Below are 56,370 nucleotides of genomic sequence, written 5' to 3' on the forward strand. Positions count from 1 at the left end.
CCCCCCTTGCTGGACCCGACTTTGAGAACACACCTGATTATAGTGCCTGTCTGATGAGAACAGCCCATCCATATGGAACCAGCTATTAGTCGGTTGAAGAGCTTTATTGCAAACAGTTATTCTAATCATGTGTTAACTGATGTGACCATGTGGTGGCGTGGTCTCACAAACCTCTGCAGAGAGCAGCTCCCACTACAAAGTCTCCTGCACAAACTCTTGATTTCTTAGGATAAGTTGCACTATGAACTCCTCCTTTGCTGTCCACAACAACAAATGTTAGCTAATATCACACACAAACATTTGGAGTTTAATTTGATAATAGTACCGGAAGAGTGGGCACCTGACAAGTCTGGGCATCTCAATGTTGAATTGGCTATTTTTTCCAAAAAATATTAAAACAAAATAAATATATTCTTTGGAAAATGGTCTGACATAAGGTAGACATGATTTGAACATGCTTGAACATTTGACATTTAAGCCTAATATTTCAACAATTGCTACAAAACCTGTGAAGCCACAAGCCAGTCATTATGGCATAAACAATGAGTTGAAGGGTAAATGTAGGTCTGATGATGTACCGTGCATGTTCAAATAATGTATACTTTGCATTATTCAAAGTAATGCTTTTCCAAAGCATAATTTTATTCTTTACGTTTTCACATTAGAAACAAATAGCCAATTCAGGTGACCACTCTTCCGGTTTCCATAAATGGCTACAATTTCAATGAACAAAACTGCTTGTGTTCTGTATTTCCCAGAAGCCTTTATCTACAGATACATCTGGCGGAAGCCTACCTCCTGTAGTAGCCCATATGGCCTCAACCTATGTTCCCTCAAACCTAACTCTAACCCAACCTTAACCAAAACCCTATCTCTATCAAGATGGACCATAATAGGCTCTGTTATGTAGTCATTTAATTGGCTCAGCAGCAGATTATGCAATACATCAATTAGGTAGGTGTTTAAAGGGGGGGGGGGGGGGGGGTAATTGAAAGACCAAGCATGCGTTTTCAATTAGTCCAACATGGATAACTTGAAGTTGAATCTGGGGCTGGGCTCATATAGGAGGGGGGCGTCTGATCAAATGAATATCGGCACATTGCATATCAAATCTCTAAATATCGACTCAAGCTACTTAAAAACTGTCTGGGGTGCACACAAAAGCCTGAGTAGATGTTAAAATGACCCCAGACATTCTCACATTGAGTTTTAAAGTGAAATACCCCTTTAAGCTCAAAAGGGTAATTACGGTACTGCAAATACACTTGGCTGCTGAAATTCTGAACCCACTTGCCACTGTGTGTAGCTAGTAGTCAAATTAAATCAGAATTTATGTTTGTAACAACTATTCATCGAGCTCTGAACTATACTAGCTAGCAAGCCAACAACCCCCAAAATACTTACCCTGCCATGCAGGTACAAGTCGCTGTTGGGACATAGTTCACTTGAAGACGATAAAATAATATAAATAAAATTATAAATCACATTGATTATAATATAAAACGAAAATTTTCTTAAAAACAAACGTGAAGTTAACCACAGCAAAAATAGAGAACTTAAATACAGAGAATGATAGATAAAGATATGTTTATTGACACATATCCATCAGTGCGGCCTCCAATGCAATTAAACATGCAATTCCTCCAAGACAAAAATAAGAGTAGATCATAGTTCCAGTGCTTTTTCAACTGAACAAAACATGTATAAAACCATTTTGATTCTTGTGGAGGTATTTCCATGAGCATTTTGTCTCTCTAATTATGTACACTGCGGGGGGTTTGCATTAACGGGACATTACAACATCATAACTTTTAAACTTAGAAAAGGGCAGCCACTGACAGGCATTAGCCTACAGGTACACCATCCTGAAATCTATCATGTTGATAATGGACTCTTTGTTTTCACACACTATCGCAATGCATCCATATCCATAAAGAGGCAATACATATATATTCATCGATATATATATATATACTGTATATATATATATACTCAAACCAGAGAGGAAAATTCTGATAAAACCAAAAAGGATTTCTTTAAAAAATAAGATGGAAGAGTTAAGATTTGTCTTGTTTTGGAGATAAACGCAAACAGATATGGCGGTAAAAATCATTATCCAAACGTTAAGGCACTAGGTGGGCCAAATGCTACACCTGTTTAGTCTTCTACAAATAATTTACAATTCAAACAGTGCAGTTTTACATTTGTTAACTTAATGTTTTTCCTTTTGAACCATTTATCTATGAATCAATGTAAGGCAATACATTACAAAAAAAACATTACAAGAAAACAACTTATTACAGAAACAATGTACCCAATGAACACATAAAAACAAAAAAAATCAATGAAGTTTTAGGTCTCCTATATGCCATTACAACGGAATTTTCTTATGGCTTGGAGCAATAAAAATAATTATTATAATAAAAATAATGCATAGATTTAAATGATGATCTTCTTGCATGCTCCTTACTCAATACTCAAAATATCTAATACTCATTTCCCAATACTCTGTCCCAACCCTGATAACTGACTTGCAGAGTAACAAGAATAGAGGCAGAAGGCCACTGAAGTCCGTCGGATGAAGGCATCAAAGTCATTTTTAACTGGAAACAGAAGTATGCTTGCATTAGTATCTGCTTTTACAGACGGGGAAGGAAAATACAAAATACGCTTTCATCCTCCCCCAGGATGCACCCACCCACTCACCGCAGATTAAGCCAATACCTGCACTACAGTACCTCAGTGTTGACCATGTACATACATGCAAGAGTCCCAGCAAAACCCCCTTCAACCATCCCTTTCCCATCATGACTGTTGGATTATGTGGAATAAGTAACCCATGGTGCGAGTTCCTCCTTCTTGTTCAGGTCCATAGTTTGGTTACAGAAAAGTGAGACATCTTCTGGAGGCTAGAAGAGCTGTAAGAGAGTGTGTGTGTGTGTGTGTGTGTGTGTGTGTGTGTGTGTGTGTGTGTGTGTGTGTGTGTGTGTGTGTGTGTGTGTGTGTGTGTCTCTCTCTCTCTTGGGTTTGGAGGAAGGACGGGAAAGTGGGGGTGAACAGGCCTCAATGTCCCTGATGCCTCAGGTCTGACAAGTGTCCCAATTTTCCAGCGCTGGTCTTTTTTTTTATTGACTTTTCATAATTAATAGGGGAGGGGGGAGATTACAGAGTCCAAAAAAGAATCCAATGGGTCAGGTGGTTAGCTGGAAAAAAAAGAACAGAGACAGGTGTCCAGTAAAAGCACGCCAAGACATTTCTAACTCGGTTAGTACCCAGGCTAAGTTAATGAACGACAGGCAGAGCCACTGCAACTCCATTAACACTCATCATATTTGATAGAGGAAATGCAAACATTCATGTGGGCTAAACGCTAACAGCAGGGTTGAAGAGTGGCTATGTGTTAGTCGTTGAACCCAACAATACTTAAGCGCCAATTAGACAAAGTATCCCAAGTGTCAATTGGAAAGAACAACCCAGGAGCCAAGCAACAACCCAGCCAAGAACAGTGGCTGCTGTTAGAAACACCCATGAACACGGTTAATAAATACGCAAGGTCCAAATCTTAAGGACAAAATCTAAAAACCTAGACTGTTTTTTTTTGTTTTCAATATGGTCTGGAGGTGCTGTTGTCAACAAGTGCTGGATGTTGTATCTGCTGCTTGGAGGCTGGACTGCGCTCTGCTATAACACAGGAGATAAACAGCAGGTCATATGACTGACTTGACCACATCGCAGTCCACCAGAAGGGACAAAAATAGGTCTTCTGACTGGAGCACACCCTCACTAACTTGCAAAAAACATCTCAGTGACTCAAGTGCATGCCATGCTACTGTCTTCATATGAACATTTGTTGCAACTAGAACAAACAAAAAAAATTACTGGTTAAAAAAACATGGATCTAGAGAGACAGAATGTGAGGTTACCTTGGCTTTCCTGTGATGCTTTTGGGGTTCTTGCGGAAGGACTGGTTTCCTCCAGAGCGTGTGGACATGGTACGAGGCGAGGCCCTGGAGAAGGTGGAGGGAGGCGTCTTGGGTATCTTCTTGCCCAGGTGGCCGATCCATTTCTTCTGCTCATCTTGGGTCAGGGCCAACATGAGCATTTCTCGGGCAGAGGTCACATCGTAGTTTACTGCGGAGTTAAAGACACAACTCTTAGACACATGACCTCAGTCACCATGTGTTTCAAGGTCAACACAGAAAAAAAGAATCACACCCAGTGTGAGTAAGCGGTGCCTACTCTGTTTGATGAGTGTGTGCTGGTATTCAGGTCGTACTACTCTATTTAATGCAACTATTTACAGCTGTAGCTGTTTATGCTGTGCTCATACATACCCACGGACAGACAAACACACACAGTCAAATGTACAGTGGCTGGCACTGCTAAAAAACACCACTATGCTCAATAAAGCACACAACAAAAAGGCTCTGCAGTCAAACCCCAATTCATAATTAATGGTTTAGCTTGTCAACAGAATGAATCTTACAGGTTTTTGTTTCTGCAATGAATGGGTTGTTTCTAGTACTGCAATTATTGTTGAAGTTAAAAACAGGTATTTTTGATAGTTCTGAATTGCGAAAAGTTGCAAATAATGTTCAATTAAAAACCCTTTAGATTCAATCGTAAGCTTGACATTCCTAGACCACGGCTGCCACCAAAGCCACGTCTGCTGCTCCAGTATGTTACCTTTGCAAGGGGCGATAACGTCCTCCTTTTTGTCAAGGTGGTCCTTGTGGCACTTGACATGGCAGCGGCGACACTCCAGGGCGGGTGGAGGCTTGAACACGTGCCACAGTGGCTTGGCGCAGGCGTCGCAGTTGGAAGGGAAATGATACAGTGTGGGGATGAATTCATGGCCCTTGTGGGGAAGGCAGTTGGTCTTGTCCCCCTGAGGAACTGTCTCCATGTCCACTTCCTTCCTGCACTCTCCCTCATTGGCATAAAGAATCTGAACATGACAGAGAGACAGAGAGTAAGACTTTTGTTTTTACAAAACATAAAATATTATGCAATAATATGCTTTAGTTTTTTATCAGCTATGATGTGATACTGTAAATGCACATTGTTATGGGGAAAAAAATGATTGAATGAATGAATTACTTTGTCGTATCAGCAGCCCACCTCCTATGAGGTTCAAATACAGTACCAATGTGTTACCATAATAAGATACAATAGTCACAACACAGATACACACTGTCCAATTGGCACATACAGTATACCAATGCATAACAATGCTAATTTAACAACAATCTATATGGGTCTATGTAGTGCAACATGGCGGGTGGTTTCATGACCAACTGTGACTTTGTTATTTTTGCATGAAAGATGTCTATTAAATGTGTGAGAAGTCCAGAACAGGAAGGGGCAAACTACAGTACCTGGAATATCCTTGGAATCTCCTCCGTCTCAGCCCGGTACACGTCTCCCTGTGTAACTGCTCTCACATGGAACAGTTTGCTGTAATGCACCACAAACCATAAGCAATAAGGTATCAGTAACACGACTAATGCTGACAAACTGAAAAATGCAATCCTTCTCAACAGTCTGACAAACAAGTAGTAAGTTAGCACATAATAGGGCAAACTTGATGGTTATCCTTTAGTGTTACAACAATGTCCTCTACAAGGAAATATGGTTTCGAAAGTCAAAAGAACAGAGGAGAATAATAAAAGGATACTTACTCAATATCTAGTACCATAGATGGGTTGGACTGTTCTTTATCTTGTTCATCATTGTAGAACAGAATTTTCTTGCTGCTAACCACCACATACTACAGGCATAAAAAAGACAAGAGGACAATTGGTGTTGGCCTCAAGGGGCTGGCAGCATATTTCAATAAAGCAGTTAATGTGAAGGTTAATGGAGGAAACATTAAATCCACTTCACATACCTGCTTCTTCCATCCGTATCGCTTGATATTAGTACGATTAGGAATGGACAGCCAGCCCTCCAGTCTTGATTCTATAAAATGGCCCAGACAAGTAAAGAGAAGGTAAATATAAAAGCATTCTGCATGGACACTGTGGGGGGGAAAAACGCCATGCAGTGATTTAAATTCAAACTCAACTGCGATATAACAAAAATGTAAAGTGACAAAGGTTGCAAACTTTCAAAACAACAGGTGAACTCTTCGCAGAGTTCTGCAAGGGCTTCACTTTAATATAACTGAACTGGGGTAAGTGACAAGAATTAATGTAAGATATTCCATGCTGTTACTTCACACTCCCAATGCATGAGAACATATTATACAAACATGAGTTAAGTAATTGTTCTTTAGCATGTTAGAGCGGTTGCAGGACGTTTTCTTTATTTTTTGTGTGAAAAGGATTTATTCTAAATAAATTTGCATTAATTTCTTGTCAGTTCACCACAAGCTTGGTCACTAACTTCCTTCTGAAAACAGAACTGATATCCTCAGTGACGTGTACTATTGGCTATCTGGTAATTATGTTAAAGTGATACCAACTGAAAGTGCAGAGCATGCCTTTGGCACAACAAAAGCTACAGGGGAATAGTGGACTAAGAGGGGCTTGAGTGCCAACATGACTTTGTGAAGGAGTTTCTTGTTTCCACAGAGCACTACTTCTACTTCTGAGGTGAACATGCCACTGCCAACAAAAGAATAGGTGTTTTAAGTATTTGAAGCACACAGGACTGGAAATTAAAAAAGGGTGTGTTCAGTTTCCAGACACGTTTTGAAAGGTGCTGAGAGTGAACTGGTGTGTTCTAGTCTAAGAGCCTCGTCGGCTACGTTCAAACAATTTACGAAAGATTATTTCTCTCCCCACTCAGACAAGCTTCTTTCAAACGTGTTGTTGTTGAATTTCCTCACAAGGGACAGGGCTTTTGTCACCCCTGACAAAGAGAATGGAAAATAATACAAGAAGGCACAAGACACGAGCACACAACAGCAGCAGCAGTGCAGGCCAGGCACAAAGGCAGTCCTACACTCCAAAGTTACTCACAGAGGGGAAAGAATAGAAGTTACAAAGACAAGGAGAACCAACTGGACATGAGGGAAAATAAAGAGATGAGAGAAGGATTTAACAACAGACACCAGTAATCAATGACAGACCCTGGGACAAGAGTGTTCGCAAGTATTTACATTAGTTTGTTTTAACTTGTTTGGAGTTACACAAGGACAATTCCAATAGTGCCACGCATAGTTGGCAATCACACAAAAGTAAACCAAATTGAATTCCACATACTTTCCTGTGATTGTCAAGACTTTATGGCCCTCATTGTGTTGTCCTATGTGGCCAACCCACACCTGGTACTCCAAAGCTTGTCAACGCATAAATTATTTATTTATTAAAAAAAAAAGAAAACACCATTTGATAGAGGTCTGCTGACCTGCTAACATGGTTAAAATACACTCAAGGTTCCTAGCACTAGTCAACACATGATCCACAATATAGAACCTAGTATTACTCCACACAAAATAAATGAGAAAACAGCAGAGCATGTGACTGCAGTCGATGATTTTAGAAAATGTTAATGCCAATAAAAATAAAATCCCTATGTGCTTTGTACATAGTGCTTCTATGTGCTTCTGTCGACATAATGTAACCCACAGCAAAACATTACTGCGTTTCTTTTGGATACAGATACCATTCTCCAGTTTTAAAAATAAAACCTTAAGAGATAAAGACTGCTCTGTTGCTCCTTGCTCTTTGCACAGTTTCCTGTGTGGTGTAGTTTAGGGTGGGTAGCTATCCATTTTTATTCTTATGCACACAAAGATATACTTGGAACCTAGCATGAACCATGTCCCCACTTCACCAACCACTTGAAACCAATGTAAGAGTAGAATGGAGAGCTGTGATGAAACTAAGGGTGCGTTCATAAATTCAACTAGAGGGCGCCGGAGCGCACTTGGAATGCTTTCTTGTCATTCTGAAATTCTGTTCCTTTTTGGAAATTCAGAGCGCAAACAGCACACACATGCCCTAGCTAAGGAGACAGTTTGTCAGAGCATCATGGTTGAAGACAAGGAAATTAAAGTAAAATGCGATGGTTGTGGATTGTTTAGTGAACGAACAACGAAGTGTCATCTACATCATCTTGTTAGCTGGCTAAAAAGTACATTTTGCATATATTGTCAAATTAACGTTATATGTTATTTACATACAGTATTCCTTCTCGTCACAGTCTAGAAAATCCTCTAAAATGGTAGAACGTTATTTTACATCATTAATGCTTCCGTTTGCCATCTTGGGATTGGCTAACCAATTCCTGTTAATAAATTACAAAATATTTTGCGTCCTGCCATTGCTGATTCCTCAGCAGAGCGAGAGCAAGATTTACGAACGCACCCTAAAGTTAACTCTCAGACATAACAAGTTTAACATCCTGTAAACAATATTTGGGGCATTTAAAAGATGTACAAATGATTTGAAGATTTTCTTAATACCACAATTTATAAGAGGAAAGCGAAGGGGATGCTGTGATTGAAGTGTGACTGATATACGGTACAGTTAATCACACAGTTAATTAGTACACCATCACCCTGGTGCCTACAGTCACCAGTGTGTTGTATTCTACTGAGAGAACAATATCTGCTTATTAATTCAAAATAGTTATGGAGACATTTAATCTGCCCACGCTAAATTACAAAGTATCCAGAAAAGGCATCTAAAACACACTGAAAATAGTTACACCTGATGCCGATTCTAAAACCACCTTCTAAATCCTGACCTACATTTTCTGAAAATATACAACAACTAAAATGACAGAGGCGTTCTCAGATTGAAAATATTTATAGGTGTTCCAGATCTAAATGGGTTAAGACTATATTAGCATGTTAAAACGGCTTCCCTGCAGGATGCGGGCGGCAGCCCCCAGTCAACCCCAGCAGAGGCCCTACCTGCGATGTTGCTGTCCGTCTCGTCTGGCTGCAGGCTGGTAACACTGGAGTTGTCCATGCGAAGCTGCAGGTCGTTCAGCTTCTCTCGGAGCTGCTCGATGTCACTCTCCTTGCTGTCCAGCTGCATCTGCAGCTCGTTGCGATACGTGGACTCCTCAGACAGTTGCTGTGGGCAGAGAAGCACAGAGGGAAAGGTCTGACTCAAGTGGGTGTCTAAATAATGAAACTGGGCTTCGAGGTCCACTCAGATCGTTTCTTTTTTTTGTGAACCAGTGGTGGGTACAAATATGGAATCTCCTTAACTTAAGATTGGAAAATGTTATTATGAAAGGTTTCTATTTCTTTTCTTCATCTATAACCTAAAATGTATGGTTTATTTGCGAAATTGTATACATTTCTGGTTTATTTGTGGAATGGAGGACACCTCCATGTGTTTACTAAATAAAAGTTTTGGGTGTACAAATTCAGACTATACCAAATCTCTTTGCCGGAAAGAAGACAACTGTATCAATTGCTATCAGCGGTTTACTTTGCACTCAGGTGTTTCTAATCGATTATTTGAAGATTACATCAACCTGTTCACACTGTACATTTTACAATTGATCGAGTAATCGTGACACATGCTTTTTTAATATAAACTAAATGACAAAATAAAGCACCTAATCCCTATTTTATACTTCATCGTACATCGGTGTGGTGCAAAAATACCAATGTGATGCGTTGTGAGCTTGTAGATCTGCTATTTTATTTTATTTTAAATAATTGAAGAAGAAAAACACCCAAATTGATTAATTCATTAAAATATTATTTTTTCATAATCAATTAAATCGATTAGTTTGATTAACTGTTGCACAACTATTTTTCAATTTTCAGAGCTCAAACATGGCTGTTGAATTTGCTTAAAGTAATGAACTAGAGTTTGTGTCACTCACCGCTTGCATCTCACTCAGCTCCTTCTGGTACTTGATGGCCATGTGGTTGAACTTGTCCTTCTCCAGGTTAAGGTCGGCCTGCAGCTTGCGGTTCTCCTTCTCCTTCTTGCGTAGGTCGGCGGTGCTGCCCTTCTTCTTCTGGTCCAGCTTCATGTCCTTGCGGTTCATGATCTCCGCCAGCTTGTTCACTGCCTGATAGGTTGAAGGAGATACAAGTGGGCCATCAGCCATGATTCTCAGCTGGAGTTTTAACAATGTTTTATAACACAGGACAAGGATCTATACCTGAGTCTTCAATGTGCGCTCTGTCTGGAGGACCTTCTCGTAGCTGGCCTTGATTGTGTTTGCAATCTCCTCCTTCTGAGCTACATACTCTGTAAGGGAGACAGTCTCAGCTCAGTACGACATAATAACCACTTAAACCCTACAGTATATATACTTCATTGACTAGAGTCTCCCAGAGGTCTATACTTTTTTCACCTCCATACCAAATCTCTTTGACAAAAAAAATGACCTACAAGCTCGCAACGGCCCGCGTCGTGAGGTTGTAGATCAGCATTTTTTGCTAAATGTTTACCCTAGAATAGGGAAACTAGAGTTAAACATTTGTTGATATTGGGAGAGTGAGGGATGACAGACAAACATGGCCGCACCTTCGTCCTGTGTACGAAGCTTCTCATCAATCTCGGTCTTCTCCTTGGCGAGGTTCTCCACATCTTTGGTCAGGGTTTTATTGGATTCCTCCAGCTGCGGATGAATTAAGAGTTGTTTTACACGTCCCACCACTTGCAGCACAGACAAAAATATGTCTCATCAAATAGGTGTTGAATATTATATATAAATAAACACATGTGGGAGAGGGGGGAGATTGTGAGTGTGTTCACCCGTGAAATGGTAGCATCCTTGTCCCCATTCTCCTGCTTGTGTCTCGTGATGGCCTTCTTGTTCTCCTGGCTGAGCTCAAAGTATTGCTCCTCCTGCAGGGCCCTGGCCAACTGCTCTGACTCTGCCTTGGTCACTGTAAGGTCCAGCTGGGCGGACAGGGAGTCCCTTTTGGACACACACAACAAAATTGTGACATTTGGCAGGTAAACATGCATCATCGTCTCTTACCCTGTGGAAAGGGGTGGGTTATTCTTACAAGTGGTCGATTTTACCTAATTTTGGTTAGGTCTGTATACTTTATGAGATATTTTGTTTATGTATTATGGTTTGCCTGGTGACCGGACATCATTTTGGGACCTGAAATGCTATTATAAAATTATTAATAACTTAAGAATGAGCTGGTGGATTTTGGATGCTGCTGTGAAGACACATTTAAAGAAGGATTTTTTTTCTTTCAGTAATCGCAGTAGTTAGTTCAGTAGTTTGAACTCTGTCTTACCTTTCACTGTGCAGTTCCTGCACCTTCTTCTGAGCTTCCTGTACCTGACGGTTCTTCTCTTCAATCTCCTCTTTCAGCTCCTTGACCTGAGTTTTGTAAAGCGTCTAAGGGCGAAGAGAGAGACAGTTTAGTTGGGCCTTCATACTGGACAGAGGGAGTACTAGTAAGGTAGTAGGTGCCGTTTAACTTACAGAGAAATACTGTTCGGCCTCAAGCTGGTCCTGAAGTTCCCTCATCTGTCCCTCGTTGCCCCTGTATTGCCTGGTGAAAACACAAACCACACACACATTATTGCTACAGAATCTTTCATTTATTTTTATGTCAAGGCCCGCGAAATGTATATGCATTTGGCTGCGGGCCAAATACATTAAAATACATTAAAATACATTATTAAAAGATATAAAATATTTGTGCCAGGGGACCCCCGTGCAAGATTTGTGTTGATAAAATGATAAAATGTTGTTTTTTTTTAAATTCAGGATTTCTTTTTTTGGCGTAGCATTTAAAAAAAAAGTTGGTCATGGGTGGTATGGCTGACTTTGAAGCATCAAACAGTACACGCTCACAATGTCACGCATCGTGACCCCACTTCGAGAACCACTGCTGTAACTCATTCAACAACAGCGGTAAATTCAAAACACGGTCCTAAAATGTTCCAGTAAACATGAGGCAAATAGACCTCATAGCTGACCCAGGACCTGTGCTTAACATGGAACTACAACTGCAACCACTCCCAGCAGACACAGCCAGGGGATTAGCAAAGGGGTGGAGGGAGTTGGGACTCTGGGTAAGCCCTAATCCTGTGGTGTAAACATTGCCGGCGAGCAGCTTTGCCACAGTCACCCTCTAAGCTGGAATAATAGCTCTTATTTGAGAATAACAGGCAATTGTAGGACCATTTACGCCTCGACTTCCAAAGAGCCTTAGAGACCGGGCGCAGCAGTTGACAAAACAGGCAATTCCGTCTGGAGGCTGGTAACAGCAGTACAGGGCAGGTGGCAGATTGTTTCATGTGTTCAAGAATATAAAATAAATGCTTTGAGTCTTTAAAAGGGAATCCCCCCAAGACACTGACGACAGAATGGGGAACTGTAAATCAAGGTACTATTCTGTTCATTTTTCACAAGATGACAATAGTGAATTGTGTAAATGTTACCAAACTGAAAATTATCAGTCATTAGGGCAGATTGTAAAAGATGAATACATTCCAAGTGACATGTTCCTACCCCAATAAAGACCTGTGTGCTTTCCTCTTCTCACCTGTGTAATTCAGGGTTTCCGTTCCTGAGGAGTGTAACTAACTTCCAGCTAATGTCTATATTTATAATGTGTCGTGTAACCTCAGCATGGGATGGACCAATCATGTGTCATGACATGAAAATAAACAACTGATTCATGGATAACAGGTGCACAAAACAAAAGGGCCAAGGACTATCTCTATTCTCCCCCCAGGGTAGAAACAACAGAGATGAAATGGGGGCAGAAGGCACAACTCTACGGTAGGCAAGTCTGGGCAATATATTGATATTATATCGTCTGTGCTTTTCGATCGCAATATTGTGATATTTTACTGGTTATATTCACTTATGCCTTATTTTCAGAAATTGACAAACATTTTAGAAGTAGCTAAACTTTTGAAAGAACATTTATATCATAGTAACAATATCGTATTTGGTCAAAAGAATGTGGTGATATTTGATTTAGTCAACATCGCCCAGCCCTAACGGGAGGCAGGCCTGGCGGGAGGGTGGATTCTCACTTGGTCAGCTGGGCCAGCTGGAACTCCAGCGCACGCTTGCTCTCGAGTGCCGAGTTGATCTCCTGCTTGAGCTGCTTCTCCGAACCCCTGAGGCGCTCTGTGTCCTGGGAGCGGCTCCTCAGCTCGTTCTGGGACTGGAGACGCTTGCTGGACTCCTGCTCCAGCTGCACCCGCAGAGCCTTCACCTGGAGAGAGGGAACGGTGAGGTGATGACAGGACAAGTCAAGTCACTTTAAAAAAATATATGTGTAAAGCACATTTAACCACTTAACTTTCAAAAACAGCGTATATAGCAAATCTACAAGCTCACAACCTGTTGCAAGCTTTTAGATCCGCTATTTCCGCTAGTTTTGAAAATGTTTAACCTATTAAAACCAAGTTCCAACCAAGTTCATAGCACCAAGTTCCAACCAAGTTCATAGCACCAAGTTCCAACCAAGTTCATAGCACGGCACCGAGTGCCGCTCTATGAACTTGTAGATCTGCTATTATTTTTCAAATCTCGAACATTTGTGCAAATATTTGAATATATATATATTTTTAAAAGGGAACATCTTTGCTTCTGGGGGTCCCTATTACAAATTATTTTGAGATGGGAGTCGGCAGCCAAATGCATATAATTTTGGGATTCCTTGACAAATAGTCTGAGAACCACTGATATAGCAACAAACGTTTCTTCAGAAAGCTGTTCGGATTCAGAAGACATTTTGTAAAATTTCTGCCTACGACATGTCTAAAATAGGGACGGCAGGTTGAAAAGTTGCCGTCTTCACCTCATCCTCGAGCCTCTCTTTCTGCTTCATCAGCTGCTCCATCTTCTGCACCGACTGCTTGAGGTCAAACTCCAGCATGGAGCACTGCTTCTCCACCTCCACCACGCGGCACTCCGCCCGCATCCGCGCCCCGTTCTCTTCAGACACCTTGTGTTGAACAGCTGGGTGGGAGGGACAGGGACAGTAGGTTAGCTCACTTCACAGGGCTGCAACTGTCAATTATTTAATTAGTGATGATTCTATTCATTACTTTTTCGAATAATTGAATAAAAGAGACAGGAAAAAGGAAAGCAAAAAAAAATGCATGAATTCAAGGCTTCATGGGTTGTGTAATTGATGGAAAATAAGATTTTTTTTGGGTCAACTACTCCTTTAAGCCCCATCTAATACTTTGTTGTATAACAGTGTGAAATAGCGAACAAGCTCACTACACTATCACGCTACGGTGTCGCTTGCCGAAAATAACTCAAATTTAGTTTGTCAGTCAGTTATTGTCGGCCATAAACACTGTTGTGCAATGCAGTATAAATTTGGCATAATTCTACTGCGTCAGGAGTGAGCAGCAGAGAGCTAGACAATTCACACAAGACCACCGTAGCTTCTTGCTAGTCAGAAATACTGTGTACGGCGAGTAAGCAAACAACGTCGCACAAGGGTGAGAAGCTGAAGTGAGACATTGTTGTCAGTCTAAGGCAGTGGTTCAAAATTTTTCTTTATTTCAATGACCTCCATAAACTAAGTGCACAAACATTTCTACACTCTCAGAGTTACAGTTACAGGCCTGTCAGGGTCCATTTGAACCGCCCCCACCCCCCGCCCAAGGAACCCTGAGGGTCCCTGGAACCCACTTTGAGAACCACTGGTCAAAGGGAGAAGTGTGACGGGGTGAACACAGGAAAACAAATTTCCATATACTGTATACTAAACCAAGCAACCTTTTACATATTTTTCATCAGACGCTGAAATCACACTTAATAAGATTACACACATAACTACTGGGATTCAATAATAAGAGCTTGTCTGGTTCATATACTGTATGCTCGTAGAAAATACACCAATAGTCCAGCTTTTAATAAGCGGCAAGGCACAGTCTTGACATGCCACGTGGAGTGCAGTGCACTCCCTGAATTCCTGCTACCCAAAAGGCCCCTGGGTGCGAGTCTGTTCAAGTGGTTCTACTGCCAAAGGTGCAGGTGGGAGGAAAGAGAGCGAGACAATGAGGAAGATGAAGACGATGGGTGGGGGTAAAGAGAGTGAGAGCGCCAGGGAAATGAGGAGTAGACAAATGAGGAGGGGGGGGGGGGGGGGTCGGTGCTCTGACATGGGGAGGGGGGTGCTGGCATACCATGCATGGCAGCAGACTTGGCCTCCTCGATGGACTCGTATTTGTCGGTAAGCTGGGCTCGCGTCACCATGTGCTCCGTCTGCTCCTGCTCCAGACGCTGCTGCAGGGTTTTCAGCTTGTAGTTCAGGTCTATCTCCAGGTTGTTCTTCTCCTGTGAGAGGAGGGACAGAGAGATGGGGCAAGTGTCAAAGCAGGGTGATTGGCAAGCACACGTTTAGTCAGGTGAGAAAATAAACGTGGCTGCTATATGATGTTGCTGCTAAAATTATTTGTTGGCAGAGCAAAATAAAACACAAAAATAATCGCTGTCTCCCATTACTTGATAAACAGTTAGAACTGTAGAAGAACTGTTTAACTCATTAAGCCATGGACGAATTAAAAGCACCTGTCTGATATTGCTTAATTATTTTTAACTGTGCCCCGTCCTTGGCCTTTGACCTAATCTACATCTTCTGGACACAGGAAGTAAAATGTGGACTGCAGTGGTTCCATACCTTCTCCAGGTTGTTGCTCCTTTCCTGGGCCTGTTTGCGCTCCGTCTCTACTTTGGAAATGCTGACCTTCAAGTTCTTGTTATCTTCTTGCAGTCCTGTCATCCTTGCTGAGAATGGAAGACAAAAAGGCAAACTATTTACAGTATTCAAGGGTAAAGATGCAAATATCGGGGGGAAATTACTATTTCTAGAGCCCGATATATCAGCCATTATCTGACTTTTTTGACAACATTGGTATCAATGCATTTATTAAAAAAATTATACAGCCATTTAATAACAGTGGTCTCCCCGTATCTCCAGCTCATTAATAAACAGAAAATATATTTTCAGGTGCGTTGCAAATTTCATCCAATCAGGGGAGTACCCATTTACCAGCTTAAATGTTATAGTGTTCCAGTTTCACGTTTGTCTGTTCATTTCTGACTCATCACTTGACATCCCAACTTAGAAATGCATTTTGTGTTTACTAAAGACCTAGAGAGTCAGGGAGACCCCTCTTACCGAATAAACACTCTATAGCAATTATTACTCACTCAGAATGTAGAGCCATTTAACACTCATTTATTTTAGCAAAAAAGACCACTTACTGCACCTTTAAAGCAGCATATTTTTGTATGGCAGACTTTCCTGTCATCACCTCTATTATTATTGCATGCTCCGTGTCAAAGTTGTCATACTGTACGTAGCGTACAGCTTCCATTTTACAGAGACTATTTCATTAACACTACAGATCTGTCCACATTTCAGAACACATCGCCTACCACTTCAGTACATCCTATGAGGTTTTTCAAAGACTTGTAACCTATAAAATAAGAGTGTTGGCTGACAGATTAATCAGAGGCCAATTTAACTGCTCTGGGCGTTGTCAGTGCCTGAGCATGTTTCAGATCAGTGGGTTAAAGTCATGGATGCCGACGGTTGATATTACTGGGGGTGGAAATTTCCACAGCTGTCTTGCACTGGCTCAAAAGAGGCAGATTAGTAGTTTTAATTGAAGATCTGGAACCACACTGAGGTCATTTTCTTTCTACATTTTAAATACAGCCTGTTTTCTGGATCTATTTAGTGTGCCATCCTGCATCTGTCTTTTTAACCAAACAAAAAATGCAGGCAATGCAAACTGTGATTTATCCAAGCCACAGTCAGTGAGCAAGCCCCAGTCTTGCTACAATATTTGTGTGCATGTGAGTGTTCTACTCTCCGTCATATCATTCCTTCATGCTTTGGTAATAATTAGCGCAATAAATCACATTTGAAATCAATCAATCATCCTCTGGTACCTTGCAGCTCTCTGATCTCCTCAGAATCCTGGCTGTAGTTCCTCCTCTCAGAGTCTAGTGTGCTCTGCAGCAGCAGCAGCTCTTTGTCCAGCTGGGCCTTATCCACCTCCACCGCACGGATCTTCTCCTGCATCTCCCGGTTCAGGCTCTCCAGCTGGCTCATGGCCTTGTCCTTCTCCGTGTGACTCTTCCTCAGCCGCGCCGCCGTGTCCGACTCTGCCCGTAGCAGGTCGTTGGCTTCCTCCAGCTGTCCATCAAAGACACAAAAAAGAAAAGGCAGGGGGGAATGTTAGATATCACTAGGAAGAACTGGAGTAGAGAGAGAGGCTGACTGAGCCACATTCAAACAGGTTGAGCCATCAGGATGCCCTGAACTGTTATAGTCTAATACTTTTTTGTGTTTGCTGGGTCTCGGAAGCATTAGACAATGTAGTTGTTCCCTTCTCAGTTTTTCTTTTTCTTTACATATTATGAAAAAAGAAAAACATTCCGATTGTTAAAAAATGACTGGAATGATATCCATGTTTTTCCATTTGTTGCAATTGGCAAATTTTGAGGTCTGGAAGGTTCATACAAGTCCTCCCATTTAAAAAATGTACCACTTAACACATTATGCAACATCAATACTGATTTCAAAAGTGAGACATTTTCACATAATAAATTAATATCATATCTCAAGGTGTTGCAATATGGTGAAAAGTAGAAGCATGTGCAGCTCCCAATCTTGGAACTGTATCGGGTGCATGTTGAGTATCAAAACAAACAGAATACCACCATTCACGGATCAATACTTCTATTTATTGAGGACGAATGCGTTTCAGAAAAAAGCCATTATCAGCGTGCTGAAACACATTACTGGTGATAGCTTTTAGCTGAAACGCTTTCATTCACCCATGAGGAATGGCATGTTTGTTTTAATTTGTTGCAATGTTATGAACTCATGTAGATGATTCCCAGGTAAAGAATATATCTTTATCATTTTTATCATTTTATCGATGTAGCTACAGCAACCCATGTGCATACCTGATTTTGAAGCTGGGTGATCTTGTCATTGGAGGCCTGGGAGTTTTGGCTGAGCTTCCTCGAATCTTCAAGCTGCTCCTTCAAAGTAGACACTGGAAATATTCAAAGAGGACATGGATCACACATATTAGCCTCATTTAAGCACCTCTTTGTTACTCACTCACAGCCTCCTTTAGACAAAATAAATCAGTACAATATTACCCTGGGCGCTGGCATTGAATGTTTACTGCACTGCAAGCAAACATCTCTTCGTACAAATATGTGATCCTAGATTAAAAACAACTTAATGACTTGTGAATGAACATGAACTTGTGAATCCTCTTAGTGCAGTCGTCGCCTATAAGACAATGAGGGCATTTGCATGGTTTGCTGTGTGACCAGAAGTGTAGCTGGCAGTGAGCAAGATGAAAGGGCATGCCAGGCTACCTTGTCACGCCCCAAGTAATCCATTTGGGACATTATGCGTGGGCCAGATCAAATGACAGTGAGAGGAATGGTTTAGTTGCTATGGGCACAACAAGGCTCAACACACGACAAAGACTGCACATTAAAGCACATGTCACACAACATCAAAGACATATCTTCACTATGTTCACACATGTGTTTTAACAAAGAAAAAGAGTCCGCACACCGTCTTAATGCTCCCGATAATTTAATGAACAGAGCGGTCAGATACAACGTTTCGGCCGATGTGGCCTTCGTCAGGTATCTTGATACCTGACGATGTGGCCTTCGTCAGGTATCAAGATACCTGACGAAGGCCACATCGGCCTAGATACAACGTTTCGGCCGATGTGGCCTTCGTCAGGCATCTTGATACCTGACGATGTGGCCTTCGTCAGGTATCAAGATACCTGACGAAGGCCACATCGGCCGAAACGTTGTATCTGACCGCTCTGTTCATTAAATTATCGGGAGCATTAAGACAGTGTGCGGACTCTTTTTCTTTGTTTATACTTGTTCAGTTGGATCCAGCACCCGTTGCAATATTTGGATGTGCGTGCACCACCTAACCGCCACACATGTGTTTGAATCACACATCGATAGAGCTTCTTTACCCTCATTCTCCAAATTGCGTCTCTTCTCCGCCTCCTGGTCGGCTTTTCTTTGGTACTCGGTGGATCTGTGCTGCAGCATCATCTTGTCCTTCTCCAGCAGAGACACGCTGGCCTCCACACTCTTCCTCATGTTGGCCTGTAGCAGGGATGAAACAAAAAAAACAATATATTAACTCCACAAAGCTTCTAACTACTTAAAGTCTGTTCTATACTTCATCGTTATTAAGCAAAAGGGCTGAGGATATTTTTGAGAATTATTGCCTATAATGACATGCCAAAAATAGGGACGCCATAACCAAATGATTTAGGCGCTTGATTGTAACATCAGGGTTGTGTGACTGTACTAACACCCGTACACCAGTATGTGCTGTTAGTACCAAAGTTCTGTCAGTGCAAATTTCTATTTATAATCCCGGTGACAGGTCCCAGTGACGTTAAATAGATGGTTCACCTCTTCATCCAGTTCTTTCATGATCTTGTCAAGCTTGGTGTTCGACGTCCTGGGGAAAACATGAATTTAAAAAAAGCATGTTTATCTTCTGTTCATTTCTTTTCAAGACATACTTCACATTGATCTGCCTTTGCAATTTTCCACATTATTCTTAGGACATGTACATTTGTGGGCAAGGTGACGGACCTGATGAATATTTATTTGGTTATTTATTTATGTTATGCTTCTAAAAAAGCTCTCACAAGGCGTTGGTTGCTTCCCAAGGTTCCCACTATCTATTCAGGAGTAGATAGATATAGTTAATGACATCTATGATATGGATTCAGAAGGCTGTGTTCATTAAATTCTGGACTAAGTGGGTCAAATATGTAAGGTTATTACGGACAGATTTTGTAGATGTACTGAATGATTATATAATGTCTCATTCTAGCAAACTTCATTGATTATTATCTTGTTTTCTCTTCAGTCTCCCCATGTTATACTTTTCATTGCCTTTGTATATTCACTTTATCGCTCCCAAAATGTACAGTTTTTAAATTGTAAAACTCTGTGGCCAACAGAAGAAATTAAACCACTTTTGAACTGCCAACTGTAAAACAAAGAATAGAAAAACAAAAGACAGTTTTTAGTTGGGTGTTTCCATCCGAAGATCAAGGCAATTAGCTGAATAAATGAGCCATCCCATACCTGCACTTCTGTTCGATTTCATCCTTCAGTTGCATCTCACTGTGGAGCTGCTCTTCCAACTGGAAGATCCTTTTCTGTAGATTCTCCAACTGAATGCAAGAACACAACACAGAAAAGATATATGCAAAGCCTGTCCGCACAAACATCTCTTCTTCTATGTCTGTCATTTTGACCGTGACTTATGTAGGGTTGCCAAGATCATGCCATTTTCTAATCAAATCTAATCTAAATCACAAGCAGGCCATATTTCATAATTTTATACTGACTATTGTTTTAAATGGCGTAAATAGCCGATCTGCATCCCATGGTGACGCATTGTGAGCTTGTAGATCTGCTATGTCTGCTATTTTGGAGAATATTCGAAAGTAGATGAACATTTTTCAAGAGATGCATTTTATGCAGATCAATGAGTGAAAACGATTCTGATGATAATGCGAAATAATTGAGATTATCTCAAATCATTGTGATTAGGTGATTATATAATAATTGTGACAGGCCTATGACCTTTTTGACCAAACATTTTATCATGTCTTCAGGGGAGCCTACTGAGCCTACTTTAGTAGGAAACGGCTGTTTATTCCAAAGGTAGCGGGGTATGTTCCTGGTGTTATTAGTTCCCACTTCTGACTACCGTATTTTCCGCACTATAAGGCGCATCTGAGTATAAGGCGCACCTTCAATAAATGTATTATTTTCATATATAGGGCGCACCACATTATAAGGCGCATCCGCACTATAAGGCGCACTGACGCTGCGCCTTATAGTGCGGAAAATACGGTACTTACGTGGCTCTTGTCCTCCTTGGTGGCGCTGCTGCGTTTGTCACTCGTCTTGGTGTTGGAGAGACGGGGAATCCTGAAGATAAAACATATGTTTATCAGAGGGATGGCTTGTACAGAACCACATCAGCAGATGATCATGAGCTGTGAAATTAAAAGACTGTTGGCACTGCTAAGCAGAGGCTATTCAAGTGAATACTGAGTACACTGTGTTGTTTGCAACAGCTAAATCCATTTACTGGTTTACGTACTGGTCATTGCTGTAGTAGGTGAAGCCGACAAAGGGGAGCTGGTTGCCCACGAAGGCCTTTGGTATGGGGAAGGTCTCCTCGTCTCCTCGATCCTCCTCAATGTCGTCAAAGTTACTGGTGTCAATGTCGCTGCTTAGTTCAGGCACCACCGGGGCCGCAGCTAAACAAAGAATAAAGCTTCATTGAATTTATGCTCCATCACACGACAGTATCACCAGCCGAAAAGAAGCTAACACGTTGCACTAATCATTTATTTTCAGCAAGCGAAACCGTCGTACTACGGTATATAAATTATGCTTAAGGAACGGGCACTCGTTAAGGGTGATTTGCACTTCACTGTGCGTCGCACACCCAAAATGTCTCTGATCAACAAGCCTGTAGATCTACACAAAACCTAAGTGGACAGTCGGATTAAGATGAGGGCTTCCACACAGCTATACGTCATGTAAGAACATGTGACATAGGCTATATTTTCTCCTTCTTAGCCTTGGGCTATAGATTTACACTTAAACACACAATACATCATTGTATGTGTCACTGTACTGCTGATAAGCTTTCACCGTCAATTAAACAGATCGTTATCTTCCACACCGTTATCTTCTATGAATATTTTCCTCAAGAAAATCCTGAGGAATTTATCTTCTGGATTTTGCGGTAGATTGCCTGTGTAGAAAAGTAGATAAAAGGCTTATAATCTACAAAGTTTAGCCTTTAAGCCAGAACCTCCATGACCTGCAGGGGCTCTGTGCAGCATTTACGTTCATTCATTCACATCATAAATTCAAAATCTCCTTTGGGAAAACTACTTTGTTATCGTTAAACCAGGGTCAAGCAGCCAGCTGACGTAGCTGGATAGCTAAAGGCGTGGTAGAGGGGCGCTGAGCATCAAAGTGCTAAAAAGCATCCCAGTAGAGGTTTTAACCATTAAGACCTGGATCTGTGTCATTTTTCGATTTGAGCTAAAAAGCATTATTTTACACTTTGGCTATTCAAAAATAGAAGATATACAAGCTCATAGCGCGGCACCAAGTGCCGCGCTACGAGCTTGTAGATCTGCTATTTTTGAAAATTTGTGAAAATGTGTGCAATTCTTTGAATATATATATTTTTAAAGCGAACATTTTTAACTCAAATCTTTGCTTCCGGGGGGTCCCTGGAACAAAATATTTTGATGGGGGTCCGCGGCCAAATACATATAATTTTGGGGGTCCTTGACATGAAAAAGATTGAGCACCACTGATATAGAAACAGAAAAGTTGAGATTTAGGAGACATGTAGAATCGGCTTCAGGTCTCAGGCCAGGCAATGGATTTGACTCTCCTGCTTCTAATCTCTTTCAGTTCCAGTGCCAACCCTGCAGCACTAACATGTGCGATGGTCTGCTTCACCCCTTGCTCTTGGCTTCCAGTGCACTAGGCTGGCTGTGTGTTATTAGACTTCTCCAATGGAGCGGGAAGCCCTCGTTCAGTCTTGTAGAGGATATAGAATGAATGGTCCCTTTTCAAGAATGTCCTGTTACTGTTTGGCCATTTGCAAAAGCAGTTAAAGGCATACCATCATGCTTTTGATGTGCATTTCAGTTAACTGACCATGTAGTCAATAGAAACTACAATATTTATTTCTCTTTCATTGAAAAGAGAAAGCTCTCCTTTCTGTCTATCCATGTCTGTCAATTCCCATAAAGCATTTTGTGGGGAAGTATACCGTAGGTCTGGCATGCCAATATTGTTATTGCCACCATTATATCAACTTGATTCATATTTTTTGGAAGTCAAGATCTCTATTTTGCCATAAAAATATAAAATAAAGAATGTCATGATTACTGAAGGTAGTGGCTAAACCTCAAGAAGTAAAGGTTGTCGTTTTTACATTCAGATATTTCCCCAGTGAAATCACTGGAGTAACCTTTTCAGCACAACATTATCAGTGTTTCAGAGACACACAGAGGACTGCTGAGTTGTATGGCTGCTATTAGAACATCAGCCCTACAACGTATACTGTATGTAAAGCTATAATGTTGACACTCGTGATTGTCTCCATTTAAGCAAACGCTTCCAATGAATGGAGGCATTAAAAATCAAATGTAACTTGTAACATGTAACTCACTCTCTCTGATGCTATCCCATGTCCACTGCTCATTCTTGAAGAAAGGATGCCTCTTGATTTCATCCACGCCATTTCTGCCAAGTCGCACTTCCCTGAATGAGATCAGAAGAGAGCTTGATCAACACACGTTTCAAAGTTTCATCACATTATGGCTTTAATGTTGTTTATAATGTGTTTGTGGTATCAGATGTACCATATGAATGGTCTTAAGTAGCCTTCTCAATGTATAGTGCGACAAGACTGTGAATTCTACCGTCATCCAGCCAGCCAGCCAAATTATGGTAAATGCTTTCTCTGGTCGTTAACTTTATCAGCCAGTTATAGTTACTTTTTTAGGCGGGTTACATCTATGTGGCTAGTAAAATTATGAAAGTGTCTGGTGAAGAATTGGAATGCACCAGTCACTTAAGATTTCTGTCCTGAGTGGAACATTCTCAGTGGCATTTCTATCCTGGTTCCCTACAGCAATACATTTGTGCTGGAGGATAATCAATGCCCAAACAAGGAAAGACTCTTAAGATAAGAGCCCTCTTCACGAGCCACTGCTCCTTCTGTGGCTATCTCACCTGTCAGTCAGGAAAGCACAGATGAGATTCTTGGCATCCTTGGAGATGTCGCTGTCATCGGGGAAGGTCAGCGCATTCTTATGGTTCATAATTTTGCTGTACGTCCCCACCAGCGAGTCAGCATAGAAAGGCGTGTCGCCTGTACACAACGCAAGGCAAACAAGGTCTGTGAGTTACTGCTATGTCCACAGCGATTGCCCATGATGGAACAATCATAGACAAACATGAGAAAAAGTATACAGTACAACATAAACATGGCCAGACACAAGAGCTGGAATGTTCATTCTGGAGAATAAATAGCAGAATGAAACACAGGATAGGTGCCACAGCAACAAGACTCGATGTAACCCTTCCTTTCGATTCAATAGGTGCATACAAAAGGTGACAAACTGTAATCATGCCTTTCCTGTCAGGGCTCACAGGCCTTGGAACAAACTCAGACAAGGCAAGTCATGACCATCGTCTCAAAAGCCACCTTTTTGGGAAAGTCCATTAATAATTGTCGTTTTATTTATTTGTGTTACTCCTGTTCCTTTATTTGTTCCATCAGTGTTTTTGTATTTTTTCCCCTCATTTTATTTATTTCATACAACATTATTGACATGATTTATGGTAGAATAAGCTTAAAGGTGTAGTGAAATGAAAAATATGTTTTTCACACTTTTAGAGCATATCCGTGGTCATCATATGGGCATACCTAACAATAGATGCCAAAAAAAATGAAAAAAAAACATTTTTGTGTATTTTTACATCTAAAGTCCCTAAAAAGCCAATCTTAATTACTTCCTGTAAACGAAAACGTGCTGCGTGATGACATAACTCGACCTTCGTGAATATAAATGAATCTTGATTACATGCACCTGCTTGATTCCCATAGCTGCACGTTCTTCAAACACAGCTGATTTTAATTACAGAGATACTCCGTTTTGAATCTCATTGAAGATGAGTGTATTACTCATTTTAAACTTCATCTGCACACTAAAATATGTATCTGAAAACATTATAGGTTCGAAATAAGCCAGGTAGTAGCAAACGTGCTTGACTGGCCGTCTCTCTCTCACTTGTAAACAAACACTAGCCGTGTGCCAACACGGCTGAAGTGATTGAGATCCAACGTCCCATAGCCTGAAGGGATGGGACCTTCTGATTGGTTTAGAGTCGTTGAGCCGACGTTTCGGGCTGAACCTTCAAAATAAAATGCCCGAAAATGTCACTTCAGTGCGTCTTTAAAGGTCCAGTGAAATGACATTTCCGGTCATTTTATTTTGAAGTTTCAGTCTGAAATGGCCTCGCAACCAATCAGAAGGTTCAATCCCTTCAGGCTATGTCACTGTAGAACCTCACTCACGTGGTGTGCAGTGTTGTTGTTTGTAGCCTGCAGGCGCACGCTGGCCAAGGGAGAGAGGCAGCCACTGTGCAGAATGTTTGTTACCAAGTTGCTTATTTCTAACCTACAATGTTTTCAGATACATATTTTAGTGTGCTGATTAAGTTTACAATGAGTAATACACCGCCTGGACGTCATCTTGAATGAGATTCAAAATGGACTACTTCTGTAATTAAAATCAGCTGTGTTTGGAGGAACGGCCAGCTATGGGAATCACACAGGTGAACGAAATCAAGATTTATTCATATCCACGAAAGTGTATCCATGTCATCAAGCAGCATGTTTTCGTTCACAGGAAGTAATTAAGATTGGCTTTTTAGGGACTTTTGATATAAAAATACAAAAATAATTTGGCATCTATTGTTAGGTATGCCCATATGATGACCACGGGTTCTAATTTCACCAGACCTTTAATAAATTGAACTCAAATTTCAAGGTCCCAGACAGCCATTTCACCTTCATAATCACACTCACCAACAAGCATTTCATACAGGAAGACTCCCACGGACCACCAGTCACACTCTCTGCCATAATATCCATCTCCTCCTTGGGATTTTAGTACCTCAGGCGAAATGTAGTCTGGAGTTCCCACTGCTGTGTCACATCGTACCATACCGTCCTGAAGGGAGGGGCAACAGGCAAATAAACTATTTAGACTATCTCAATCACATAACGAGAAAATAATGCATGGCAGTGGGTGTAATGTAGCACAAGACATGTTTTTACGGAAATGCATCTGTGTCATTTCAGATGTCTTTGGCTATTCAAAAATAGCAGATATAGAAGCTCATAGCGCGGCACAGAGTCCTTGTATAGATCTGTTTTTATTGTGTTGTTTTTTTTTTATCGTGAAGATTTTTGCACATCTTTGAATATGTATTTTTTAAAGCGAACATTTTAACTCAAATCTTTTCTTCTGGGGATTCTACAAATGTCTTCTAAATCCTAGCAGTAAAAAAAAAAAAAAAAAAACATATGTTGCTAATAATATCAGTGGTTCTCAAACCTTTTTCATGTCAAGGACGCCCAAAATGATATGCGTTTGGTCGCGGACCCCCAACTCAAAATATTTAGTTTCAGGGACCAAACCCGGAAGCAAATATTTTCGTTCGGCGAAAAACTACTTATGTTACATATTTCGTGTAATGTTATACATGTTTATGAAAATGTTTTGTATTAAAAAAAATAGCCAAAAACAATGCATAGCCAAATATGTTTCCAGGACCTTTGATCAATTCCAAACCTTTTCCAGTACTGGATTATTCTTTTTTTTATTTCAAAATATTTCCAGGAATTTCATGACCGTGGGGACCCTGTATATATATTCAAAGATATGGATACATCTTCATGATTCATTTTCAAAAACAGCAGATCTATCGTAGCGTGGCATTCGGTGCCTGCTATTTTTGAATAGCCAAAGAAATCTAAAATGACAGAGACGAGTTCCCGGATTGAATGGGTTAAATTGACACAGCACTCGCATTATCTCGTATAAAGATACCATGCAAGTGGTGTGATAATGCTCGTTATATGGTGGCACACTAGAGACTGAATGTGATACCTTGTTCATTTTCATACACGTGCCAAAGTCTGCCAACTTCAAGTGGCCTGCTTTGTCTAGCAACATGTTATCAGGCTTCACGTCCCTGGGGAGACAAAAGAGACAGACTGTAGCACAGCAAAGCACAACGCATCACAGATATACTGACACACAATGCCTCACAAGGGCTTCACTGCAGTGGTGGAAAAAGTACCCATGTCCCATTTCAAGGTTTCAACCGTATACAAATCTTTTGAAAATAGCAGATCTACAAGCTCACAATGCGTCGCATCGCGACGCATTGTGAGCTTGTAGATGTGCTATTTTCAAATGGCCCAAATGTATATAGGGCTGAAGTGGTTAATGTATGTTTTGTAATAATAATCAAAATCTACAAAGTAACTAGTAACTAAAGTTTTCAAATAATTGTAGTATTTGAAGTATTGAACATTGGAAATACTCAAGTAAAATATGTCAAAATTGTACTTATGTACAGTACTTGAGTACATGTATTTAGTTACTTTACATCACTGCAACAAGCTATGTACCCATTTTGTAAATAGATAAGTACTGTCCTATGCATACACAACTTATTTACATATGATTAAATTGATTGATTGATTGATTGATTGAATATTTTATTAGGCAAAAAATGTAAAACAACACATTTACATTTAGAATACTTTGTCTAACAGGTCCGTTCATAAAAGTCCTTGCGGACTTGTTTCCAATGAGGGCCTTGGTAAATGATTCGATTTTATCAATGGAAACCTGAAAACAGCTAGTTAATATTCAATACTGGGTTTTACTTGAACGGTGATGTAACTTTAAGGACGGCTGAAAGAAGGAGCCATTTTCAAAACTAATACTTATAGGGAGAAAGCAGAGATGTAGATCTTACCTGTGGATGAAGCCCATGGCGTGGATGCCGTCCAGTGCCAGGACCACCTCAGCTGTGTAGAAGCGGGCCCACTTCTCTGGAACGTCGTAGTTGCTCATCAAGTTGACCAGGTCCCCACCGGGCATATATTCCATCACCATGTAGAGGTAGCGGTCATCCTGGAAGGCAAAAAAGAGCTGCAGGGGGGAAGAGAGGGGGGAAAATAAAACAACGTTTTTTAATTTCATGAAAAGTGTCTGTTATTCAGTAATGGTCCATAATGCTACTGAAGTATCACAGAGGCTTTGAGGTCCTTTTATACCTGCACTACCCAGGCGCTGTTGGCAAAGGCCATGATGTCCCTCTCCTCCCAGAAGAAAGCGGAGTCCGACCTCTTGATCATCTCAAATTTGCTTAGCAGCTTCATGGCGTAGACCTTCCTTGTCGCTTTGTGTCTTACCTGGAAAAGGTCAAAGGGTGGCATTTGCTGTCATTAATGTACAGAAGGGACAAAGGGCAACAATGCCCCTCAAGTAATAGGGAGGGGGGGAAACGTTACACCACCAGTATGTCTGCTAAAATATTACACTTTGCTAAATCAAAGCTAAATGCCTTTTCAGGAGTTGCTCTTGGGGGAAAATGTAATAAATTGAAAGTGTATAAAGATTGTGTAAATGCTATTCCTATTACTATAATAATAATATAGCACTTTGGATGTATACTTTGTATATGCATAATATAATGCAATAAGTAAACCAAACAACAATGGGAAGCTTACCAACTGCACCTCGCCGAATGCTCCTCTCCCAATAACTTTAACTACCTCATAGTCCTCTGCTTTCATGCGCAGATCCCGGATTTTACTAATTGTATCCTTATCTGGAAAAGAGAAGCAAAGACGAATTATTGCATTGATCTCATGAGAGCAGCCTTATCCTCAGATTTGATGAAAAACGAATCAGAGACAGTTGAGTTGCTACATGATGGCTTACTGGCTATGCTTCTCCAACTGTCAACAAAAAAAAACAAGGTGGAAGTTCAGATCACCACTATCCTGTTTCTTGACTTTCTCCAAATGTGGGTGTTGTGCTTGCTTTGTCCAGATAAAACGGGGGTAATTTATGCGGATTTATGGAGAACTTCCACACTGTTGGCAAAGAGAACGGGAGAGGAAACCTCCCTTCGTTGACAATGGGCCTCTGCACAGCTGAGAGAGGCAGCTTGGAGTAAGTTTACTGCTTACTGAGAACAGGCCTCTCCCTGATGCAACAATGCTGGCTCCCCTAGGGGAGACAACATTCACTGCTCAGCCAAATTTGGTCATAGTTGAACTAAGGGGATACTTATTTGATTCACATGGGTCACAACTGGCACAGGAATGAGTGCATGGAAAGGGGGGGGCATCCAAGTTCAATTAATCTAAAAATAAAAGTCATGGCTGAGGCTATTAGAAGAAGAACATTTGAGAGTGAGTCATTTCCACTTAGGGCAGGAGATCCAGGGAACAAGATCCCTACTAGAAGAATTATATACTAGCTGGCTGGATTTAAAAAAAAAACATTGAAACGACTTTTATTCAAAGAGGTTCCAGAACTTATATGATTTTCTTTTATACAGTAAATGAGGGCCTGTAACAGAGAGTAGTCAGTTGATGTGATGGGTGGTGCACTGCAGCATGCATGCAGCACTCCTGGAAAGCCTTCAGAGTCCAGAGCCCTTGAGGCAGCGCATGCCATTGCGACAGGTCTTTCTCACAAGACAGCTAGTCCATTAATGTCCATCACAGCATTTCCAACACTTGGCTGTTGAACACTAAAAGTACTGTACCAAAACTAATTGAACAAATGCGGAATGACAGCTTTCGCCCAAGGCTGTGCAGTAGTTCGCAGTGGCACTTGAATAGGAGAATACAGATTTCACAGTTTGCCTGAACTGTCTTGAACGGCACCAGTTAGACTAAGAAATACATTTAAAAAGTCATGATATAAACACAACTTAACTCTGCTGTAGCAGCTCATGGGTCAATATGCAGTCAAGAGCGGACTACAGAAAATAACCGGGGCAAGCTGTGGGAATGCATACTTTTATAAGGGCAGGTCAATTCAAGCAAGGAAGTAGATGTATCCTTGCTTGCAGCTTTGTCTTAGTATTTTGTCTCTGTCTGACAGAAACCTTGCACATTTATATCTCATCTTTTTATGTTTTTTCATAAATGAATGCCTTATTTCATACTTTGTCATATCACAAAACGTTCGAACATTTTTGCCTGACATGCCCAAAATAGGGATGCCAGGTTGAAAGTCGTTAAGTCTGTCTGTGAGTTTTATAAATTGAATCAGTGAAAACTAAAGTACAGTGTACTAACAAGAGCTTGTGACTACTGACTGAATAGTAACTACAATGGATCCATTGGAACACAGGTTATTTTTTTTGGAAATACAAGGTTTCTGCCCAACAGCGATAATTGTTTTGCGTGGTTATTCTTAAAACGTCCTACTCCATCCTCATAGTTGTTCTCAAACTCCGCCCCCACAGACTTTTACTCTACCCCTGTATTTCTACCATAGCTCCACAGTCCGCGATAGAGGGAAGCCATCATGATAGGCATCATGTGGGTCACCAGCCATTCATGAAAGCCCCTTTGTTGGGGGAACACTACGCAGCAGACACAATTGTGCCCGAGCCTGCATGGAGGCAGTGACCCAAAAAAAAGCCCTCGTTCCTGGGCTGAGGCTTATACCAATATGTAGTGGGTGTCTGCAAATATGAATGATAGGAGCGAAAGACAAGGAGGAGGGGGGAAAAGAGGCCATGAAGGGAAAGGCATTGTATATGCGTACTTACATCTATTCAAGAAGTTGTCAATGCTCTTGTTTTTCCTCAGGGCAGGGAAGTCAAGGTCGTACACCAGCGCATCCAAGCCGTCCTGTGGGGAGGGGAGGGGGGCGGGGGGAGAAGGTGGTGAAAAGGAGATAAACAACAATACTACAGCCTGTCACAGCTCCTCCCTCTGCTTGTCAGCATCAATAAAAAAACAACCAAGAGTCCTTGTCTGGTCTTCATATATCTCACAGACTAACTAAAAGCTCAGATTTCACTGCCAGCCTAAATATTAGAAGTTTGTTAAACTTATTAACTGATCCATAAAGGATTTAAAAGGGGCGCGTTTGGTTAATCCAGCCTCACAGCTAGCCCCGTGTGGAATGATTTACTCTAGGAAGAATGAATAGTATAGAACAGTGACGCATGTCTAATAACATAGGAAACAAATAGATTTTTGACTGGGGTAATTAGGGCAGCGCCTTATGATAACCTCTGAACACAATCACCCGTTTCCTAGAGCTACAATGCGTGTTGATGCACTGCAAGTTGGACAAGCTTGATCTACCCCTCCTATCTCAAATATAGGCTACGACATTATCTCAGATAGCTGTCAAAGCAGCGGTGATGACAGTGTTATCAATTCTACACCAAAAACTAAAAGGGCAATACTAACAGTGAACTACCCAGAACACATGACCGCCAAAACATAACTTAACACAGCCAAAGTGTTAATAAAAGAAAGGTCATGTCATAGAGTAAACTGTAAAGAATGCCCCCTTGCATGCGCAATTTTACACTATTCGTTTTGCTGTGCAGAATTATGTAAAACTGCTTTCAACATTGAAGACACCACCAGAATGCAGCAGGGGAGGGGTGGGTTCTCCACCAGCTATAAACATAAGGGCTAGTTATCCTCAGGCAATGCAGCAGAAGTGCCACCGACAGGATTTAATCTAATCTTCTTTAATCCAGGATGGTTGACACAAAGCAAGCATACAAATACTAACATACTGAGCCTAGGTCAAAAACATAGTGCATTGCCTCTAGTCTGTGTGGGCAAACCCTGCAGATGAGACATCTATACAGAACCATAAGGACACCATGGGACATCTTAAGACAAAACCGCTGTCATTGTTCAAAATTAATTAGGAGAGGAATTTTTACGATCAAGACGACTATTAACAAGTTATCTGTATGAACGCACATATTCAGAGGACCAATCCTGGAATACCTGAACACTGAGGGAAGCCCCTGCCAAGTAATGAGACGGTGTCATTCTGCACCTCTGAGCAAAACAATGATGACACACACACACACACAGTGAATCAGCAGCTCAGACAAGTCGAGGAATCCTCTTAAGAAACTCTGCGGCTCCTGCAGCACAGTGGAGGTCAGGGCCATGGAAACACCCCCCACCCCCCCTAGGAATACATGAAAAAAGAAAATGCCTCAGGGATGGAGGGAGGGAGGGAAGGAGGGGGGAAGAAAGGCAGGATGGACAGAGAGAGGAAGAAGAATGGGAGGAGAAGAAAGTGGATGGGAACTGGGAAGGACGAAGGCAATCTAGATGGAGGGACAGAATGCAAAAAAAGAATCAGGGGGTAAAGAGTAATGACAAAGCACGAGTCAACAGCCGACTGGACATTAAGATGGCCAAACTGAGAACAGTGGATTTTTCACCAATCATGTATTATGTATCAAGCCTGCCATGTACCTCACCTCTCTCAGTCACAGCAGTGAAAGTGGAGAGAGCAGCAAAGGGACTCTTACACAAGGCAGGGTATGGAACGGCAGTGGAAAAATGGAGCCTTTTGACCATACAGTAACTAGGCAGCCTGCGCTGTGGAAAAAAAAAGCTGAGGAACCGAGTCCTCCAGGACCCTAATCACACAGCTCTGTGCTCAGCAATGCACGTTTGCATAACTTCCTGCCGCAGAGAACTCTGGACAGCCGCAGTAACATTCCTTAACAGGACTGTACACGTCAGAGAGCTATTTTAAGTATGCGGCCAAACAAGTTCTCAACAAAAAGTGAAGGAGAGGGGGGAAAAATATCCATCCCAAGTACAAAGTCGCATACTGAGCTTCATTTTCAATCAGCACTTGAGTCGTGCTTAACATTATTGTGGACAGGCCGACAGAGAGGTAGGATGTTCTTCCAAGAGGAGAACAAATGAAGGAAAAAACAAAGAAAAACCTGAAGACAGCCATGCAAGGAACTTAAGCCCCACAGGATGGTAAAAGCCCAGGGTGAATCACTCCAGGATACGAAATACACAGTAGGAAAATATAGAAAAATTAAGTTTTGAAACACTTAGCACCAAGTGATTCTTTCCCTCTGATCCTGAAAGGGTTCACAGGAGCAAATAATACAAAAAGAGGCGGGAGCGTGTGTGTGTGTGTGGTGGGGTACACATGGACGTAGTCTCCCAGAAGATAACCAAAACAAAGATGACAGACAGACAACACATCACAGCATTTTTACCGGCAAATGCGGAAAAACGCTCAACATCAGTATTCCAACTGCTTTTCAGATAACATATGCTGCACTATGTCATCCTTTAATTAGGCATTTAGACCACCATTTCAATTGTCGTGCAACCTTTATTCACGGACACTATGATTCTTGCTCGCCATGTTTGTTTTCTTTGGTGTTTCTGCTATATGTCAACAGCTGAATAAATCAAATCATGGGAATAAATGTTTTAGATATCTGATTGGTCAGCACTTGTTTACGCCGTAGCGTAAAAAGGGCCCTACAGACAAGGGAAGGGATACATACAATCAGAGACAGACAGACACAGGTACAGACAAACCATTATATTATCATAGTCCCAGGTCTGTTCATTATTATGTTATGATAAATGGCTTTAATCACTGCACTGAGATAAATCATGCTTCAGCTCCTTCATTCAATAGGAGGGTGGTAACTAGTAGGTCCAGATAGATCATGCTTCAGCTCCTCCACTGCATAGGGTGGTAACAGAAATGAGTTAAATCATGCTTCAGCTCCTCCACTGCATAGGGTGGTACAGGCCTACGTACAGCATGCTTCAGCTCTGTCACTGCATAGTGTTGTACAGACCCGGATAAATCATGCTTCAGCTCCTTTATTACTGCATATGGTGGTACAGGCCCAGATTAATCATGCTTCAGCTCCTTCAGCGCGTAGGGTGGTAACAGGCCCAGGGGCACTATGTTTCAATTCAAGCACTAGGACTTCTACAAATCATATGTGGCAGTCTTGGGAACATTTCTAGGAAAACAAACAGGAGCTAGCAGGGCTTCTCTTTATCCTATTTCTGCTGATGCTGCTCCAGGGAAGATGGCATGGCGACACATCTCGGGGATTACTGGGTAATGATATGAAAAACTCTCTCATCACTTGCCCGTTAAGGGCAACTTTAAAGCGATACAGAACACACAGTGGCCCAGCGGTTGACATTACACATGGCAAGCATTTCTTTAAGCTTAAGGGGAGAGAACTACACACACAACTCTCTTTTTCCAGACATTTAACTTCGGAGTTAAAATTTCCATGGGCAACCCAGCCACATCTTCCTGCACTCTGTGCCAGCAGAAGGCATGCAGACTGGCCTGAGTCAAAAACTCTACCTCTCACTTCCCCTTTCCGACACCTCTTCAAGACAATAATGCCTTCCACATCTGAACAATCGCGCAGGCCGACATCCTCAGTTCCCCATGCAAAGGCAGTTCAACTGCAGCCAGAATTCGTTCCAAGTATATACAACAGAATTGCTGAGTGCTGATCTGCTGAATGATACTATTCAAAAACACACACAAATTACACTTTGGTTCCTCATCCAAAATACTGCATAAGGATATGAACTAGGCCATGATAGGATTAGGAATCTAAATCTAATAAAAACACTATTTTAATATTCTATCATGTAATACGGTCTCATTCCACCTGGGAATAAAACAGTTTATGCAACATTATGACTTTCAAAACAGAGGAGTTCTCTCTCAGGTTCTTTGGAAGGTAGCACTCTTCAATCAAGCCCCTTATTTACACATGCACACTCCTGCAGTACATAATATCTACTGACAGGAAATCCCACTTACCTAGAAAGACTGCATATCTAACAAACCTACTAGATAAGTGGCAGTGACAGTGAACCCAGGCATGGCAAAACAAGGGCATTCCATTTCCTTATGAGGCCCCAGTGAGAGAGACTCGCTGTCATAAAGGCTTTCATGTCAAAATACAATTGAGTTATTCCTACAGAAGAGAGCGCTCACGTGATTCTACTGACTGAGTCTTGGATTCTCAAGCAAAAAGACCATCATGCCTTGCCTCCACCAGCACTTGTGACCTCAACCACAAATAACCAACTTATTAAACATTGACCCGGGATCTCAACTCGCTTTTCCACCAACTCCACTAGCCAGGGGGTGCAGATTCCTCTGTAAGTGGGACAATAGAACTAGGCCTTCAGCCTTGTAAGTAAAAGATGGGAGGGTGTGTAGTGGGGTGAGGCTGTGAAGTTCAAGGGCTAAATCAAAGGAGGAAGCTCTCCATTAATATTATCAACTTAAACCCCATTTATTTTGTTGACCAGGGTCTCTCAGGGCTCTATAATTGGTCAGCTGATTTTTCCCCTTTACACAACATTTCTTTGCCCAGAATAGCCAATCTATGCATTACGTTGTAAGCTGGTAGATCTGCTTTTTTCCATTGAATGTTTGCCCCCAAAATAGGGACACTACACATGGCACGTGGTTAAGACTAGATCATTTTAGTCTGCATTCCTGCCAATGATCGGTCAGTTGAGGGAAATGCAGATCTACAAATAGCTCTGCCCATTGTTGTTCCCTTAGCCGAATAGCTGAGGAGAGCAGTTTACAACTGGCAGCCGTGGGCCGTTCTGACAATAGGCGATGGACCCAGTGCCGAAAACCACAACAAAAATGTGTATTTGTTTCCGTCTTTGTGATGTGAGATTTCACCATTGCAGAATGGAAGTGATCATCTCAGTCATTGCTGCCCTATAGGAAGTGATTAGCCTACTTAGCCAGCTGATTTCATTTGGCCTAGACTTCAAGTTGTACGTTAGTTTACAAAATGTACAAAGCATAAAGTATAAGGTGTACTGTAGTAGGCCCTAGAGATGTTATGCATCATGTTACTATGGAACTGTTATGGTCCAACAAATCCTATTTCTTGATTACCATACGTCTCAAGTGTGGACACAGGAATTCATATGCATTTGCAATAATCTCTCGCCGTCAGGCTGCGTTATCAGTGCAGGCAACACCTTACAGGTGGGGTAAGTTTGTCCATTAAAAGGCAAAGGTCACAAGAATGAGGGCAGGTACCCTGTATTTATTCAGAGAGCCCTACAAGCCCTAGCCAACATGCGTGCGTGGCTGCATGGACAGGTAAAGTCAAGTAGATCTCAACAGGACAGTAACCAGTCGGCAAGTGTGCAGATCATGTCCAAGAATCAAATAGCCTAAGTTGGAGAATCAATGGAGTGTGGTACAGTCAGCAGACGTAATCGAATGGGGTTGTCAAGTGTAAAAAAGAAAAAAGAACAGATATAAAGCCAGCAATGCCTCATGATGCGATGGTTGTTAGCTTGTAGATCAGTTGCTTTTTGAAAACTGACACCGTCGTACTACGGACTGGAGTATAGGCATGGAGGTAAGACAGTAGACTGCAGCCTTGCAGACTAAATGCACAGTGTCATAATGTATGTACATCATACAATCTGGCCAGGTTAATGATTATGACTACTATGGTTAGAATATGCTAGATGTATGTGTACTGTAGCTAATTGTGGTGCTCTTATCACTATGGTAAAAAATGTTATCCATGACTAAGAATAGTATACTTTCGATGACAACACAAACATTTCAACATTAATAATGTTTAATAATCATCAAACCATTCAGCATTTTATGGCGTGGCACAGTTGAATGGCAGTTGTTTAGAAGAGGGTGTGTGCGTGTGTGTGTGTGTGTGTGTGTGTGTGTGTGTGTGTGTGTGTGTGTGTGTGTGTGTGTGTGTGTGTGTGTGTGTGTGTGTGTGTGTGTGTGTGTGTGTGTGTGTGAGAGAGAGAAGGGGGGGGTCACGCGTCATAGATACGTCATAAATGACTGACGTGGTAGACTGAGATTTACAGGGGAGCCACGCCACTATTAGACCCCATCTTGTTTTAAAGCTGGGACACCTACAAGAGCGGTTGTGTGTGTGTGTGTGTGTGTGTGTGTGTGTGTGTGTGTGTGTGTGTGTGTGTGTGTGTGTGTGTGTGTGTGTCGTGTGTGTGTGTGTGTGTGTGTGTGTGTGTGTGTGTGTGTGTGTGTGTGTGGGTCTGCAAAAAGAGGAACATTAATTAATTCAAGAGACTTTTCTGGCAAAAAAGTTAAAAAGGCAAGCATTTCTTTCTATGGCTATTTCATAGCAAAAATGTAAAAAAAACAAAAACATGTGACACGTCTGGGTTCCCTAACAAAGAGCACCTCAACCAAACCTTTTCTGTTTTTCTCAATGGAGGTCAGAATAGACCAATTATTTGTTTACCAACATTGAGACTGGACGCACAGGTGATTGTTTCACGCAATCAATTCTCAACCTGTTGTTTTGGGGTGCGCTGGTTTCAGCGAACCCCAACCCCCTGTTGTGTGTTGGCTAGTGAGACACGTCCTAGCGAGACCTGACAGAATGGGTTTCATTGAGTGCATACTGGTTGCGCGCATACTGGTTCTTATCAGTGTGACGTCGTCTACAGGATGAAACTTTGGCCAAATGTGGAAATGATTGTCCTCATAGTACTGACATCATAGACTGGCCACAAAAAGTCTGAGATCCACATGGAAGCCACGTTGCTATTAGACCCTATCTTGTTTTGACAGCCCACAGGGACAGATGATGCAATGTCAATCTCAACAGGTAACAATGAAGTAGTTAACTTTGGTCCGGCAACTATTTCTGCAAGCTTGGCAGTTGGCACTAGAGAAAACTCTGTATAATATATGGCTTTTAGGCAGCCATCCCGCTAACATTGGGCCTCATTAACAAAGCTATTCATAAATGTCATACTATATTTTAGTGTATATTTAGATTTAGAGAAAAGACGGACGTGCAATTCACACTTGTGTAAAGCCTTGATTTGTGCGGATCACAGGTGAACAGGTGGGATTGATCATTTGATATGTGTATCCACCCATTCGTAAAACAAATGCGCGTTCATGTCTGCCCCATCCACGCCCCATTGAACACCATAAAAGGTAACCGGAAATATCCAACGTGAAACGAACTTCACCCGCTGAGATCTCCATAGTGCAAGTTCAACTGCGTCACTCTGCATCAATAAGAACAGATCTGCAAGCTTACATCTCTTTGCGTCAACGCTTTCACAACTTGCAGATCAATGTATTTGGCAATCAAGTCCTTTTGCGCGATAGCTTTGCTGAACGTGGATATATTTCTCTTATGTGTAAATGAAAAGAAAAAAATCCATCATCAATGGGGAATCCAAGCTAATAGAAACTGCAGCCTCTCTTCCTGGAAAGGTAGCATGCTATCACAGAAGCCATTGTTCTCGCATTAATAAATGACAAAAACTGCCTGCCGATGATGTCATTGGTAGGCGCTAGGCGGGTTTCTGAACTGTCCCCAGCCCTCCTCTGAGACACAGTAGATAAATAAATGGTAAAATACTATAATGAAAATTAATGAGGATATTGTTTTTAGGTATTGTTTTTAAAAGCATGTACTTTTGAGTAACTCAAGTACAAATTTGACAGAGCAACTTTCACTTGTAGTTGAGTAATATTTAACAAGGAGTATCTGTTACAGAGAATACGACATCTAGCAACAGATCACCACCTAATCCGGCGCAACGCCTACGTGACGTCACATCTTTATTTCCACATACTGAACCCAGCATACAGATAGAACTACAACCTTCTGAATATTCTGCATGATATTTATTGTTAAACATCTGACATTGAGGATTCAAGTGACAATTCACAACCCCAACAAGTGCCTAAGTGCATCCTTCATTACAGTATCTATACGTTGACTCAAGTACTGGAGTTGAGTACTTTGTCCACCACTGGTCTGTTCATTCCCACTGCCATTCAGCTGACAACGAATGCTTCCACTCATTCTGGTTTACTCAACGTCTTGCTTATGCGCAAGGTTTTACAACAAATGCACAGCTTAATATCACTTGACAAAAAGGCAGGCGTTCCAACAACCAATATTATAAAATGGAAGAAAAAGAATAATAATCATCATATTCTCAAAATGATCTACCGGGCCAGATATGATTGCCGCGGGCCGGTTCTGGCCCCCCGGCTGCCTATTGCCTACCACTGGCCTAAATGTTTTTAGGCCAGTGGTTTTTAAGCATCATGTAAACAATCACGATGGTCTGAAGAACCATCGGCAATGGCTATCCGTCATCGTCCATCGACACAACCCTAGTCGTATCGCAGCTCGCTGTTTTCATGTAATGCAAAATTATCTCTTTTTATTTTTTGCTTTATATTCTAAGGCTACAAGTTAACTCATGTTACATTTTGGCAGATATGTTAACAGATTATAAGCTACACAAGCCAAGTGAGTAGCTCAGCTAGAGCTCCACGACTCATTAATTCCTCAACTCATTATTGCTCATTATTGCCCCCCCCCCCCCCTTCAAATTTTAATTTAATTTTTCCCCATAAGCTGAGCTACGACATCCAAAAAAGCTTAAATTGTCCAACAAAGGCCGGGAAAACCAACATTAAATGTTAATAGGCTATACTAACTAGATTACATCACTGCATTGATAAAGAATCATCCACATCGCAATGCATTAGAATACTTTTCCACACCTCTAATTGACATTAAGCAATGATACGATTAGCAACAATTCTAGCATTCAATTCACTCAACACTGACTAATGCCAGGTGACAACTTCAAGAAATGTCACACCCATTAACATTCCTTCCCAGTTCCAACACTCCAGTGTATTCCCTGGGTAGAAACACTAGTACTAATACTAGTAACACTAGTAAATTAGCAGATGTTCACGCATTAAACATCAAATACATTCAATTGTGAATAAATATCATAATTCTAGACCGGCTAGAGAAGGCCTCTATCAATAAAAGTAATTAATTGTTTTTTGACACATTAAGCCAAAACGCTGGCTGCATAAGTTCTATAATATACATTATTACATGTTAAACCATTCAGGATTACGCCACCATTGCACGTATTCAAAGTCATTCTGGATAAGAAAATGGCTAATTCCCCCATCAATCAGTCTGAAAAACAATCTACTACAGCCTAAAAGCCTAGTTATTTCCTGTGATTAGTATTATTACAGATTAAAAGTTCAAATAAGAGATGAAAGAGATCAAAACGTAGTGGGGCTAATGCGCCCCAAGTGTCAAGAACAAAGGCTATGCCAGGAAGCCCTCATATATTTCAAATAAGACCAAAGCCCACACCCAACAAGTTCCAACATATCATCTCAGTCATTCCACATCACCAACTGGTGAATTGTCTCAACCGTTAAAGAACCAAGCATACCAGTCACTACTAGTAGCAGTAAATATTCCATTACAACTTTTTCATTACTTGATTGGTACCTTAACTAAATGTAGGCCAACCATTTCTATTTAAAATCCCATTTTTAAGGATGCTTCAGCCAGGGGTACAATTTAAAAGCAGCAGTTGTTATATGTGAGCTATTGGAGGCATGCAGAAAAACAAACAAACATACACAGAACAATATGCGGCCCTTTTAATGTCAGTGAGCTCTCCCATCACAATGCCAGGAATTCTGCCTGTTCAGAATGGCCCTCAGAAGCCTGCCTGGAGCACAGTGATGGTGGGCAGCACAACACCAGATAAGGCCCTCTCTTCTCTCCAGCAGAAATTATTTAGGGGGAGTAGATAAGGATGACAGGGCTAGAACACAGCCCTTGATAGGCCACCCTTGAGCAGAGTGGGATGGTGCAGGCCAAAATGTCAACATCATGCAATGCAGGCCTGGCTTCTCTGGAGAGGGGAAAAAATGCATTCACCACAACACCAGTCCTACACTGCAATAGCAACCACAGAGTAAGGTACAGAAACATGGGCACTAAAAGGCTTGCTTTGTGCATTTTGATGGAACCTATTACTCATAGCCAAACATGTCGGAGGCTGCTTTATGAGTTGAATGTCCCGATTCAAGGCCTTCAGAAACATGAGTCTTTGGTCCACATAATTTTGGTTTATGGGTAGAGAACGAAGCCCACACCCAGCTACCTCAGAGCTGCCTGCCTGGTCTCAACTCTCTCTCCAGACGCGCAGAATGGCTTAGAGACACACAGGGGACTCTAGGCCAGTCAAAGACAAGAGGTTATTTGATTAGCATGGAATTTTATTAAGCTGTGGGTGGAGTTGCATGGTGGTGGAGAGTGCCTCAGCAAAAGGCCTCCATTCATTGATCAGAGAGATTGCAGAGGGGGGAGAGAGAGGAACAACACCCTTGTGTGTGTGTGTAGCTACTGACAGAACAGTCCCCACAGCTTTTAGCCATTAAAATGCAGAGCGTGTGCACTTTTAGGTGAGTTTAATTGGCTTTCTCTTGAGTGGGACTGGGAGGTTAGAGGCAAGGTAACTTCTCTTGTCAATAGCAGCAGACTGCATTTACAGCAGCCTACACTAACAGAAATACTCCTGAGGTGGGTGTGGCGAAAGCAAAAGCCTCCTCCCCAAAACACACTGCTTGTATGCTCTTTCTCTGTTAACCACTACACAGTAAAATCCTTGAGTGTTCATTTAACTCAGAGTACAAACTAAGGTAACAAATGGAACCATGGCAAGGGTCTATTTGGTTAAATGTGTACACTCTCATTTACAAATGGATAAATTAACACTGAGGATATTTATCTTGACAGCTGATTTCATAACGATGATACTACCCTTTAGTCTTTAACCTACAAAAACTATTACTGGTCCTTGACAGATCAAATACCAATGCTGGGCTCCAACTAAGAGTAAATTCCAAAACTGCCAAAGACAATCTCGGGAAATCCTGGCCAAAATCTTCCATCAAATCACAACAATAGAGTTGCATGTGTCTTTTTGGCTCGCTTCATCTACACAAACATCTCAGTACAGAGAACTGCATGAGTCACATCTGGCTGAAGAAGCCAAAATGCCTGTGAAAATACTTTGCTACCTCTGCTGAGCTATGCCGATCATCAACAAACCCTAGCTCATAAAAAGGGAGCATCCCCTCGCATCCGCTGCACAGTGTGCCAGTGACGTTGATTGTGTCACGTAATATTAAAAACTGGAGGTGTTGCTCTGGGGTTCAGCACGTGGCAGCAACAGTATTCTTTCCCCAGACAAAAAGAGTCACTTCATATCATGAGTTGTCACACAGACACAGGAAGCAGCCAGGACAGACTCCAGCGATCAGGCAACAGGTGTACTGATGCAGCTGGAGGTCTGCAGGTTAGAACAGGCTTGCAGGCGGTGGTACATAGCCACTAGGCTATCACTTCCAACTAAAAATCACACATCAGACTACCAAAAAGCTAGACAAAACAGCCCACCCACAAGTCTATAACCTTACGTTTCACTCGGCCAATGACAAGGGGGGCTCTCTCTCACACACACACACACACACACACACACACACACACACACACACACACACACACACACACACACACTCGCAAAGAGCTATGCAATTTCTGAAGGTTGGCTGCCCAAAATCACTCCCTAAGTTGATCAGATGATGTCTGTCAAACGCTGCCGTCATCTCAACTGGTGGTCACCGCCTCTTCAATTCTCAAGTCCTTCAATCTGACAATACAGTAGTATCACGATCTATGGAGGCTGTGGTATCCATTGTCGTGGAGAATAAACATCAACCTTACATTTTTTTGCAATTACAAACTCATACTTTGGGGCTGCAAATAAGCATGGATGGGAGGGGAAAGAGGAAACAGAAGAGGCTCAACTGCTGAGAACTATACTTTTCACAAAACCTTTAGATGTAAAAGTGCATAGAAAAAGGCGCTTTGGTTTCAACTCTCGGGCGACGTTAAGCCGCACTAACACCTTTCTCCAGAGAAACTTCTCTCCGTGGCAATGAAACAACTTGACCGTCTCCTCTCGCCCAGTGTGTTTTTCTGCTCCAAGGAATAGTCTGACCCCGAATGGCTGATTGGCTAGATACTTAGCCAGGCAGCTAGCAGGCTAGAAACTTACCAAAAGGCAATCCGTGTTTACTTCTGACTTGGGGTCCTTCAACATGGCATCGATTTTCTCAAATCGAGCCTCCAAACTTTCCCCAGCTGACATTTTTGGTTCAGTTGAGTTCCACTGTAGTTCCAAAAAAAAAACAGAAGCAGCGGACGAGTCAGAAGGCTAGCTAGCTTAGCAGTCGGTGGTAGCTAGCTAGCCAAATGTCCCCCTTTCTTCGTGTGAACTCTTGACCAAACTTCAAAGAAAAGACGTGTTTGTTCTCTTATCCTGACAAACCACGGAACGTTTACAATTGCGTTTGACACACAAAAGCCACATTTTCAAAGAAAGGGATGTTTGTTTCCCAATCAGTTTGGAGAGTGGCAGACACAACTTGAGCAGCAGAAGATAAATGCGGCAACAGATTAGTGAAGTGGAGCCTCCACAGGATGCCGCCGCTCCGCAGACAGAGAAGAGGCTTTCAAAAAATGTTGCTGCATCCAAAACGCAAAGGTAACGAAAAGTGAAGTAGAGCCTCGGCTAGCGGCGCTCGATCCGCGGCGAGGTTAGTCCAGGCCCGCGTCCATATCTGTGCCAGGGCCCTTGCAAAAAAAAAAAAAAAGACAAACGAGTCTGACAGCTGCAAAGTAGAAGTGGCGAAAAAAAAACTTCTCCTTCCAAATTTCGATCAGTTTTTAAAACACGGCTTCTCGTTAAAACATTCAATGGCAGCCCTTCCGCTGCACGCCTCACATTGTCACCTTCGGTCTGTTATGACAGGCCCGGGTGGTGCTTTTCAGATTCCAAACACATAAACAAGCTTTTAGAGCTATGTTATTTTTCGTAAGAAAAAAAAGAAAACAGTCGATGCCCGATTTTCTCCCACAGCCTGACCAACATGTCCGCCTTCCTGTTCAAACACCCCGGAGAAGCGACTTCGAAACGTCACGCACTGCGCATGCGCGCCGAGGCGCATTCAAGAAGTTGTGAGTTCTGGTTGAGAGTGAACGCAACATGTTGCTGATTCAATGTTACTGTACACACTGATAGCTCTACTGTAATGGATTCAATGTTACACACTGACAGCTCTACTGTAATGGATTCAATGTTACACACTGACAGCTCTACTGTAATGGATTCAATGTTACACACTGACAGCTCTACAATGGATTTAATGTTTTATGTTGTTACTACACACTGACACTGACATCTCTACTGTAAAGGATTATATGTTACTAACAGCTCTACTGTAAATTATTACATGAACTACTGTAAAGGATTACATGTTACTAACAGCTCTACTGTAATCATGGATTCAATGTTTCCTGTTGCTGCCACACACTGACAGCTTTACTGTAATGGATTTAACCTTACACACTGCTGTAATTAAATGGTGTTATGTTGTTGTTATGTAAAGTTAATTGAGGTTTATAGATTATTTATACATCAGCGCTGTTTTGAAATGTCCCAGTTCTTCAGTTGCAAATCACATTACTACAACGACAAGTATAAAGTTATAAGTAAGGTAACTCTTTCTATGCATCCCATGTCTATAATGCATTATAAACATACTTAGAAGGCCTTATAATCTGCTTATGATACTGTAGGCTATAATTATAGTTATAAGAAATCATAAATAATCATAATGCTTATAAAAATATCATCTTGCCCAAAATAAAAAGTCTGTGGGTGACCAGTAAGTATGAACAGTGTTATAAGCAGATGATATTGCATTATAAGTATGTTTTGAAAGCATTGGTATAGCAAGCATTACCAACCAGGTTGAAGTATAGCCTATATGTCCTCATCAACCGTGTTTTCTTAACCCTAAACTAGGTGATAAGAATAGCCTATAGCACAGCTTGATACAAAGGGGTGATGTTTCACCACATGCATAAACTTACACATCACAGTATTGCACAACAATATCATTTATTGCTAGAAATGAAAATAACAAAAACAAAAAACAAAAAAAAATAGTAGCAAGAAAAGAAAGAAAATAAGTGGTATTGTTAGTCCTTCCAAAGTGACCCTAGTGGGGAGCTCATTCTTTTTAAGAGGAGCCCACCTCTCTTGTGAGTGTGCTGCTGGCTTAAAATGATTAGTTAAAATAAACGTGCCTCAGGATTATATATAGGCTAATAATAAGTAGGCCTATAATAGACTATTTTAATTTCAATGTTGATAAAAAAATATATATATTTGATCAATTAAAATAGGCTTAATACACATGAGCTATCCACTTTATGTTAAATGCATGTTAAATGTTCATTGAAGGAAACGTTATTTATAATGTTTGTATCTTGTATGTATGTATGTGTTGCTTTTTAACCCGTGTTAACCCATGCGGGACGTATAAACACAAGACAACAGCCGCGTCATTTTCAGCTATTCTGCATTTCTACCAACAGAGGGAGATGTTCTCAAGCTTTTGAAACTAAAAACTCAAAACTCACTTATGTACGTAACCTTATTAACTGTCAACAAAACAATCACTTGAATAATAAAATAAAGTTTGCATGAGTTGGTTACATCCACAAAATCTTGGCAAAGGTTGGGGTCAGTGAAATATCAAAATGTTGACGTCGACAACTTAAGACAACATGTTCTGTTCTGAACGTTTTATTTCTTGGCTCTCTCCATTAACGGGACTCCCTCTGTCTTTGGTGTTTCGCCCAGGTGGGCGTGGTTATATGCATATCCCTAAAAAAAAGGGCATAGTTTTAACTTTTAACCTCAGTAAAACGATGCCTAAATCTAACCCTAAACTTAACCTTTTAAAAAAACTATGGCTAACCCTAACCTTAACTTCAGGTACTATGCCTAACCTGACCCCAAAACAGCTCCGTTCCGTGAGCAGAAATTGGACTTCCGGTTTTTGAGCTAGCAGAAATAAGGTTTCCGGCGCCTTCAAAATAAGATCGTAAATTTTTATGTTTTTTAAAAGACACAAATCTAATTTAAAAATACATTTATGATGTATGCCTTTTAAATGGCTCATACTAAAACACTTCTAAGTGGCAAGTTTTTAAAAAAAAAGACACAATTGTATTTAAAAAAAAAAATTATGATGTACAGTATGTCTTTTTAAATGGCTTATAGCCTACTAGATCACTTCTAAGTGCCAGGTTGTTCCAGTTTGAAATTGGCTATTGACCCCCATTAAATGTGCACTTAGCACTGTTTTGCACTTAAAGGGCAAGACCACTTTGGTAGAGGTGTGGGTTGTGTAGTTACCTTGCCATGATGTAACTCCAAAGGTGGGCAAGAAAAAAATAATAATTGCTCCATTGATTAGAAATTGATAATTCAAAATATGCTCCTCATTGACTTACATTGTAAGGTAAAACTGCACTCAAAGTCAGTCTTTTCGCACAAAAACGAACGCAAACAAAGTTGATTCAGACAATACAGAACATCACCAAACCCAGTACTGTTTTTTTTTTAAATAAAAATGTCAACTTCCTGTTGATTTTGCCATTTTTAATAAGTAGAAAACCCGGACTGGATCGGCGGATCCGGATCCAGATCTTCAAATAGTAAAATCAACAGGAAGTTGACATTTTTATTAAAAAAACAAACAGTACTGGGTTTGGGGATGTTCTATATTGTCTGAATCAGCTTTGTTTGGGTTCATTTATGTGCTAAAAGAGTGACTTTGAGAGCTGTTTTACAGTACAATGTAAGTCAATGAGGAGCATATTTTGAATTATCAATTTCTAATCAATGGAGCAATTTTTTTTTAATTTCTTGCCCACCTTTGGAGTTACATCATGGCAAGGTAACTACACAACCCAAACCTCTACCAAAGTGGTCTTACCCTTTAAACTGGATATTGATTTGTGTGTGGTACATGTATTGTTTTTGTATTGTTTGTCCATTGTTGTAATAATGCTGACTCTAGGCCAGGTCACTCTTGAAAAATGATGATGATATAATATTGTTTATTGCAGAAGCAAATAAACAATGATAAAAGAGACCACAAAATATGCTACAAATAATAATAGCAGATAGTGCAGGTGAGATAAAAAAAAAGAAGAATTTGGGGTTTATAAAGTTGATCTCACCTATTTAAAAACTAAAATACAATACAAATACAAATGTAATCAGAAAAAAAACATTAAAAATGTATATTATTTAACAACATATATACAACATGGAAACACAGCATAAAAAAAGATAGAGGTGTGTGTGTGTGTGTGTGTGTGTGTGTGTGTGTGTGTGTGCGTGTGCGTGCGTGCGTGCGTGCGTGCGTGCGTGCGTGCGTGCGTGCGTGCGTGCGTGCGTGTACTTCTCCATAACTGAGCGCCCCTAAACTTGATAGAAAATGGATACAGACCAGTATAGAATGTTGGTGAACATTTGAGAGATAATTTGTAAAAAAAGGAAAGTGGCAGGCCGCCAAGTGCGGCCTGAGGTAAGAAAAGTGCCATTTTCAGACAATACTGGACAATGGACAGGAGACGGCTGTTGGCGCCAGCACTTGTGACATACACACGCGTTCAGGGAGACCCCCTCTACAACGCCACACTCTCCGCTAAGCGGGAGAGGTGTAAAAAAAAAGTGTGGCGGGCCGTCCAGTGAGGTCAGAGGTCAGAAAAGTGCCCTTTTCTGCCATTTTCAGACAATAGTGGACACTGGACCGGAGACGGCTGCCGATGCCAGCACTTGTGACATACACACGCGTTCGGGGAGACCCCCTCTACAACGCCATAGCGGCCATATGCGGCCATAGCTGAATGGTTAGTGAGCCCGCCTAGGTAGCCAGAGGCCCTGGTTGCCCCAGGTTCGATTCCAGGCCAGGTCAGCATATGTGTCGATGAAATGAAATTTGTCCCTGAGCAAGACTCTTAACCCCTAATTGCTCACAGGTTCTCATTGGAAACAAGACCGCAAGTACTTTCATGAACGACCTGTTAAAAGGAATTATCCATTATCCATAGCCACACTCTCCGCTAAGCCAGACAGGTGTATTTGGAAAAGTGGCGGGCCGTCCATTGAGGTCAGGGGTCAGAAAACAGCCATTTTCAGTGCATAGACTTCACAAATTGGGCGCTAGACACGAGACAGCTATTTGCGGGGGCACGTGTGACATACGCATGCGTTCAGGGAGACCCCCTCTACAACGCCACACTCTCCGCTAAGCCAGACAGGTGTATTTGGAAAAGTGGCGGGCCGTCCAGTGAGGTCAGGGGCCAGAAAACGGTCCATTTTCAGAGCATAGACTTCATAAATTGGGCGCTGGACACGAGACAGCTATTTGCCGTGGCACTTACTATTACTTACTTACAATTATAACAATCTGTTCTTGCTTACAATTGACCGCTGATCATTCAGGCTACAGTCACAATTTAACACAAAAAATTTGATTAATATCACAGACTGAGGTTACTTGTTGTTGTCATGTCACTGTGACGCAGTGTTAATTTTTATTCAGTTTTAGTCATAGTCTTTTGAATAACATTTAATTTAGTTTTAGTCATATTTTATTCACCTTAAATGTTTGTTTTAGTGTAGTTTTAGTCGACTAAATATAATACGATTTTAGTCGACTAAATCTACAGTTGATTTTGTCGTCAAAAATGTATTTTGGCGGGCCTTGATGGCGTCGTAATGCTACATTTTACACTTGGTTGCATGCTGAAATTAGCCAATCTACTGCTGTGACTTCGCGTATCAAATTAAATAAAATACCTTTTAAAAAGTTCTATTGATGTCACCTCCTTATGACTCCATAATAAATCAAACCTACTCATTGGCTTTTTGGAAGAGGATGCAAGTCCCAGGAAGTGCCACAGAATATCATCAGGAAGTTTTAAAGCATCTTCTGTGTATACAGTACTGCTGCGTTGACCAGTTATTGATAGATATGTGTGGATACTCCCACAAAACAGACATGGCTATGGACAAGCCTTGCTTCTATTTCAGTTTCCCAGTTTGACATCAGTATAAAATTTCAATACCATTAATAAAGGCACACACCAACATCTCGTTCTGTGTCTCTCTCCGTTCCTGAGATATGACTGATGTAACATTGACTGTGACTATGATTGTGACCTTGAGCCATTTTATAGGGCAGCCTAGAGATCATTTCTACCAAGTTCCATGAAAATCTGCAACTCTCTTCTATCAGGTAATGGATGTGGAGCCATTTCAAAATGTGTGACATTTTTAAAGAGAACTCTGGAATTAATCTGAACAAGAATCAAGAAGAATCCTGAACGCGTGTGTATGTCACAAGTGCTGGCATCGGCAGCCGTCTCCGGTCCAGTGTCCACTATTGTCTGAAAATGGCAGAAAAGGGCACTTTTCTGACCTCTGACCTCTGACCTCACTGGACGGCCCGCCACACTTTTTTTTACACCTCTCCCGCTTAGCGGAGAGTGTGGCGTTGTAGAGGGGGTCTCCCCGAACGCGTGTGTATGTCACAAGTGCTGGCATCGCCAGCCGTCTCCGGTCCAGTGTCCACTATTGTCTGAAAATGGCAGAAAAGGGCACTTTTCTGACCTCTGACCTCACTGGACGGCCCGCCACACTTTTTTTTACACCTCTCCCGCTTAGCGGAGAGTGTGGCGTTGTAGAGGGGGTCTCCCCGAACGCGTGTGTATGTCACAAGTGCTGGCATCGGCAGCCGTCTCCGGTCCAGTGTCCACTATTGTCTGAAAATGGCAGAAAAGGGCACTTTTCTGACCTCTGACCTCACTGGACGGCCCGCCACACTTTTTTTTACACCTCTCCCGCTTAGCGGAGAGTGTGGCGTTGTAGAGGGGGTCTCCCCGAACGCGTGTGTATGTCACAAGTGCTGGCATCGGCAGCCGTCTCCGGTCCAGTGTCCACTATTGTCTGAAAATGGCAGAAAAGGGCACTTTTCTGACCTCTGACCTCACTGGACGGCCCGCCACACTTTTTTTTACACCTCTCCCGCTTAGCGGAGAGTGTGGCAGTGTAGAGGGGGTCTCCCCGAACGTGTGTGTATGTCACAAGTGCTGGCATCGGCAGCCTTCTCCGGTCCAGTGTCCACTATTGTCTGAAAATGGCAGAAAAGGGCACTTTTCTGACCTCTGACCTCACTGGACGGCCCGCCACACTTTTTTTCACACCTCTCCCGCTTAGCGGAGAGTGTGGCAGTGTAGAGGGGGTCTCCCCGAACGCGTGTGTATGTCACAAGTGCTGGCATCGGCAGCCGTCTCCGGTCCAGTGTCCACCATTGTCTGAAAATGGCAGAAAGGGGCACTTTTCTGACCTCTGACCTCACTGGACGGCCCGCCACACTTTTTTTTACACCTCTCCCGCTTAGCGGAGAGTGTGGCGTTGTAGAGGGGGTCTCCCTGAACGCGTGTGTATGTCACAAGTGCTGGCATCGGCAGCCGTCTCCGGTCCAGTGTCCACCATTGTCTGAAAATGGCAGAAAAGGGCACTTTTCTGACCTCTGACCTCACTGGACGGCCCGCCACACTTTTTTTTACACCTCTCCCGCTTAGCGGAGAGTGTGGCGTTGTAGAGGGGGTCTCCCCGAACGCGTGTGTATGTCACAAGTGCTGGCATCGCCAGCCGTCTCCGGTCCAGTGTCCACCATTGTCTGAAAATGGCAGAAAAGGGCACTTTTCTGACCTCTGACCTCACTGGACGGCCCGCCACACTTTTTTTTACACCTCTCCCGCTTAGCGGAGAGTGTGGCGTTGTAGAGGGGGTCTCCCCGAACGCGTGTGTATGTCACAAGTGCTGGCATCGCCAGCCGTCTCCGGTCCAGTGTCCAATTTGTATAGGCTATGCAGTCCTTTGAACAGCATTTATCCATTTAGATAATGTTTTAATGTTTTAAAAAACGTTTTTGTTACACAGAAACATAATATATGTTATATAGCTTCGTTTAAATGCTTAATTTATAGTTTTAATGTGCAAATGAACCGTTTTTCAATGATTTTCAATGGTTTCTTTTTACTCTCTGAAGAGATCGTCAACCGGAAGTCTTATTTCTGCTCCGTTATTTCTGCTCACGGAACACAGCTCCTCAAAACCACGCCCACCTGGTCGAAACACCAGAAAAAGAAACACCGCTCCAGGCTCCATTGACGGACAAGTCAGCGCGTTCACAAACCAAATGGTACATACAGTAACGCACTGACGTCACTTCGGTGGCTCCCTCACCGTGTCAAAGCCTTCTAGGAGCAGCAAAGCAACAACAAACAGAGACAGCATTAACTCAGTGTGCGATGGACGTGGCGGTTTGACGCTCAATTCGGATAAAAAAAAGGTAAGCATACCAGGCGTGCGATTATTACGTTCAATAATGACTTAATACACTTTTCACAACAAGTGTCTCATGACGCACTGGAAGCGGCGTTGATGATGAATACATATAGGTACTGTTTGACCTATACGCTGTCAGTGTTGCCAGATTTTGCGAGAGAATTAAGCAACCACGTCTAGGAAAACAAGCCCAAAAGAAGCGACTAGGCCACATGAGCGCTTCTATTTGAAAATAGCCGATCTACAAGCTCACAACTCGTCGCGTTGTGAGCTTGTAGATCTGCTTTTTTCAAAAACTCTTGAAATAAAATGTGGAATATTTGGAAAAACATTTTTTAAACATTCTAACAACACAAAAATGCTCCCTGGGCACAAAACATTTATGAAAATATTTGAGAACCAACTGGTTTAAAAAAGAATTTAAAACATTTGGAAGCAAGCCTAAATAAGGCTAAGCAAGTACACGTTAGAAACCAGCCCAAAATACATTTTTTTACAAGCAACTTTACATAAAAAGAAGCTCAAAGTCCCTTATAATAAGCCGACATGGCAACACTGACTATACGCTGTCAGTCAGTGCGTTTTGCGTTGAATGATGCAGGTGACGATTAGCAGCGCTGCTCTGTTCTGGTCAGCGATGCTACCAAGTTAGCTACTGTCTATGACTGTAACACTAATGTGCACTGTTTAATTGCAAAGGGAACCAGAACATACTCAAACTTAGTAAGTATGTTTTTTTTCTTTTAGTAGACTCAAGTATAGTGACAACTCGGTTATTCATGAGTTAGGCTGTCCGTAAACCTACCTAAATTGTATAAAGTAACGAGAGAATCGGACCGGTTTCGGCTTCGTATTCTAATGTCGCTCGTCTCGTTACTGCAATAATATTCTTTGACCTATTTATTAGGCTAGTGCCAGCCTGCGTTCCCCCAAAAGTCTGTCTATTAGCTAAATAGATCTACATCTTATTATGCCGACGGAATTCATTTTATTGGACTTAATAAACCCTTTGCCCAGGTCATAGTATAGGGCAGTGGTCCCCACATGATTTTCTTGGGGGTCCCCAGATGACAGTCAAGTGACAATTTAAGGACCTTTAAGACCTTTTTAATACCTAATAATAAGAAAAGCACGATTACTGCATACAAAGTAATCAACAAACTATACTATTTAAACAAACTAAATTGTCAAATAATATAAGAAAGAGGCAAACATTTTGAAAATAGCCGATCTACAAGCTCATGTGAGCTTGTAGATTTTGGGGGGTCACAGCCTGAAAAGGTTCAGAACCACTTGTGGCATCTTGTGATAAAACAGTAGTAGTCCATATCAGTGCAGTGTTGTATGATCGATTCATCCATCAGTAATTATTTCTGTGTTGATGATATTAGACTTGTCTACTAGGTAAGAATGAATGCCATATGATTGCCAAACAAACCCTTAGACATGGAAAGTGAAACCCAAATTCACAGATTTTATCTATTCATTAATGCATTGCCTGGGGGGGGGGGGGGGGGGGGGGGGGGTGTTGATGGTCTTGGTTCTTCAGCAGCCATGCCAGCCAAGATAATGTCAGATAAGAGCGACTAGAAGATGCAGTGCCAGTGTGTGGTCTGTCTGTCAATGTAATTATTATGCAAACCAAACAAGTCTATCTTGACCAGATTCTAATCTACGGTCCCCCATGCTTCAAGTCCTAAAGGTTGCATTCTTATTATATGTCTCAAGACCACCCTCTCCTGCTTCAGAGCCAAGGACAATATTAATTAACCTGATTAACCTGAAAGTCCTGAATATAAGTTGCACACTACTTATAAGATGCACACTACTAGCCTATCTCCTATTCCAGTAACACTGCACTTCATAAAGCTCATCAATGTATGTTTTAGGTGATTAGTAGATTGTTTTACTAGGTTTTTTACAGAAAAATGCAAGTGAATGGAAAGAGGAACCATTGTGTTGGTGCTGACTGCTGATTATGATTTATTTAAATTCACGTTGTGTGGCCATGTATCAGTGCTACCAAAGTAGAATAACTTTAACAGAGTATGTTGTGTTGCTGAGTGTGGATTGTGAACTTTGTTGGGTGGCCTGTCTGTCTCACCCACACGTTATCAGAGAGGGCACGGGCTGGAGGGTTCGGTTCAGGGGTTCCTGAACGCTGACCATCTGGCCTTGGAGGGGGGGGGGTGCTTCCTCACTAGCTGTCTTTGTTCCTTGAGAACAATTGGGAGTTAATCTAGGGAGGAGATAAATGCAGCCCCTGTGACACAACTGTTGCACTATAGGACAGGTTTCTCTCTCGCTCTATCTCTCTTTCTCTCTCTCTCTCTAGCCTTGAAGGAGACATCTCTCTCCATGAGCTTTGCATAATTCTTTATTTTTCCAGTTAGGTGACAGGCTTTCAACTGTTGAATGGCACTTCTTGAATTTACGACCATGCTGGTTTTGGTGAAACTGCAAGCGAGCCATACTGTATGTGGTTGTGCCGACAGAGCTGTGACCAAAATGTGTCCATCTATCATCATCCCCTTGTGTTTTCTTCTTAATTATATCATTTTAACTTTTGGTATGAACAGTTGGTAACAATGAATGAGTCTAACCCAAATGTTTATTTTAAATTTTAAAAGATTTTGGCTATATAGTACCTTGAGCAAAACAGATGGCAGACTAAAATGGCATAATAAAATACTCAGGCCTACTTGTTTAAATATCGGCTTACAGACAGTAGTGTATTTTCAATGTTTTGTCTTGCACAAATATACCTTTCTACTCTTTTTTTATCTTGTAGCCTGGTTCATGTTTCAAGGCTCTCCTGGGTAGGACAGAAGATGTCTGAAATACTCTCTGACATTTCCTATAAGAAAGGTCCCACTAAAAGCATGAAATGGATCACTATACCTGATCTGTTCCCATTTTAAGCCTTTGTTACCAGGGTAACATTATGGTGATTTACTTTAATACCACACACTGTCATCTTGCCATCTGTACTATACATGCCCTATTCTTTTGCATATTTCAGTCACAAAGCTCTTCTTCGCACAAGTAATGTCTTCTATGTTGTGTTTATTCAAAAGCATTGAAACCCAGGATTCGAGGATGCTGGTGCATATTTCAGTCACACCTTCTCTAATTATTTTTTTTTTGTTATGACAAAACAATATGTGGTGGGGTCACTCAGATGTGGGGTCAGTGTCATAACAAAAAGCACTAGGCTACATAGTGATTGATTATCAATACAGTCAGGAATGCAGAGGCGTCAGGTTCCGCTGTGGTCTTTGCTAGCAGCAGAAACATATCAGTTTGAGTATTGATCTACTATGAAGATTCATCCACAAGACAAGAACCACCTTTACAGTTCATTTACACTACTTACAGTACAGTGCATCGGGGTTTTTTGTAGATCATGAAAACACTTAAGGGACTAGCCAATCAGATTGGTAATTGCTTTTCTTCAATGTTTTCCGATGTGATTAGAGGTTACAAGCTTACAACATGTTACGGATACGACACGTTCCTGCAATAGTTCCAGCTAGAGGAATCTGTGCTATTGAGATGTGATAGAATCCTGAAAACAAATGACGCTCAAAACTACCATGAAACCGCTTAGATGGCTGCTGAATCTTTCCATTTTGCATGGGTTGCTTTATTATTTGAAAAATTAGCTGTATAAACGTTAACCATTTTAGACAATTAAACATCACCAACAACTCAGCATATAGGATAGTCATCAGTATTCAATCAAATCATGTGGTGCTCATACTTTCAAGTATTAGCCTAAGCAATGTCTATCTTGTCAAAATGTTCAGTTAGTATCTAAAGCTTTAATTTAATTTGGCTATTTAGCCTAATCATCAAGCATCAGTGTTGTGGATTGTCTCACTGTTATTGTGCCAGGACAAGCGTCTTTTAACCTTTTAAACTTTTAACCTGTCCTTTTTTATTGGGGGTCAAGAATGCCAGCAACCCATCTGCACTGTCAGCTCTGTGTAAAAAAAAAGGGGGGGGTAAGAAAATATTGACACTGATAGTTTAATACAGATGTGCCACAGATCAGAATTAGAAGTAGTACACACACACACAATCACATTTGCCTGCATGTTGTGTTTTTATTTTCACGACAAAATCACATCCATTGTGGTTCTAACAAACAGATGACAGTTGTACGTATATAGCGACATCCTGTATACTTGTGCATGCAGTATCCTGATCAAGTGGAAAAGCACATGGTGTCAGAAACACATAATGCTTAACTTGGGAGTGAGTAAGGGATGCACAATATATCAGTCATCATATTGGTATCGGCAATTTCGGCCTTAGAAATTGTATTGAACCAATATCAAAATAATCAATCGGTGTGTTATTTTATAATATTTATGTTTGAATGTGAACATACATATAGCTGAAAAGGCCTTTTGTGATGATGAAGGCTACAGAGTCAATCAGTGTTTTCTGCGGAATCCTTCAAAAGGGTCAACAAGATGGAGAAAAAAATGTAAATAAAACATTTGTTTATGTTCGGATATGGGCCAAAATGTCTATATTGTGCATCCCTAGATTTGGACTAAAGAGGCAAGCCATGTGTCAAATACGTCAAAATTTGTTGGAAAGTGCCCAATAGCATTCATAATGTTCTGCTCCTTTTAGACCTTTATTGACCAAGTCCCAAAAATGCAGCATGAAAGTGGAGAAGAGAAAATATAGATAAGGTGTGGAGGGGAGTGGGGGGGGGTGGAATGGGAGGTTGAAGTAGATGATGATGTGGGAGTGATGATGAGCAGAGAAGCAAGACAGCTGGACATGGACAGCACTGATCCTCAGGCTTAAAATCCTCGGCCGAAAGACATGCATGTTAGGTACTCATGCCAGTGCCCTTGACCAAGGAACTGGCATTACAACTGGAATTGGTCCCGTAGCACTGCACGTGCACAGTGGCTGCCCATGGCTCCTTAGAATGGGTTAAATGCAGAGGAGAAATTTCCCCAAGGGGACAATAAAGGAAAAAGAAATCAAATCAAATTGATACTCTCTCAGAGTTGAATTAACAGCGAGGATGTAACCTTGTAGGCTTACTGAACAAAGAATTTTTCAATACATTTAAAGGGAAGTGTGGCACCAATGGTTCCAGCCTGATCAGAGCCCCATTACTGAAGTCCATTCTAAAATTAAACGCTTAGAAAGTGTAAAACGTGAGGGGGAGAAATCTGCTCTGGCAGCCCAGGAAATTTGGCACTGATTGGTCCGGCGGTTTTTGAGATTGGCTCCGGAGTCCAGACACACATACAGAAAAACAATTCACTTTAAATCAGGCTTTAGCCTGTATTGTAAGGAGCACTTTTTATTTCATAAAATGAAGCACATTATCATGTTAACCCCATTCAATCAGGGAACGCATACTGTGTCATTTTCTATTTTTAGCCATTATTTTCTACTTTGGGCTATTCAAAAATAGTAGATCTACAAGCTTACGAGCGCTACAAGCTTGTTAATCTGCACATTTTGTATATGAGTTATCTAATGTTTAG

The 56,370-nt window shown here is 41.5% G+C and overlaps 2 protein-coding genes across 7 annotated transcripts in view; one reads left to right on the forward strand and one right to left on the reverse strand.

Moving 5' to 3' along the window:
• Positions 1 to 1,568: 1,568 nt before the first annotated feature.
• Positions 1,569 to 43,847, reverse strand: rock1 (Rho-associated, coiled-coil containing protein kinase 1). 3 transcript variants are annotated; one of them, XM_084058645.1, is made up of 33 exons: positions 42,620 to 43,847; positions 30,406 to 30,487; positions 28,340 to 28,440; positions 27,884 to 28,021; positions 27,583 to 27,758; positions 26,703 to 26,787; positions 25,616 to 25,760; positions 23,755 to 23,893; positions 23,189 to 23,280; positions 21,083 to 21,242; positions 20,838 to 20,907; positions 20,053 to 20,141; positions 19,366 to 19,414; positions 18,915 to 19,050; positions 17,857 to 17,948; positions 16,834 to 17,080; positions 15,554 to 15,660; positions 15,060 to 15,210; positions 13,715 to 13,875; positions 12,942 to 13,126; positions 11,374 to 11,443; positions 11,183 to 11,286; positions 10,683 to 10,848; positions 10,452 to 10,545; positions 10,084 to 10,172; positions 9,799 to 9,990; positions 8,867 to 9,032; positions 5,891 to 5,961; positions 5,682 to 5,770; positions 5,379 to 5,457; positions 4,687 to 4,948; positions 3,924 to 4,131; positions 1,569 to 3,678 (listed from the first exon to the last, which is right to left on the reverse strand). In XM_084058645.1, exons 1-33 carry the CDS (start codon positions 42,710 to 42,712, stop codon positions 3,630 to 3,632), a joined length of 4,137 nt encoding a protein of 1,378 aa, XP_083914771.1. In that variant the 5' UTR covers positions 42,713 to 43,847; the 3' UTR covers positions 1,569 to 3,629. The 3 variants fall into 3 exon arrangements, with proteins under 3 accessions (XP_083914771.1, XP_083914770.1, XP_083914772.1); XM_084058644.1 differs by having other exon boundaries at positions 1,569 to 3,681; XM_084058646.1 differs by having other exon boundaries at positions 1,569 to 3,203; positions 42,620 to 43,846.
• A 7,603-nt stretch (positions 43,848 to 51,450) lies between these two features.
• greb1l (GREB1 like retinoic acid receptor coactivator) overlaps positions 51,451 to 56,370 on the forward strand; it is a 52,245-nt gene continuing 47,325 nt past the window's right edge. For all 4 annotated transcript variants that reach the window (XM_084058325.1, XM_084058327.1, XM_084058326.1 and 1 more), the window contains exon 1: positions 51,451 to 51,568. The gene's annotated coding sequence lies outside the window, so the exon portion shown is untranslated. The remainder of the gene's footprint in view (positions 51,569 to 56,370) is intronic.

The sequence above is a fragment of the Gymnoscopelus microlampas genome, assembly GCF_963454915.1.
Source record: "Gymnoscopelus microlampas genome assembly, chromosome: 5".
NCBI classification, from domain to species: Eukaryota; Metazoa; Chordata; class Actinopteri; order Myctophiformes; family Myctophidae; genus Gymnoscopelus; species Gymnoscopelus microlampas.

Coding starts and splice junctions, on each gene's coding strand:
- rock1 (XM_084058644.1), bottom strand. CDS start 42,712: ATGTCAGCTGGGGAAAGTTTGGAGGCTCGATTTGAGAAAATCGATGCC. Junction 21,243..23,188: donor ATGGGATAGCATCAGAGAGA/GTGAGTTACATG, acceptor TTCTTTGTTTAG/CTGCGGCCCCGGTGGTGCCT. Junction 17,081..17,856: donor TCACCCAGCTTCAAAATCAG/GTATGCACATGG, acceptor TTTGATGGACAG/CTGGAGGAAGCCAACGACCT.